Source organism: Bos mutus, chromosome 20 (genome assembly GCF_027580195.1).
Source record: "Bos mutus isolate GX-2022 chromosome 20, NWIPB_WYAK_1.1, whole genome shotgun sequence".
In the NCBI taxonomy this organism is placed as follows: domain Eukaryota; kingdom Metazoa; phylum Chordata; class Mammalia; order Artiodactyla; family Bovidae; genus Bos; species Bos mutus.
Window position 1 is genome coordinate 70,751,985 of NC_091636.1, and position 63,211 is coordinate 70,815,195.

At 59.1% G+C, this 63,211-nt stretch overlaps 1 long non-coding RNA gene across 9 annotated transcripts; it reads right to left on the reverse strand.

Annotated features, from left to right (window-relative positions):
• Positions 1 to 38,855: 38,855 nt before the first annotated feature.
• On the reverse strand, positions 38,856 to 52,286 carry LOC138984209 (uncharacterized). 9 transcript variants are annotated; one of them, XR_011461484.1, is made up of 4 exons: positions 52,083 to 52,286; positions 46,504 to 46,674; positions 45,108 to 45,884; positions 38,856 to 44,473 (listed from the first exon to the last, which is right to left on the reverse strand). It is a non-coding gene; the product is annotated as an uncharacterized lncRNA (long non-coding RNA). The 9 variants fall into 9 exon arrangements; XR_011461482.1 differs by lacking the exon at positions 52,083 to 52,286 and having other exon boundaries at positions 46,504 to 47,836; XR_011461480.1 differs by lacking the exons at positions 46,504 to 46,674; positions 52,083 to 52,286 and having other exon boundaries at positions 38,856 to 39,980; positions 40,464 to 44,473; positions 45,108 to 46,489.
• Positions 52,287 to 63,211: the final 10,925 nt, after the last annotated feature.

The following is a 63,211-nucleotide window of genomic DNA, read 5'->3' on the forward strand; positions in this document are numbered from 1 at the left end:
GGCTAGCGTGTCATGAATGTTTCAGCCATGTGGTTGAGACTCCAGCATCTCTAAGCGCATCAGCCATCATCACCAGGACCTCTTCTCACGGAGAGACCTGGAAGGTAGACCCGGCCAGTGGGTGGAAGGGTGAGCGCCCGGGAGAGGGAGCCACACGCACACGTGCCCAGCTGCATTTGGCTTTCTTCACTGTCCTCATTTCTTTTAAGTAAAGGGATTAAAAATGGATGGTAAAGTGTCATCACTCCAGCTCGCGCTTTCTTTGACAAGCTTCACTCTTGTTTCTTGCTCTGAGCCTGGAAAGGTTAAAGGACAGGGGACGGAGTCAGGAAGTCTCAGGCACCACAGCTTTTGTTTCCAACTGCAGGAAAATGAGAGGAGCCTGATGATGTTAGAAATGTTGTATTGTACAACAGGCTTCCTTCTGAGAGCTGAGAAAAAGCAGTTTTGCATAAGAAGTCAGCAACAGAAGGGGATCAGAATCAAACCCTCTGCCAAGTTACCATCAGAAGAGGAAAGTAGAATAAAGAGCAGAGCTGGGTCCCTGCAGATAATGAAAACATGCAGAAAGATGCACAAAACCAGGGCAAAATCTAAAGCTGCTGACTCAAAGCAAGCTGACTGCCACGGACCCATGACCTCAAACGTGGGGACAAGATCCTTCAAAGTCAGAGAAACTCAGGAAAGAGTACATAGGACCTAAGATACAGTTAGAAATAAGAGGAAAACATCGTTTCGGCGATGAAGACCAGAGCGGAAACAGGAACAGAGAAAGGTACAGCAACGAGAAAGCAAAATAAGCAGTGACTGAAGAGAATCACATCTTAGTCATTCAAACACGTGAAGAGAGAGGCTAAAGAACTCGCCAGAACATGACAGATGCTGAAGACGCGAGGAGACCCAGCGGACGCGTGACAAGAGACCCTGAGAGGTGGGGTGGGAGGCCGGCCGGTGTCAGAGGAAGGGGTCCAGGGAGGGTTGCCACCCTGGTGACCATAGTAAGAGCACCGCATCCTCACTGAGAGTTACTGAGAGAGAGGCGGTGGGAGGCGATGGTGTGTTAACTGACCACGGCACAGCACAAACGTCCCAGCTCCACCGTGCCCACCTCAGACTTCCACAGTGTTAGGGTCAGCTACGCGGCCCGCCGCGGGACTAACAGGGCAGGTACTAGCCAGGGGGACCCGGCCTCTCCCCAAGGCCGCCTGGCCCCTGCGGCCGGGGCAGTCTCCACGCCCCCCGCCCCGGGGCCACGAGACACCGCAGGACCCGGGTTCAAGGGTCAGCACCGGAGGTCTGAGTGTCCCGAGGGGACAGAGTGTCAGAGCAGCCAGAGCGTCCTGAGGGGACACAGCCGGGAGGGCGCCGCCCAGCCTGGGAGCGTGGGATGAGGGACCAGGACCGGCTGCCCACGGACCCCTGGACCGGCGCAGAGGTGAGGAGCGGGAGGAGGCCAGGAGCGCCCCCCTTGGCCGCACCCTGGCCGCCCCAGGGAGGTCCAGCCGCGGGGCGCTGGGGAGGGGTCTCAGGTTTGCTGGTCTCGATCTTGCTCGGCCACTCTGGTCCCCAAAGGTCTGGCTCCTGGAGAGGCTGGCGTCGCTGGTGCCCCCCGCCGCAGTCCTCTCTGGGAGTCCCAGGGTCCTGTCCCTGCGGGAACGAGACCCCCAAAGTCTGGCAGTGGAGGGTCGCTGGTTCCAAGGTCAACAGCGCCGCCGCTGGATGGGCGTGGGGAACGCAGGGGGGGGGGGCGCCCAGGGACGGGGGGGTGGGGACGCGGGGAGGGGGCGCCCAGGGACGGGGGTGGGGACGCGGGGCGGGGGCGCCCAGGGATGGAGGGTGGGGACAGGGGGGGGGTGCCCAGGGATGGGGGGGTGAGAACGCGGGGGGGGCCCAGGGGCGCCCAGGGATGGAGGTGGGGGCGGGGAGGGGGCTGGGAACGGGGAGGGGGCGCCCAGGGATGGAGGGTGGAGAAACGCAGGGATGGGGGTGGAGGCGGGAGGGGGCGCCCAGGGATGGGGGGTGGAGAACGCAGGGCGGGGGCGCCCAGGGATGGGGGGTGGAGAACGCGGGGGGGGGCCCAGGGATGGGGGTGGAGAACGCAGGGCGGGGGCGCCCAGGGATGGAGGGGATGGAGGGTGGGGCGCCCAGGGATGGGGTGGAGAACGCAGGGGGGGCCCAGGGATGGGGGTGGGGGACGCGGGGGGGGCGCCCAGGGATGGAGGGTGGAGAACGCAGGGCGGGGCGCCCAGGGATGGAGGGTGGAGAACCAGGGGAGGGATGGGGAGTGGGGACGCGGGGAGGGGGGCGCCCAGGGATGGGGGGTGGAGAACGCGGGGAGGGGGCGCCCAGGGATGGAGGGTGGGGACGCGGGGAGGGGGGCGCCCAGGGATGGGGGGTGGGGACGCGGGGCGGGGGCGCCCAGGGATGGGGGGAGTCAGCCGGAGGGGGAGGAGTCGGTGGGGGCCGGGGTCGCCTAACTCCCAACATTATCCCAAAGTTACAGCTGCGCGGGGAGGGGAGGGGTTGCCTCTCGCGTGCCTCCCGCCCCTGTCCCCCACTCCCCACCCTGGGTGCGCAGGGAGTGTTCGCGTTCCTCGGCAGGCCTGGCTTTGGGCAGGGGCAGCCCGGCTGGGGGCAGCCCCTATAAATGGTTCCCTCGGAAGGTGACCTCGGGCTCAGGGTGGACAAGGTGGTCAAGCTGGGTCCCTCTAGCAACCCTGCCCCAACGCCACCCACCCCCTCCCCCACACACCTGGCTGGGGTGCGGGGGGACGCTCCTTCCTGCCCTGCTGCCCCAGGCCGGCTGCTAGATCTGGAGGAGCCGGCGCCCCCTCCCTGAGTCTCCCAGTCACAGGGCCCCTGGGTTACTGAGGTGCCCCTCTGACTGAGCTCTGTCCCTCTAGGGTGACCAGCTCTTAGAAGTCTGCCCAGGGCTTTCTGAGCTTTAGGACTGAAGCCCCAGAACACCTCTCACACCAGGACCACTGGACACTCCTCCCCAGCCCTTCCCGCACCCCGCCCCACCAGGGCCGTTGCAGGACCTGCGTCCTGTCCCACCCAGAAGGCCTGTCCGTCTGGAGAATGAGGACACAGGGGCATCCTGCCCCGGCGGGCCTGAGGCAGACACTGTCCAGGGGCCTCAGACATGGCTGGGCCAGTGGGGCGGAGGAGCAGACGGGCAGGAAAGAGGGCTCCACGGGGTGGCAAGCGGTCCCTGTGAGTCCCAGAGCAGGGCCGGGGTGGGGGGCTTCCCAAATCTCCATAGACAGCTCTCCATGCCTCATTGTCCCCTGATTCTCTCAGGCTCAGACAGAAAAGAATCCGCCTGCAGTGTGAGACACCTGGGTTTGTTCCCTGGGTCGGGAGGATCCCTGGGAGGAGGGCATGGCAACCCACTCCAGTGTTCTTGCCTGGGAATCCCATGGACAGAGGGGTCTGGCAGGCTACAGTCCATGGGGTCGCAAAGAATCGGACATGACTGAGCAACAGCTGTGGTAGAGTCATGGCAGGGTAATAGTGGGAGAGGTTTTAGGGTCATCGTCTGCAGTCAGACGCCAGACTCAGGAATTCCTCTCTGCCACCTCCCGCGGCCAGATGGGAGGCCTTCTCAGCCTCCTGCTGGGCGACTGGGACAGCTGCTGCAGCCGCTCCCGAGGCAGGGGACTGAGCAACTGAGGCAGGATGGAAGGGCTCGGCAAGTATCCATCCTACTGCAGACTGAGATGGGGCTGAAAATACCACCCAGCATGACCTGACGGTATCTTAGAGAATAACTGTGCCGAGACCCTCCAGGCTGCTGTCCTCTGCCCTGGGACTGGGCAGCTGTGTGGAGGCCAGGAGCGCCTCGACAGCACCCGCATCTCATGCAGGTGTGGCCGGGAGCCAGGTGGAGACAGATGTTCACAGTGAGTGCTTGCACATCTACATTCCTCAGAGAAATAAAACACAGGTCCTGACGTTCAGAGTGATGTTTCAGGATCTTAGTCATGAAAGCAGGAAACCCATCTAAACTTGGGATCTAATTTGAAGGGATTTTACTGATGTCTCCATCTAATCTTGGGTTGGCTCCTATCAGAGTCAGATAAGGTAACAGTGCAGTAGAAATGTAATTGTGGGCTTCCCCGGTGGCTCAGAGGTTAAAGCGTCTGCCTGGAATGCGGGAGACCTGGGTTCAATCCCTGGGTCAGGAAGATCCCCTGGAGAAGGAAATGGCAACCCACTCCAGTACTCTTGCCTGGAGAATCCCATGGAGGGAGGAGCCTGGTGGGCTACAGTCCACGGGGTCACAAAGAGTCGGACATGGACACGACTGAGTGACTTCACTTCACTTCAAAGCAGTGTGAAACAATGTGATGCAATGTGATTATCTTAGCTCAACTGCCAGTACAAGATGCGGCCGGGTAGCAATGTCCTAAATCAGGAGAAGACAGGTGGCTGTCCGACGCCGGCCCAGGTTCCCAGCAGCCCCTCTGCTCACACCTGCCAGCAAGGACGCCGGCATCCCAGAGCTTCAGCCCAGGAGCAGCCCCGGTCATCCACCTCTGTGCCCCTGGACATGGAGGGTGCCGGGTCCCCGCCTGCTCTCCGGCCTCTGTAAAACCTGCGGGCTCGTGGCCTTCCAGGTTTGGCCTGGAACCTGAGGGCTTCTCCCTGCAGAGACCTGGAACCGAGTCTCAGCCAGCTATTCCCAGTCACCAAAGGTGCAATTCTTTTTATCGAAGGTGACCACGTCCACCCTCTGGAGACCTCCTGGGAGCCTGGAGTTCTTTGGAGGGGACCAGGGAAATGAGTTGAAATTTCAACCCTGGCTGGACTGCAATAGGATGGTGAGTCTCCACTGGAGTAGGGGTTCACACTCCCCCTCCAACCTGCCTCCATCAGTCTCTCCATTTCTTTTTACCCCCGGCCACAGGTGGGAGCACGGAGGCCTTGGTGAGCTGGACAGGGAGCCCCTGCAGTCTCTACCCTCCCTAAAACTTTTGAAAACGTGCCATGAAAAGCGTGACAAAGGAGAAGTATTTTTCTTGAACATTACCGGCATCATCGCTTTGAGGCACGACATAAGGAAACCCCCAAGTCCCGACATGAGCGTTTGTCAGCGTGGCTAGGCGTCCCTCTCATTCCAGTTGCTGTATTTTTGGTGAGCGCGTTCTGCAGACGTGATTAATGGCCAGGGCTGGCTCTCAGTGAAGGCGATTGTCCAGTGAGGGGTGCGCTTCCTCACCGGGTCCTCACGGGACAGAGGAGACTCTGATCGCCTCCTCCTCGTAGGTGGGCACCAGTCCCATCCCGGGACCCCCCTTCGCCATCTCCCACCCTAATCGCTGCCCAAAGACCCACCGCTGACACCATCCCATCGGGGCTCAGGGCTTCCGCATGTGGGTGGGGGACACAGACATTCAGTCCACAGCAAGGACCTTGAAGAGGTTCCCCCTGGGTTGCCTGGGTGGGCTCTAGATGCCGTCACAGGGGGCTTTGGGAGAGGGAGGCAGCGGGCGGGCTGACGCGTGGAGAAGGTGATGGGAAGGCAGTTGGGTGGGGGTGTGAAAGTGATGGACCCGAAGGCTGGACCAGGATGGCCACGAGCCGAGGAGCGCCAGCCGCTGCTGGAAACCGAGGAGCAAACTCCCTGTTAGGGCCTCCGTGAAGGACCTGGAGCAGCCCACACCTGGCCAGGAGGTCTCTGCCCCTCCAGGAAGGAGCGGGGTGGGCGGCGGGGATTAGTCCCAGGGCAGGGGAGGGGGAGAGGGACCCATGGAAGCTAGAGCTCTTCGTCCCTGCAGCCAGCAGTCACCGAGCTCCGGGAAAGTCCTGCACACGCCTCACCAGGGCCGCCCCGCCCAGCCTCCTAGCTGGTCTCCACCGATGCCGCCCCGGTTCGGCCCCTCCCCCAGCTGACGAAGCCCGCAGATCAGAAGTGACCCGCCGCTGAGCCCCAGTCCCTCACCCCGAGTGAGGAGTGAGTCTGGCCTCTAGAGCTGAGTTGTTGAGCAGAGGCTGATGCCGAGCTGGAGGCGGAGGGCCCGAGAGCAGCCCCCAACACCCATGTGCGGCCTTCTAGCCACTTCCTGAGCGTGGAGAGCGTCCCAGACCGCCGGCTGCAGGAGGAAACACGTGCCAGGGTCCAGCCTGCAACACTGTTTGTTGAGTTCAACTTCTGATTGGTGGCCACTATTAAGTCTCCGCGACCTTGGCTTTGGAGGCTGAGCTTGCATCCTGTGACCTTGCTGCTCTGACGGGTCAGTTCCAGCCCCTCTTTCTGTGGCTCCTTTGGGGTTTTCTGCGTCGACAATTATGTCATCAGGGAACAGAGAATTTCATTTCTTACTTTCTGATCTGCCTGTTGTTTTCCTCTCCTTCTTGTTCGGACTAGAACCTTCAGGACGGTGTTGAATAGCGGCGTTGAGAGGCTCACTGCTGCCTCCTTCCTGACCCTGTGGGACAGCGATTAGTCGTCACTGTTAAGTGTGACATCACTGATACTGTTTGTAAGTGTGAAGACTACCGTCCCTTCCTTGCCTAGTTTGCTGAAACCATTTACCGGGACCGTACGTTGGCTTTTAAATTTGTGTATCACAATGCACCGCTCTTTCGAATCATTGCTGGGCTCAGTTTTCTAAAACTTGCCAACACTCTTTTCACTTATGCTCATGAGGAACACTGCACGTGGTTTTTCACACGGCATGTCTTTGGTTCGGGGGTCGAGGCGGCGCTGGCTTCACGCGCTGAGCTGAGAAGTTTTCTTTCCTGTCCAGTTTCTGAGGAAGCTCCTGTGGACCCAGCGACTTCTCCTCCTTAGACGTGTGGCTGAATTCAGCAGGGAAGCCATCTGGGCCTGGGGCTCCCTGTCGGGAAGACATCTGCCGACGGCTGCTCGTTCATATGTGGGACACGAGGGTTCTCTCTCTCTGCCCAGCAGGCTTCGGGGGTCGCCTCTTTCAGGGCTCTGTCTGTGGCATCTTGGCTGTTGACTTACTGTCATAACGTCGCTCCAGTGGGCACCGCCTGCTCTCCGTGCCCTGGGCCTGTGGTTTCCATGAGTCTCTGCCCAGTCGACCCAGGTGGTGGGGTCACCCCGTCAGCGCTGGCCCCCAGCCGGCATTCCCTCTGGGAGAAATGCAAAGCCGCAGGGCCCACGGAGGGTGCAGGGGGACTGTTCCCCCAGGGAGGGCCCGTCCTGGCACACCCCATCCCAGGACACCCCGTCCTGGCACACCCATCCTGGCACACTCCTGGCACACCCCGGTCACTCTGGCCACCTCACTGGGCTCCAGGGGCTCCAGTGGGCAGCAGCCAACCTGTTCTCCTATGTCCCTCCAGCTTGTGAGGCTGACTCCCCTGAAGGTGGGGGTGACTCTGCATTCCAGAGCCACAGCCCAGGACCAGGAAGGGTTGTCGTGAGCCCCCGCCCCAGCGGGAGAAAGACATCACCTCAGGGAGGCAGCCCCCCTGCCCCGCAAGAGGCCTCCCGTCCCCTCCGCCGCTCCGGTGCTGGGGTGCAGGCCCTGGAGACCCCCTTGAGGCACCCCCCAAGGTGATGCCCTCAGTCTCCTGCTCCGTTTACGGCCGACCCACCCCTGTCTTCCGTAACCAGGCACCCTCTGGTCTGTTTTCCAAATGCCCCCCTGCACCCCCATCATCCCAGCAACAGGTTCCTGAAGTTCCGGATGCTTTCTGCACCTGTAACCACCCCTCCATCCCCTTCCAGAGCAGCTACCAGGCTTGGGGACACGGGGCTAGATTTACTGAGTAATTGGTATGACAGGGTCCCCACCGTCTAGGTGTTCACGACTATGTCTGTGAACCGTTGGGAGTTCCGTGTGCCCTCCTGTAAGCGCAGCTGCTCTGGGCTCAGACACCACGGTGTGAGGAGCCCTGCGTCCGCGGATCCCCGTCCTCTTCGTGGTCCTGATAGGGGTGCTCCCGCTGTTGTGAGCATGGAGACAGAACCTCAGGAATCGCGAGGTCTTGTCAAAGGCGCCTGGCTGAGGCGTCAGGATGTGAGCCGCGCCTGTTTCGTAAAAGTCTGCTTTCAACACCCTGCATCCATCTGCCGGTCTCCGTACATCCTGGAAAATTCTAGAAATTCGGAGACAGACTTGCTGTCTCTGCACCGGGAACTGCTGAAGGCGCTCTAGCGCTTATCAGGGCGGCGCCCCGCGGCGGGCGAGCAGGCCTGGGCCTCGGCTCTCTCCCTGCTGCAGTGCTTAGCATCGAGTAAGTATGAGAACGTGGCTCCTGGCTTTGGCTGAGACACCTGACTTCAGGTTCGCGCGGAAAACGCAGCGGCAGGTGCCAAGGAAGCGAGGAGAGAGTCCACCTGACGGTGAAGCGCAGCAACTGCTCTGGGGTAAGTTGCTGGCACCTTTAGGGTGGATCCCAGAGAACCCAGGCCTGGGGATCCTGTCTTTCTTGGGGGGAATCTCCGTTTTTCTTTCTTAAGCATAAATACAAAAAATCAGATCTTACAAAGACAGTAAAATGGCCAGTAGAGAGGAGAGCGGAATGCTCTGATCAGAGGAGAGTGGAATGTTCGGTGGACGAGGCTGGTTTATGTTTCCAGGGGCTTCCCCTGTGGCCCAGTGGGTAAAGAATCCACCTGCAGTGCAGGAGACCCAGGTTCGATCCCTGGGTGGGGAAGAGCCCCTGGAGAAGGAAATGTCAGCCCACTCCAGTATTCTTGCTTAGAGAATCCCATGGACAGAGGAGCCTGGTGGGCTGCGGTCCATGGGGTCGCAAGGAGTGGGACACGGCTGAGGGACTAACACTTACTCATGTTTCCCAGACAAGCTCTCAGTCAGCTGAAAGGCCTCGCCGTTGATGCTCTGACGTCACAGTGGCCGCCCTGAGCTTCCCGGACCAAAGCAATCGGGTTGTGACCACGCTCGTCAGCGCTCAGGTCGAGCGTCAACCGTGGCCCCTGCTGCCTGAGGGGCTGAACCTTCCCAGCCTTTCTCGTCACCACGGCCAGCGGGACCCTCCCGGGGCAGCGGGAGCCACACAGGGCCCTGGAGGGTCCCACCGCGCCTTCTGCCTGGCCCTGGCGTCAAGGAGAGGGCACGGCAGGCAGCAGACATCAGCCGTTAAGTTAAAAAGGCAGGAACCCCCTGCTGCCCAGTGGTTAAGAGCCCCCCTACTGATGCGGGGGACGTGTGTCCATCCCCTGGTCCGGGAAGACCCCGCCTGCTGCGGGGCAGCTAAGCCCGTGGGCCCCAGCTGCTGAGCCTGTGCACCCCGGAGCCCATGCTGAGCAGGAGGAGAAGCCCCCACGGTGAAAAGCCCGACCCCCCAACAAACACTAACCCCCTTCCTGCAACTGGAGAAAACCCACACACAGTGACAAAGACCCACCGCCAGCAGAAATAGATAAATAATTTTTGAAAAAATAGAGAGGACTCTTTTTAGAAAATGAAGAAAAAAAAGGGGGGGCAAAAGGGATGTGGGTTCAGCACATCCATGACCCTGAGCGGCAGATGCTGTCCAAGGTCCCCGCATGCTTTGCCCAGTGCGACCGTCAGGACCGATCCCGGGGTGGACGCGCCCCACTCGGCACATCACTGAGCCAAGCGCAGGGCCTGGCCCCGCCCTGGAGGGGCTGAGCCCCCGGAGGCCCTTCTCCTCCTTCAGAGGTGTCCTGCTGGGGCAGAGGTCGGGTCTCACAGGGCTAGGCAGAGGCGAACTGTGGCCGTCACAGCCACGGAGAGGACAGGGACCCTGCCGGGCACGGCCAGCTATGGGCGGACATGCAGCCAGGAATGGGGAGCAGGCCGCCGAGCTCACCCTCAGGGCCTGGCCTTGGTCGCAATCTGCCAATCACCTCTCCACACCAGAGGCCCTGGTCCAATGGGGCCCCTTCCGGTGGCCTGGACCGTGTTCTCACGGCACCCACGTGGCAGATGGAGGCCCCGTCGCCATGGGGACACATCGCCCTGTATCACTGCCGCAAACGAGGTCCTGAAGCCCCTCTGGGACCCACTTGCCAGGGAGCAGAAGCCGGCTCGTAGGGGACAACCCGCAGGCCCAGCGTGGGGAGGACCAGCACGTTACCGCTGCCTCCCAGCCCGCGGCTGCTCCTGTATGTGCAGAGCTGTGCTCACGGAGGCGGGGGCTGAGCTGCCCCCCCCCATGTTCACGGCGCAGCCCTAAGCCCCCGAGTGGCGGTAGCGGAGACGAGAGGCAGGTGAGGTGACGGGAGGGCGTCAGGGTAGCCTCGGACCTGAAGTGATCCCTGCCCGTGTAAGAAGAGACCCCAGAACTGGCTCTGCCAGGCGAAGCCACAGCGAGCAGGCGGCCGGCTGAAGGGGCCCGCTGCGCATGGAGCACACCAGCACCCTGCCCTGGACGTCCACCCTCAGGCCTCGGGGAGAAACGTCTCGTTTCAACTGCCTCATCCATGGTGCTTGTTTGGGGCTAAGATAGAGAGCAGCCCAGAGCCCTCCAAAGCCTCTGCCACCTTTAGCTGAATGGGAGGCCTTCACTTGCCAAACAGAGGCCAGAAAGAAATCCACGACCGGAGAGGCACAGGTGGGCTCAGTCGGAGCCATCCACATATGAGGGAGCCCCAGATGGCAGGGTCCCCTCTGCATGGATGGCGGGGTCGCCTCTGCCCCGGGTGGCGGGGTTCCCTCTGCCCCAGATGCCAGGATCTCCTCTTCCCCAGATGGCAGGATCTCCTCTGCCCCAGGTGGCCAGGTCCCCTCTTCCCCGGGTAGTGGGGTCGCCTCTTCCCCGGGTGGCGGGGTCCCCTCTTTCCCGGGTGGCGGGGTCCCCTCTTCCCTGGGTGGTGTTCTCCTCTGCCCCGGTGGCAGGGCCCCTCTGCATGGATGGTGGGGTTCCCTCTGCCCCACATGGCCGGGTCCCCTCTGCCCCGGGTGGCAGGGGGTCCTCTGCCCAAAGGGGAAGGTGTGCCCAGAGCCCACAGCTGTCAGGGTGGCTGCTGCAGCCCCACACCGCCTCACCCTGGTGTGCTTCTGTGACAGCAGCGCCTTCCCGGCAGCGGGCCCCTTTCACCGGCAGAGAGAAGGTCTCTGGCGCAGAGACGGTGTCTCGATGGACTGTCCCTCTGATGACAAACCAGCGCCTCCTGCTTGGAAGCCGTCGAGCCCTTCAGTGAAACGGCTTCAGAGGCGCCAGCCACTCTGGTGCCGGGAGACAAGAAAGCCGGGGTTCCCCGGGCGGGGAGAGAGAGAAGGCGCGGCTCCCCAGGCTTCGGGGAGCACTTGAAAGGTAAAAGCAGGGTTCTGTTTTGCCGCTGAAATGCGAGCATCTCAGAAAGCTCTCATCCACCTGTGCTGCCGCCCTGAGGCTCGACAGTGTCTCCTGCTGAAATCCACTCCCCGGAGGACACGAGACGGCCTCCTTCACCGAGGCCCGGAGGGCAGGTGGCTGCGTGTGTGGGTCAACTGCATTCTCTTTTCAGAAATTCCGGCCCTGAGGTAGCCTGAGGAGACCCCGGCGCCTCACCTGTCACCGGGGCCTTTGCCCCTCGGCCACGGCCCCGCCCCTTCCGCCCCACGGTGGGCAGCCGGCTCCCTCTGAATTAAAGCTGTAAGGCGTCCGTCCCATCTGCACAAAGCCTCGGCTTTGACACATGCAATTATTATGAACACAGAGGCAACACGATTGCTGAGGGCGCCAGGAGGAGAGTTTAATCAGCAGACGGGGGTTTCTCCGGCCGATTTATAATTTCACTCCTTGCTAGCCTTTATGTTCTTACGTGTTCAGATAATTAGATACACTAGTCCTTGCTTCCCGAGAGGCCAGAAAGGGCAAAATTCCTATTCTTTTTACATTGGAAAGATTAAATTATAATATAGAAAATCTGTAACTTTAGGTAGAAATGACAAATTCACACTACATTAATTTCAGTGCTTACAAAATGTTACAAATAATTCGTGCGTCCTCTCCTCTCTTGTCGGTACATGTGAATTAATTACCTATCCAATTTCAATGTCTTTCAAGTCAGCTTGCCACAGACAACTCGGAAATTACAAGGAAATAAGGTTTGATTTCCATTCGCCAAGTATATTTGTTTGAGATGTTTAACCATTTAAGCCCATGTACATGTCCCTGAGAACATGGACACGAACAAATGTGCCCACTTAGAACACAGACTCCGTGGGAAGCCTCAGAGTCTCAGGGCCAGCAACTAGGAAGCGGAGGGAGAAAGCTCTGTCCCACGCTGCCAACAGGAGGGGCTCCCCCAGCACCCAAAGGAGAGGCGTGGGCACCCTGCTCAGTGCTCAGTGGCTCCAGAAAGAGGCGCCCCCGGGCTCAAGACACACGTTGCTGGAGGGGGATGGAGTCTGCGAGTGGTTTCCGGATCCACTGATTTGTCCAGAAAACAGATTAAGCCTGGCCTCTGCACCCTGGGTATCTAGTGGGCAAGTCGGGGGCTGTGAGACGTGGCCACCCACCTGCAAGCTGACCCACAACTCTCTAAGAGAGGATAAAGGCGGGTCCACTGATTTGTCCAGAAAACAGATTAAGCCTGGCCCCTGCACCCTGGGTATCTAGTTGGCAAGTCGGGGGCTGTGAGACGTGGCCACCCACCTGCAAGCTGACCCACAACTTTCTGATTTTTCTTTTTTTTTCTCTTTGCGACCCCATGGACTATACAGTCCATGGAATTCTCCAAGCCAGAATACTGGAGTGGGTAGCTGTTTCCTTCTCCAGGGGATCTTCCCAACCCAGGGATCGAACCCAGGTCTCCCGCATTGCAGGCAGATTCTTTACCCGCTGAGCCACAAGGGAAGCCCTAACCCACAACTTTCTAAGAGAGGATAAAGGTGGGGCTTGGGGCTGATGCCGCTGCACCCCGCCCTCACTTTCTTATCTCTCCCCCCATCCCTGACTCCCCCATCCCTGTCTCCCCCATCCCTGACTCCCACATCCCTGTCTCCCCAACCCCTGTCTCCCCCATCCTGACTTTCCCATCCCTGACTCCCCCATTCCTGTCTCATCCCCATCCCTGTCTCCCCCCATCCCTGTCTCCCCACATCCCTGTCTCCCCATCCCTGACTCCCCCCATCCCTGTCCCTCCTCATCCCTGTCTCTCCCCATCCCTGTCTCTCTCATCCTTGTCTCCCCCCTCATCCCTGTCTCCCCTCATCCCTGTCTCTCCCATCCTTGTCTTCCCCCCATCTCTGTCTTCCCATCCCTGTCTCTCTTCCCATGCCTGTCTCCCCCCATCCTTGTCTCCCCCCATCCCTCTCTCCCTCCCCATCCCTGTCTCTCCCCCATCCCTGTCTCTCCTCCTCCCTGTCTCTCTCTCCCCCATCCCATCTCTACCCCGACTCTCTCTTCTGTCCACTTTCTCCCTTGATGTCTTTGGGGCCCTGGATGAAGAGCTGATACACAGGTGGTCACAGGCTCCTGTCCTGCTTAGGGGGACTGTCTTGTGATCTTCTCACTGTCCTGGGGGGAAAGCCCCCCACACCCCCACAGAGCCAGTAGGGCCCTGGGTCTGCTCTCCGGGGGCTGCAGCAGGTGGGGTGGCCCTGATCAGCGTGGTGGGGTGAGGACCTGAGCCCTTTCTCAGTGGCAGGGGCACAGCGACTGTGCCCAGCACCCAGCCTCAGCCCTCCGCACGCAGTCAGCTCCGGAGGGGAGACGGCCTTAAGTGACCGTGCGGGCGCCTCTGACATCCCGCCCCGAAGGAAGGTCCAGGAGGCCTCTGGCCTCCCAGGTGGGCGGGCGCTCCGCCCCGGATTACCAAGGAGGAAGAACCCCGCGGCCTCTCTTAGGCCCACAGGGGCCTGTGTGCTAGAATGCAGCCGCGGACCCGCCAGGGCTGTGCCAGTGGATCCATGCGCCCAGGCACCTGCCTGGGGCCGAACCGCTCGTCCCCCCCACCTCCAACCCCCCACAACCCAACCCGGAGCCCCTCGCTGCTGCTCTGCCCGCTGCTCTGCCCGGTGGCTTCGCGCGTGGAGGCCGAGGGGCAGCAGAGGGCGCTGTGGGCTCGGCCATGGCCAGGCCCGCGGGAGCCCAGAGCCAGGGTGACACCCAGGTCCGGGGCTCGGGCAGCAGCTCAGCGATGGCCGCGATGGCCGCACCCGCGCTGCCCACCCCCTCGAGGGACCTCTGCCCCCACTCATCACCCTTCTCTGCGCTCCTCCCCTCAGCAGACATACACACATGCACGCAGACAGGCTGCCCGAGACCCGAGATTGCACACATGCTTGCACACGTATGTGCAAGATGCAGAGTCGTAGATGACCCCCATGCACATCCACACTCGCACATCTGCCCACCAGGCTCATGCACACATGCACACACGGTGTGGGCACACTCAGATACACGCAGAGTCGTACATGACCCCGACGCACACCCACGCTCGAACGTGCACACCAGGCATGTGCACTCCCCTGCACACTCACCCGCCCTCTCCCAGAACTCAGGGGCAGACACCTCCACCCAGGAGGGTCGGGCTCTGGGCGCACGTGGAGGCCCTCAGGGAAGCCCAGGTCCCGTCCCCAGTCCCCCGACGCTGGCACCTGCCCTGGGGACATCTTTCCCTGGAGCCTGAGGGAGGAGGGCCAAAGTGACCTGGCCTCTCTCTGCAGGGATCAGTGCTTCCTGGGAGGCGGGCGGCAGCCTTGGTCCAGCCCCTGCAGATGCCGGCACTTGGGACTGGGGCTCCCCGAGCCCTGCCTCCTGAGACAGAGCCTGGACCCTGGGCGTCCCTAGAAGGCGGTGGGCTGCTCCGGCCCTGGGGCAGGCACGAGGGCAGGCTTCAGGCGGGTACAGGGTCACATGCCACCGTCCCAGAAACAGAAACAGGACCTGCCTTTGCGGCAGGACAACCTGCTTGGAAGGTCCAGAGGGCCAGGCCACACTTGCGTCCCTGGTGAACCGCGTCCAGACACCCACATCTGGACACTCAGCTTCCTGGGCTGCTGCCCTCACGTGGGGCTCCTAGGGATGGGCGTCGGAACGTGTGCTGACCTCAGGAGCCCAGGGGTGACGGCCAGTGCCCACTCCCCTCCGCATCCCACCCGCTGGACTCCTCACCCGAGGGATGGGGTCTGGCCTCCCTCCCACAGCCCCCAGGATGTAGAGACCCCCCCAGGTCAACATCCGGGGCACACAGGCCTCCACTCCTGCCCTGGCCCCATCTGGGCCTGCGTCTGTCCCAGCTGGACCACAGAGTTGGGGGGCTGCTCCGGGGGTCTCCCTCTCCTCTCGAGAAAAGCTGGGTCTTGACACCCTCCCCAAGTGCCTTACAAACCTGTGCAAACACCAGCTGAAGCAGCCCAGGGGTGCAGACAGTGGCCACCGCAGATCACAGCGCCTCGGGGACGTGGTTAGTGGGAGCCCAGACTGAGCCATCCACAGGGTGTCACCCCAGAGGGAACGCTTTGAGCTGAAGGCAATCGGGAAACGCAGACGGGAGGTCCCTCTGCCTGAAGGAGACCAGCTCCCTGTGAGGGTTCCACCGCTGCAACCTCCGCTAACGGACCTGAGACACTCGGGCGGGCCGGCCCCTCCGACACACCCCCTCCCTTTGCTTTGTCAGTTCCTGAAGTGCATCCTTCCTTATCAAATGGCACAAATCCCCCAAGCCTAGCCACTTCTCTGAGGGTTTACCTTCTGTGAAGCCGCCACCCCCAGGCACGTAAGTACAGTGCTTGTCTCATGCTCAGTCATATATGACTCTGTGCAATCCCATGGACTGTAGCCTGCCAGGCTCCTCTGTCCATGGGATTCTCCAGCGAGAACACTGGAGTGGGTTGCCGTTTCCTCCTCCAGGGGATCTTCCTGACCCAGGAATCAAGCCCACGCCTTCTGCTTGGCAGGCAGATTCTTCACCATCTGAGCCACCAGGGAAGCCCTGAGGGGCATAAAACCAACATCAAATAAGTGTGTATTCTTTCCTCCGGAGACTGTCTGCGCTCAGATTACATCACAGACCCAGCAGAGGTCCCAAGACAGCTGAGAAAATCCTCCCTGCGACACACGGCTTCAGGAGGGGCATCTCCCAGAGGGCTCTCAAGGGGGTGGCCGGCGCAGGGGGATGGGCTGTCCCCTGGGCCCTGGCAGCCATGAGTGACAGGTGGGACCCAGGAGAGAGAACAGGACCACCCTGACGGGGGCCGACCCCGGGGGCACACCCCCCAGGCACACAGGCAGCCAAGGCAGGCACCCCAGGCCCCATCCATCCCGGCCTGAGCACACCCCGCTGTTCAGGCTGGCCTGCATCGGAGGCCTAAGTCCCTGCGATCCATCTGCAGGGGGAAGCACCTTGATATCAGGTGCTAGTGGGTGCCCGGGAGGGGAGGGAGGAAAGCTATGAAATTAATGCCGACCAGAAAAATACATTTTATTGTATCTTTTGAGAATGAAACGAGCACTGTAGTTGCGTGGAAAGCCCTAGAACCGTTCAGAGGAGTGCGAGAGGGCGGGGCCTGGCTGCCCACCTCCCCCTTCTCTGGATGCACTTGTGCTGCGGTGCCCTCACGCCCGATGCCGTCCGCCCGCCCACCCCAGCTCCTTCGTGCGCGCCATGACACGGGGTGTGGTTGGGGCCCCTGTTCAGTGTGGGGAGGATGAGCAGGTCCCCTGTGATGCTTGTATATCTTGACCAAGGACCCACTGGGAGATGAAGCAGAGGTCGCTCAAGGTGACGCCTGGTCAGATTTGCATCATTTTGTTCAGGGCCATTGCATCGACCTTCATATCAGAACCAGTCAGAACATGCGCGCCCTTGTGGGGGCTCATCACCAGCTTTCTTAAAGGGCTTGGGCGTCTTCTAGGAACGGGGTCTCTCTGGGAGTTTTCTCCTGGGACAAGGCAGGGGAGTAGGGTACAGGCATTTCAGTGTCGATTTAGGGGAAAAGTGGAAAGTTTTGAACACAGTTCCAAAAATCTGGTTGACCCTGTTTTACAAGGATCCCAGTTGGTGATGGGGGTGACCCGGAGTCGGGTTAAGCGCATATTTCTCGCTTGATTCCTGGCTTCATTTGCACAGTGGCACCTGAACTTGAGAGAGAACAGGCGAAGAGAAATCGGGCCCTTAGCGGAGACTCTTAAGAGAAACCAGGAAGCCCAAGAATGCAGCCCTCCCTCCAGCTTGTAGGTGACAGCACCCCTGGTCAGTTTCATCTTCTCTCTAGTCTAAATCCCCAGAGCACGCCTGTTAACTTTATGAGTGGGACAGGAGACAAAGGCAGCAGGACGCTCCTTAAGCTCTTGGAGGAGAGTCGCCGCAGGTCCAAGGGGCAGCCCCAGACAGGGCAGCATCTGCAAGGAGAGCAGAGGTCCTGAGCAGGACCCCAGCCCACCCCTTCTCTCCCCATCCCTGTGCTGGAAGGACTCCCACTGATGGGCTCAAATGCTGGGTCTCCTGCGGCCCCTCCTCCCTGCTCCCTGCTGAGGGCCTGCCCGCCCTCTCACAGCTGGTCAGGGGTCTGCGGGCCTCAGGGAGCCCCAAACCATCACCCACCCTGTGCCCCTGCCTCCGGTGAGCGGCCTGCAGACCCTGGCTCCTCCCCCTCACCGGGCCTCCCCTGAGTCCCCTTCCCCCTTCCCCCATCCCCCTCCACCTGCACACCCCACTCTTCCCCTCCAACCTCCCCACACCCCCACACTGCCACCACCTCACATGGGCAGGGGCGCAGGGCAGGGGCAGGTGCCCACTGAGCCCCATTTCAGGATGGGTGAGTGAGCCGTCACCTCCTGTCTATACTCGCTCCGGCAGTCCCGGGAGCCCAAGCTTTGAGGGCGTCTGCACCCACATGGGGTGCTCCCTCAGCCGGAAGCCCGGCCGGAACGTGGGGGCACCTGGGACCCACCTGGAGGAGAGGCTTCTTGGAGCAGCTGGAATGTTGAAGGCCAGCCCCGGGTGCAGACGCCGGGCGGAGCCGTGGCCGCGCGGGGAGGAGGCCGGGCTCTGTGGGCCACACGGTGGCCCTGTGGGCCGGGTTTCCAGGGATTCCAGGGGGAACCTCAGGGAGGCCGGGGAGGTCTCCTCCTCAGAGCTGATTTCAAGCTGGGGTCAGGGAGCAAATGCGAAGCCCCAACACGGGAGGAAAACAAAAAGTCAAGGAGTGAGAGCCGGGGTGAAGGCGGAAGCTCTGTTTTAATTCTTACACACGAGGGCTTCCTGGGGACTCAGCTGGTAAAGAATCCGCCTGCAAAGCAGGAGACCTGGGTTCCGTCCCTGGGCTGGGAAGATCCCCCAGAGAAGGGAAAGGCCACCCACTCCAGGATTCTACTCTGGAGAACCCCATGGACTGTCCATGCGGTCTCGAAGAGTCGGACACGACTGAGCGACTTTCACGTCATTTCCAGCACCTCCTTGAAAAACAACCGTGCCGTGTGTTCAAGCACCAAAAAGGTGCCCTGACGCCTCCTTCAGAGAAGCCGCAAGTTAGAAAAGGTGCCCTGACGCCTCCTTCAGAGAAGCCGCAAGTTAGAAAAGGTGCCCTGACGCATCCTTCAGAGAAGCCGCAAGTTAGAAAAGGTGCCCTGACGCATCCTTCAGAGAAGCCGCAAGTTAGAAAAGGTGCCCTGACGCCTCCTTCAGAGAAGCCGCAAGTTAGAAAAGGTGCCCTGACGCATCCTTCAGAGAAGCCGCAAGTTAGAAAAGGTGCCCTGACGCCTCCTTCAGAGAAGCCGCAAGTTAGAAAAGGTGCCCTGACGCCTCCTTCAGAGAGAGCCGCAAGTTACTCACAGTAGGAACAGTGTGAGCCTTCCTGAAGACTTTATTTAAAACGTCCTTTAAAGAGTGAGCGTGGTTCCTGGTACCGTTCTGGGGGTGAGGGGTGAGCAACAGTCTCCTTTCCTATTTCAGCACATTCCTGCCCCCACCCCGAGGCACCGTGCAGGCCTTGTTTCAACAGAACCGGCGTCCTCTGAATCAGGCCGGGCCTGAACCCCTCGGGCCGGGCTACGGCCTCAGAGAAGCCCTGACCTCCGCGTCCTGGGATCGGCATCCCCAGGTGGTCCCTCTGAGGGTCTAGGAGGCCCAGGGCTCCTCGGGGTCTTACTGGTGACCACATTTGTTCCCTCCTCTCGATGACTCGCCTGGGCTGCCCCCACAGCTCCTGTGACACATTCTGAGGTTGACAAGCCGCGTTCCTGAACCACAAGTGAGTCAGCGTTGCCCCCGGGAGCCGGGCCCTCCCGCGGGTGCTGAGTCACAGTCTGCATTCCAGCGTGCCCCCTGCTGCCTCCGGGCCTGAGGACCCTGCAAGGACCAGGCTGGACCGCGCCCCGCAGGCTCAGGGCTCACGTCCCTCCCTGGGATCTGTGGCCATGTTGCCATCTTGGCCAGTAGGTGGGGGGCTCCCCTTGCACAGGGACCCACGCCCACCAACCCCTTGCCCCCCCTGGGTGTCTGGCAGAGGTGTGAGTTCACAGCTGCCACAGAGCAAGACCCGCCGGGGGCCCAGAGTCCTGGCGCCCCTTTCCCAACCTCAGCACCTCGGAGGGCCTGCCCACGTCCTCAGAGAGTCTGCTTCCAGGCCTCAGGGGCTTGGGGAGCTCATCCGGGCTGGTTGGCTTCTCAGAGGGCGTTCCCATGTCCTCAGAGGGAGTGACTCTCCAGGCAGTAATGAGGGTTCCCAGCAGGGCTTACAGACGGTCGTGGGGGTCTAGGAGGAGCCTGGGCGCTGAGAACCAGTGCGGACCCCAGGAACTCCCCTGCTGGACGCTCCTGGAGGCTTCCCCAAGGGCTGCCAGCCGCTGGCCCTCCACTCCGCACGTGAAAACCTCCTACTCAGTCTTCACAGGACCTGTCCGACAGGCTGAATGGTGTGTCCCTTCCAAGTTCGGCGCTGAAGTCGCGGGCTCCTGTGAACACGTGCGTCTAGGAGGTGGGGTCTTCGCAGAGTAAGTTGGGGCGTCAGAGCGAACGTGGACAGAGCAGGGCTGGTGTCCTCACGGGAAGGACAGCTCATGAAGAGAAAGAGCCACCTGGACTCTGAGGGTGCCCGGGAGGGAGGCTTTGATCGGGGCCTCCCGTGTTCCCAGAGGGGCTCGGGCCGCCCACCCCGTGACCTGGGGCTTCAGGCCCTCTGAGCCGGGAGTCCGCAGACGTGTGAGGGTCCAGGCCCATCTGCAGATCCCGTTCCAGCCGCATGATGACCTCTGACCAGCATGCGCTGCTGCTGCCCGGCCAGACCGGACTCCCTCCCTGAGGCTCGGCCGCTGCGCCTCTGGGTGAAGTCCCAGGTGGGGTTCTAAGGCTGCCGTCCCCGTGGTCCGGGTCCCAGGGCTCATCCTCTGGGTCTAACCACTGGCGAAACGGGGGAGCCCAGAAGAGGAGCACCCCCGGTGACTGCCAGCCTGAGGTGGTCCCAGCAGAGTGGGGGCAACCAGGGGCTGCAGCTCCCCCGAGCCTGGCAGTCATTCCAGCCTGGAGAGAAGCCGCCCCATTCTGGGCAGGGGTGGGTGCCCCCCACAGTCTGGGAAGAGGCCGCCCCATTCCGGGCAGGGATGGGTGCCCCCACGGCCTGGGGCCCCATTCCGGGCAGGGCTGGGTGCCCCTGCGGCCTGGGTCTGGCCCCCCACAGCCTGGGTCTGGCCCCCAGCGGCCGGCTCGCAGCGTCGCTCCCCGCCCGGGGCGGCGCAGGCCTCGCCGTGGACTTCCCGCTGGTATGGTGTCCCCTCCTATCTGGTTTCCCCAGATGGCTTCTCTGAGGTCAGGAATCTCCCCAAGCAGAAAGCAGAACTGTTTTCCAACAGACTTGAGAACTATGAAAAGAATATGCAAACACCCATAGAAGGGTGACTAAATTTAACTACATCTGAGAATCAAAAAACACTGGCAGGATGAAAGGGATGAGGATCAAGACGAAAGGCAAGTGAGACAGAGCAGCGTCGGGAGCACGCTGGAAGGACCCGTGTCAGTCACATCTGTTTTTTCAAAACCCCTACAGCTCAACAAGAAAAAGGCAAAAACTCAAGAGATGCAAAGGCGTAATTCAAAGACAGGAAATGCAAGTGGGCAAAAGCACGTGACTCACTGACGGCAGTGAGGAGGCGCCGTGTGGTGGGCGGGCGCCCGCCAGGGGCACGTCCGTGGCCAGCAGGTTCCCGGGAGCCTGCACTCGCCCCGCTGCTGCTTCCCTTCTGGAGGACCCAGCCCTGCCCAGCCTCTCCCAGCCCCTGGAAGCCCCTCGGAGCCCCCAGCACGGCCCTGGGCTCCTGCAGCCGTGCAGGACACACACGGCCCAGGAGTGCGTCCCCGAGGTGGGGGAGGCCTGGAACTTTCTCTGCAAAGGGCGCTGGGCAGCCCCGTCCGGGAGGCACTGCTGGTATTCCTGTGTCTCAGGGAGTGCGGGAGTGCGGGAGTGCGGGGCCCCCTGGGATGCACGGAAGCTGCTGAACGTCTACACAGGTGTAGGTATTCCGCCCCCAGGAAGGTCTCGGCCTGCAGAGGGGTCCCGGGCTCGAGGGCTGCTGACGGCTCCCACGTCTGGGGCACAGGGTGTCTGCCCTCGGGGACCCTCTTACCCGCACGGCCCCCACACGCAGTGCAGGGACAGGCTTCTGGTCTGGGGCAACGGCCTGAGAGAGCTCCCCTGGGCCCACCTGCTGGCCGCAAGGCAAGGAGAAAGGGCCCCAAAGATCCACTTCCAGGTTCTAGGGAGAGCGAGACCTTCACTCAATGGGTCTTCACCCGACAGGTGGGGTGTGCCCGCTGTCCTCGGGGCAACATGACCTTCGACCCTGATTGACCTCCCGCTCCAGAGGCAGCAGACCCGGCTGGGCCCCAGCAGCTCGGGACGACCACCCCCCGCCCCACCGGAGACCTCTGATCAGGCGAGGAGGCAGGGGTCCTTCAAGAGAGGCTTGCGTCCTGCATCCCGGGGCCGGGTGACCATCTGCGGTGACAACCCTCCAGGGGCCTGTGTCTCCACATCACTATTGGACATGGTGGCCTCCCCCAGGGCTCATGGCTGCTGGGGCAGCAGGAGGTGAGAGAGGCGCTGGCCTGAGTCATGGTCGAGCCCGGCCCGCGAGCCGCCTCTCAGAGGGGCCGGCAGGTGCATGAGCAGAGAGTGCAGCCCAGGGGCCCAGGCCAGTCCCACGGGGGGCCGTGGGAGTCAGGAACCACTTCCAGGGGGGCAGGGGCCTCAGGGAGTGGCGTGCTGGGGGCTCCAGGCGGAGGGCCATGGGGGCTGAACGTCCCCAGAGGGCTGAGAGCAGAATCCGCAGAGGCCCCTGCCGAGCACTTGCAGGGCTCCGGCCGGCATGCGCTCCATCGCAAACTCCCTCCCGCTCTCAGGGCCTCGAGCAGCCCCGCCACCTCCATTGTCTCAGGGCCCCCGGAGAAGCAGCCTGAGTAGAACGTGTCCACCTGCTGAGGCCGATCGTCAAGGACCACCTCGTGCCGTCGCGGGGGCTGGCCCATCCCCGGGTCTGCAGGGGCATCCTGGACCCAGGAGAGGAGTGCTGTGGTTCTGCCTGTGAACCAGCAGGCTCAAGACCTGGGAAGACCTCAGGCTGCAGTGCCACCCCACGGCCAGAAAAGAGCAGAGGCCCAGCTCAGACGGTCAGCTGAGGGCGGTGGTCCACCCAGCACTGCAGCTGATTGGCCAAGGCCCACAGCTCGGGGCAGGCGGTCGGCTTTCCTGTCCACTCACTCAAATCCTCCTGTCATCCCGACTGAAGCATGTTCGGCCAAGCGTCTGGGCTTTCCAGGTGGCGCTAGTGGTAAAGAACCCACCTGCCGATGCAGAGACATAAGAACCTCAGTTTCGATTCCTAGGTTGGGAAGATGCCCTGGAGGAAGGCATAGCAACAGCCCACTCCAGTATCCTTGCCTGGAGAACCCCATGGACAGAGGAGCCTGGCAGGCTACAGTCCATGGGGCTGCAGCGTCGGACAGGACTATAAGCACACACACTCAGGCCCTGCGCACGCCAGGACCCAGCCAAGCTGACACATAAAATCCAACGTCTTAGGGGCTTCTGTTTTCCTTTTTTAGTACAGATTTCTAAACGGCCTTACTAAGAAAGGACCTTTTTCTCCACTAACATAGAAATTGCTTCCTTTGTGGCTCAGCTGGTAAAGAATCCGCCTGCAATGCAGGAGACCTGGGTTTGATCCCTGGGTTGGGAACATCCCCTGGGGAAGGGAAAGGCTACCCACTCCAGTATTCTGGCCTGGAGAATTCCATGGACTGTATAGTCCACGAGGTCACAAAGAGTTGGACATGACTGAGCGACTTTCGATGTAGAAGTTGCCCCCCGAGTGGAGTCACTTATGAGTCTGGGGATGTCCCCACTCTCAGCTGACCCCTCACGAAGCGTGAATACCAAGCAGGAAGCACGTGGCCACCCTCCCGATGTGAAGTGGCGGGGAGCGCGGGGAGCCTCCTGAGGCTGACTCGGGTCAGGGGGCGGCTCCAGCGGAGGCATCGGAGGCCGGAGCCCGAGGGGAAGGACTTTGACCCACTGAGGTGCAGGCCGCTTGGCTGATTCAGCTGTTTGTTGTTAAACCCTAAGAAGTTCCTTCTTCACGCTGTGATTTCCTGGGTCACTTCCTTCCGCTCTCACGGTTGTCGTGTTACAAGAGGCTGGGTTTGTTTGCCTGGTACCATCATTTTATAAGTGAGGAAAGTAAAATGAAGTAAGAACAATTAACCCAAGTGATACTGTTCGTAACTGACGTGAGCGGTCCTGATATGGGGTGCCATTCCACTGAAGTGCCACAGTAAACGTGGCAGGGAAATCGGGCCGCCCCGGAGAGACCCGGCGGCCGGGGCAGTCTCGCAGCCCGGCCCTCCTCTGTCCCGGCCACGCCCATCCTGGAGCCACCTTCAGAGCCGGCCTGAGCAGAGGCGCTGAGTCTGACCTCCAGGGGTCAACGACCAGAATTCAGAGCTCAGTGATCACGGGGCCGCGGGAACAGGGGACACGCAGGCTTACCCTTCCAACTTTCTGCCAGCATGTGCTTTGTCCACACAGAGTCCACAGGAGAGGAGGAGGGCAGTCAGAGCGATCGGCCAGCGTGGCCAGGACGCAGAGGGGCCAAAACCAGGAAACCAACAGACCACAGGCAGAGCAGAGCCACTGGGGGAGTGAGAAGCAGCGGGGCGGGGGTCACCAGGGGGCCTCAAGGATCAGGAAACACCGACTCGGGGACACTCCACCTGAGACTCTAGGGACAGGGGCCCGTGGGGTGGAGGCGTGGACCCCGAACGGCAGAGCCTGGCCGTGGGTGACACGGGGCTGAGCCGGTGGCAGTTAAGATGCTCTGCGCTCAGGACTGCGGTGGGCCCTCGGGAAGGAACATCTCAGGCTGGGGGAGTGTGACCCCTGTGCCCCTCCCTGGGGGCCTGGTGGGGCAGACACGCAGGAGGGAGCAGCCAGCACTCCAGGGCTGAGCCTCGGGGCCCCTCCTGCCGGGGGTCCTGGGAGCCATCCCAGGAGCCAACTTTGGGGCCCCAGGAATCTCACGAAGGCCCCCCACATGCGTCACGAAGAGCAGACGGAGTTAGAAAAGCTCCCCTTCCTGGGGGGCTGCTGCTAGGCTCCCCAGGCCCCCCTCCCCGCAGAAGGGCCCGGAGCTGAGAGTCTGCACAACAGCTTGTGCAAAAGTCATGCCTTCTCTCAGGGCTGCGGCCAAAACACAGGGGGAAACCTGCCCGCCTCTAGTCAGCCCAGAGGGGCGTGCCGGGTCTTCTCTTGACCATAGATTCTGCCACGAGAGCCCCCAAGGGGCCCAATGACCTTTCCCCCCAGGAAGGTCACCACGCAGCCCCTCGGTGTCCCAGGGCAGGCCGCAGGGCTCCAGGCACGCTCCCCACGGCCGCGAGGAGAGGAGAACTTCAGAGCTGCAGGCACAGTCTCCCTCTGTTTTGCAGGAAAGGAATTGGGAGAGGCCCTGGGGTCGCAGCAGCCCAGCCCTGACTCTGCAGCAAGGTCAGGTGTGCTGTGGGCCCAGCGCCCACCTCTGACAAGTCACAGATCTTCACAGAACATGCGTGTATGAGTATGTGTGTGCGTGTGTATATGTGTGCGCGCACGTGCACTCCTGGGGTGCCCTCTGGACAATGACCAGTGTTCCATCTCTACAAACTTATTTCAACATTCCTGATTGAATCCTTCCTTGAACCAATTTTTGATACTTAGTTCTTTGATGCTTTGGTGGCTCAGAAGATAAAGAATCTGCCTGACGATGTGGGAGACCCAAGTTCGATCCTGGGTTGGGAAGGTCCCCTGGAGGAGGAATGGCAACCCACTCCAGTGTTCTTGCCTGGAGAATCCCATGGACAGAGGAACCTGGCGGGCTGCAGTCCACAGGGTCACAAGCAGGTGGACACGACTGAATGAGTGGCACTTGGTTTCCTTGATGCTTTCTGCTTTCAATGTGCCTTTTACTGCACACATTTGTGGGCAGATTAGAAATAAAACAGGGCAGTGGCCTGTCCCCCTTAGTCAGGGAGGCGGCGGGGGCTTCTGCACACAAGGACAGAAACGTGCCTTCTGTACCAAGACTCACCACCTCCACGCCACCACCAACCCCCACCGACCCAGCCGCCCTCCAGGGAGCAGGAGTGGGGGGTCCCTCCCCAGAGCAGACCACGCAGAGCTGAGGTGAGGTCCTTTCCAAGCCCACCTGCCATCCAGGCCTCTCCCTGCTCCAGAGTGACCCCGAGCCTACCGCCCCATCCAGAGGGGGCTCGATGGGAAGAAAGCTCCCCCAGACTCGAGACTCTCACGCCGAGCAGGAGGTAGAGCGGGGGAGGGGTGAGACAGCCCCTTGGGACGGTGGGGGCTTTAGTGGCTGTCAAACGGAGAAGGGGCGCACAGGTGCTCAGTGGGTGGGGCCAGGCTCTGCCAAACGCACCCAAAATGCAGAAGGGCTGAGAGGTCTCCCCTCCGGGAGCCCCGGGTCTGAGTCTTCTCCTGCCTCATCCTCAGGAAATCCTCTCACTCCGGGCTGCCCCCTCGGGGAGCTGAGACTCCGAGAAGGGACAGAAAGATGGTGAGGTGCACGTGGACTCAGCGTCAGGAGTCCCAAGTGTGTGCGCTCAGCTCACTACCCCCGTGAGGACCTTGAGCTGCTTCCTGCTGAGAGGCCAGACACAGCGGGCATGCCCCAGCGCGGAGGAGTCCCCACGAACCTCGCAGATGCAGGTGCCGCCTGGACACTACCGCCGGCCCCGCCTTCCACTGATGCGAGCTTAACCTGCCTCCCGACGCCAGAGGGGTGCCGGGCCGCTCCCTTCCATCACTTGTACCTGAAGGGCCACAAGCAGCCATCTGCCCCAGGAGACATGACCTCTCTGGGTCGGCCCCCGCCTCCCTGGACTCCTGCCGGATGGAGGGAGGTGTCCGTACGCCCTGGCGTCCCTGGGCCTGGAGCAGCAGACGGTGCCCATTGGAGACGTGTGCGCCCACACAGTGCCCCCTCAGTCCTGCCCCCCGCCCCCAGGTGAGCCCTTGAAGCCCCCCACCTTGTCACGTGCAAAGGACCAGCCCCCATTTGGAGGCAGACACAGGCACTGCCTGTCACCACGGTTACTCAGACACCACGTGGGGCAGCCTACTCACGGGGCTATGGGCCAAAAAGGGTAAAAAAGGAAAAAAAAATAAAGAGGCTGCCAGCTAGGAGTCGGACGTGATTTTTATTGACTTTCTCTCCGCTCACTGTTGTCTCCAGGAGACAGCGTGACAGGCCCGAGTTCTCAGGAGCTGTGGGCTTCTCCTTTGACAGCTGGTAACTCAGTGGCTGCTCTGAGTCTGCGAACGTCAGAGCAGCAGCCACGTCTCATGACACAAGGTGCCCACCCGGGAACCGTCACCCGACACCCGGAGTGCTGGAGCCGCCCTCCGTGGGTGAAGTAGCTGGGGGCAGAGCTGGGGAAGCCGCGTTTCTGCTCTTCCTGGCGTCCTGGTCGGGGGATGGACTTGTCCTAAGGGAGGACCCACCTCGTAGCCAGCTGCCCCTCCAGGAAGGGAGAGAGATCATTCCTGGAGGAAATGAGGACCAGCACAGAGGGGGTGTCAGCCCCCACCATTCAGCACAGCGTGCGATCACCAGGGGTTTCAGCCTGATGAGGAGCCGCTCAGCCCTGACCTGGGCGCCCTTCTCTCCAGGCTCTGTGCTGACTCAGAGCACCCACCCCTCACGCTCAAGGCTGGTGAGCTCTGGGGCGGAGGATCCACCAACAGAGGAAGCAAAGCTAGTCTCCCCCTCGAAGTCGGGAGCTGCCTATGAGCTAGGGGGACCTGCCACCCACCATGCGGGAAGGTGCTTCCCGGGATGCCAGACGTTCGTGCAGAACCCAAGACGGCTGGGCAAGAGGGGCCACCCCGTGTCTCTGAGAACATCCGGAGCCCTGGGGGTCAGCACTGGGCTCTGGGCTCGGCCCCTGCCTTCCAGGGCTCCCACATCCCTCCAGTCTGCTCGTTTCCATCACGACCTCTGTGCTGTTGGCCCCAGGGATCCGCAGAGCAGAACTCTCTACCTCTCTCCTTCAGACAGCAGCCTATCCTGCCAGGAAATATTGCATCACGCTGGGTTAGGTCTTCTGACAAAGTCTCAAAAAGCCACTACGGGGCTCCGGATCTCTCTAAACACTTGAGTTACTTAGAAAAATCAAAAGTGTGTGAAGAGCAAGCTGCAGGCAGGGTTGGAGCACCAGGGCACAGAGGCCATCTCGTGTCCTACAGAGAGAATGATGAAGCTTTTTAACATAACACGAAAAACCTGATGCTTTCCTGATGGCCTGGATATTTCTAGCCGGAAATGCACGCTTGGTCTCAGACCAGCCACCTGGTACAGTTGTGTGTGTATTAAGTTGAGCTTTCTCGACGCTTCGAATGGAGTGGGAGGAAGTCAGGGTGCTGTGAGCGGGCCCATACGCCATCCTGTCCCAGACACAGCTGTCCTCTGGGCACTCCAGAACGTGACCCCGGCCAAATCCACGCAGCGTCCCCAGCAAAGACAAGGCTTCGGAACCGTCCAGCCTGTGTCCGCCCTTGCGGAAAACTGTCCATGAGTCAGTACCTCCGGGGCCCCACCCAGGGCTCTTGGCTGGGACGTGCCCGCGAAGATCTTCTAAGATGCGGTATCCCCCCTTTGTTAGATGCGTGGACTGGAGGGACATCCCCGGGAAGTCCGGCGGGGTCACACGGGTTTGATCCCTGGTGGATCCTGGCGCCCCCTGTGTCTCCCTGAGCCCTCGTGGGGGGTCCCCGGCTCCAGGCCCCGCCCCACTCTGCCTTCCCAGCTCTTTTCCACAGGCCCCCCCCACAGCCACTGACCCCACGACCGCTGCACTGTCCAGCCTCCTCCGGGCACCGGCCTGGGAGGCCTGGGAGGGCAGCGTACCTTCCAGGGCTGCGGAGTCAGAGGACCCACTGTGGGACGCACCGGCGTGGCTGTGGGACAGGGTCTGGGATGTGGGGGTCAGCCCCCCAGTGGGCGGGGCTGCAAGGCCTGAATACGGGGGTGGGGGTCAATGGAGCCCACCATGGAGGTCTTGCCATGTGGGTCTATTTCAGGGAGCTCAAGATCAGACAGAACTCCGCTCCAGGGACAGTGTTTACAGAAGCTCTGCTCCTGAGGGATCGGGGGCATCCCTGGGGGCTGGGGGGGATTGTCCGTGCCCTGAACTGGCCGACCCTGCGGGTCCACAGACACAGGTGAAAGCCCAGCTGAATACTCACCGTCCCTGCACGTTACTGGCCGTGAGTGAGTTACATGTCGGTAAGACATGGTAATCAGAGCCATGGCCTGAACGCCCAGGACAGGGGCACTGAGGCTGGCAGCCTCACAAGGACCCTGGGCTTCCTGGCCTTGGGGAGTGAGGAGGGTCTGTCCACACCAGTGGAGAGACTGGATGCCAGGCCGTGAGCTCAGGGCCCTCCTGCAGGCGGCACCTGGGGGCCACGTAGGGAGGCCCTGAGACCCAAAGATGCCGGCCAGACGCCCGACCCCCACCCCAGACCTGATCCAGAACCACCCAGAACCTTCCGGAACTCCAGACCCCAAATCCGTCATTGGTTTGTAAAGCCTGGGGTTTGGGGGTCTCCAGGGGCTCAGCCCCACCTTCCTGGCCCCTTCTTCCTCCAACTGACACAGTCGGTGGGAATCCAGCGTGAACACAGCAAGGCCATCCCTGGGCCTTCAGACAGGTGGCCAGGGACAGGACCTCATCCTGAGAGAGGGGAGGCCTCGGGGGTCACAGAGGGTGCCCAGCTGCCTCATGACTTCCCATCGCTTCTCCCACCTCACCCCAGATCCATGAGCTCACCCCAGGAGACTGAGCGTGGGGCTGCAGGGCAGGGCGAGAAAGCATGGGTCACGGGGACGGGGAGGCCTCCGAGCCCAGAGCAGAGGGGTCAGAGGGTGGGCAGTGGGGCTGCAGCCGCCTACATGAGCCTGCGGTTCTGAGGGTCCCGGCAGTCGGCGAGTCCCATGTGGGATGTGGTCCCATGTCCACATGTTGAAGGGCTCCGGGTCAGCTTGGGGGGTGGGGTGGTGGAGAGCGTGGGGCTCCCTCTGCCCAGAGGAGGCAGCCATCCTGAGCTGTCACCTCTCTGATGCTGGGCAGGCTCCCCGAAGGGTGGGGGTCTGGGTGTCCTGCGGCCGCGCGGTGGCTCAGAGACCGGCTCTCCCCTGGTGCTGGAGGCAGGGGTCTGCGTGGAGGCCCCACTGCCTCCGCGGCCCGGCTTCACCCCCGCCACCGGCCGCCGTGGCTCTGGTCCTTGCCTGTGGCTTCACGTGGTCCCCACTTGTGTCGCTAATCCCTCCTGTCTCCCTCCTGAGGACACCAGCCCCGCGCTCAGGGCTGACCAGTTAATCCGGGATAATCTCCTCATCCAGGGTCTTTACCTTGGTCGCATCTGCTGAGTCACAGTCCTGCTATTTGAGGAAAGGTCACATTCATGGCTTCCGGGGACTGGGGCGTGGACTCGGTGGGCTGGCGGCTCCCGGCCATGAACCATGGGGAGACAGCTCTGCCCAGCGTCAGGAGCCCTCAGGGCTGCCGGGGGGACTCCAGGTGGCCTCCAACTCCCCAGGGAGGCTGGAGGGCGAGGTCCAGATCATGGGCTCCAAGGGGAGGTGGAGGACGGAGCCCAGCCAAGGGGCAGGCCTGGAACCAGCAGGGACAGGGGTTCCGCCTCAGCCCCTGGACCCTGGGGGCCCCCAGTGACCCAACCGCCCTCCCTGGAATGAGTTCTACTCCACATCTAGTCCTTGGCTGTGTGTCGAGGGCTGGGGGCCTGATTCCTGGAAGCCCTTAGCTGTGTGGACCCTTCATGACAAGAGGCCCGGTGGGGCTCCCTGACCGCACCATGTGGAGCCCAGGTTAGGGCCAGGCTGTGGGTGACAGCACCCACTCAGGGTAAGGAATAAAAGTCCGAGGCCATGGAGACACAGGGGTCCTCTCCGGGGTCCCCAGCCCTGCAGCGGGAAGAAGGCAGCCAGAGAGGGGAAGGCCCGAGGAGCTGACCTGCCCCCAGCAGGCCCGTCCCTGGGCGGCAGAGCTTCACCCTCTGCCAGAGCTCCTGTCTGCTGACCGCTGACCACAGGAATCTGAGTGGTGGCGTCCAGGAACCTCGGGGCCACCAGGATGAGCTACACTGGTTTCTGAGGGGGTCGCCTGCACCATGAGCCCCCAGGGTCGTGTTCTCCAAAAAGCAAGAAGGGTTTCAGATGCAGGAAAGCCACGTGACAACCTGGTCCTAGCTCCAGCTTCAGGCACCCTTGGAGACAAGGAGAAATTCACCGGTGGGGTCGGTTAATCTTTGAAACATGTTCTCACCCGTGGGTCCTGGGTCCCGCATTTCAGGCAACACGTTTACTTTATTATGAGAGCCTTAGAGCACACCTTCCCTCTCATTGCCCCTGGGCACTGCCACCTGCGGCCTCGGAAGCAGGAGGAACCTTGTGACGAGGGTGTGTCAGGAGCCTGGAAGGTGACAAGGGACATGTGGGCGCCAGCCACTGGAGGAGCCCTCAGGACGCTCCTTCCCAGAAGGAACTCTCACTTCCGTCAAACGCACTTGGCCCTTTATTTATAAAACAGGAGTGGCTCTTCAACTTCGAGTCTGAATTTTTTCCCCATATATTAGCAAAACACAACAGAAAGATTAAGTCCCAAAACACAGAGATGCTTAACTAACCAGAGGGCGAGCCCACGTTCGCATGTGGACACGTTGGGTGACGTGCCAATTCTATACTGTGATCCTAATCAAAGTTTCAACACAGTCAGGCCCCACTCACATAGAAGAGCCAACGACAGAAGTGGCGCAGAAGCACTCGAAGTGCTTCCGCTTGGAAGGAAGGAACATTACGAAAGCGTGTGGTAGCAGCTCAGGCCAAACCAAACATCCAGGAAGCAGGTCGCCTGCGGGCCAGGCTGTCCTGTGCGGTGGCTTCCAGACCCGCGGAGAAAAGGCCACTCACGTGGTCAAGAATATTTGGAAAAATGACTCTTCCTTTCGGGGAAAAAAGCATAAAAATTGTGTCCCAAAGACAAATGTCGAAAACCTTAAGATGTGAAGGTTGGAAAACTTAAGTGTATCAGAAGCAAAGATAAAGCAGTGGGTTTACGACCTTTGAGAGTTAGGACCGTCTTCTATCAGACACTAAAAACAGACGCATAGCAAATAGGACGCCTGATAAAGTGGACCGCCCCAAAGTCCGGGGCTTCTCAGTTACACGGCAGACTAAGTACACAGACCAGGGAGTCTGGGGACATAAAGAACAATGAGACTCATGACCCAGAAACTGTAAAAGCTCGGACAATACAAAAGGAACAGACAGCAGGAAGACAGGCCAGAAGCAGACTCTCAGACGAGGAAACCATGGTGTAAGAGCTGAGAAAACGCTCAGACTCCCCAGTGAACACCGCACAAATGAAGGCCACACCTGCCCCGGCCCAGGCTGCAGTCATGGGGTCTTTTCTAGGTGGCGGGGGCGCGGGGGGTGTCTGCGGCTGACCCCAGGCATCCAGCGTCGCGCCCCTTGCTGCTCCCGTGGAGTCCCCGACACCGAGCTGGGGCCTGGCCTCCTGGGACGGGCCATCTCCCACCTCCTCTGCGCCGGTGTGGCCACGAGGCCGGTCGTGGCTTGTGAGCCAAGGGGAGGCTGTGCACCCCCAGGCTGGTGGCATGGGGGGAGTCTGTACCCACATCTTCCTTGTAATTGGTTGGTTTCTTGGGGGGATAGGCAGGCTGGAGCCTGACCTAAAAATGGACCCACTGGTTGATGACGGTGGAGCCATGGAAACAGGGGCACAGGTCCCCACCTGACCACGAGCCTGCACAGCAGCCGCGCCAGCCCCGTCCACCCGGACTTTGATTTTACAGCCCCTCTCTTTGTGGCTTTCCGCCCACAGCCACTGAGGCAAAGCCTCACTGTGGGAAGTGTACATTTGTCCCCCAGTGGAAGCCCACACACACTTTCCTCTATGGTCCTTGGAAGGTCCCATGTGGAACCATCCCTGAAAATAGCCCCTCGGGGAGACAGCCAGGCTAACCACAGTCCAAAGACCACACTCAGTTAGGAGACGGCGCTGGCTGACGGGTGCGGGAGCTGATGATTGGCAGCACAGCCGTAAGGCTGAGGCCGCAGTCAGGGTGAGTGTGGGACACTGGGTCGGTGTGATCCTAAAGGGTCACGGGGGTGTTGATGCTGCCTATGGAGCAGGGCCCCGCGTGGGGTCCCTGGACGGACCAGCTCGTGTCAGCCCAGGCAAGGAGCCAGGAGGAGGGCCCGCTCCCACCCAGGAGGCCTCCGCAGAGATGCGGGGAGCCAGCCACTTCAGGAATCCCGCCTCCCGGCTGCGACGGGCGAGTTTCGAATCTGGGTGCCTTGGGGCGTCGCCCCGGCCGCCTTCCACGTGGAGGGTGAGTGCGCAGGTGGGTTTCAGCTGCCCCTTTTGCTTCCGTCTCTCGCTCCCGGCAGCAGTGATGGTCAGGACGCAGTGTCCATCTCCTCATTGGAGCAGAGAAGGCCGGTTCCCTGCTGCACTCCTACAGGGATTTCAAGGCCGGAAAACCTGATCATTTCATTAAACTGACACAAGAGAGTTCACGAATTCAAACAGGCTCATCTGCTCCACAGAGCGACTCACTGATGGTCCTTAAATTATAAGGAGCTCAGTGGCCAGAGCCACCCCGCCAATGGGTCAGGGCCCGAGGCTGGCCAGCGCTGGGCCGGCTGGTCACCACCATCGCCAGGGGGCCACAACCCCTGGGACTCGGCGGGGGCGGGTCAGACCCTGCCTCGCTGGCCGAAGCCTGGACCGTCGGTGTCATGGAGCCAGACCGCGTCTGGTGGGAGACCCAGGCCAGCGTGGAGGCAGGAGCAGGTTTTGAGGGAGAAGGTTGCTCACAGTGACCGAAGGTGCCCGAGTACCCAGGGACAGCTGGAGCAAAGCTGCCCGGAGGGTGCCCGTGGCCACAGGTCACAGGACAGGCTTCTGGAAGACACATGTTTGCTCTTGCTGAGCGGTGGACACAAGCAGGCACACCAACCGTTTCACTGAACTGTCGTCACTAAAACAGCAACCATTCTCTTCATTTAGCACTTGGTTCCTCCTTTCCCCCCAGCCGGGGTGTCGGCAGGACGCTCTCCTCCCACCGGTGCAGGACAGCAGCCGGGGTGGGGGGGGGGGTCTGTGTGGCCCCCCGGGACCGCTCCCACACCGCTTGGTCCTGCCTGCCCGCCCAGTGTGTCTAGTTATGACCAGAAGCTGAAGCCAAGGATGGCAGTCTCCCTCACGTCGTGCCCACCCCGCCTGGACTTCTGCCCCACACCACCCGGGGACGCCGTTCGGTCCTCACGTCTCAGCGGAGGCTGTAGGAGAAAGGGGCCCGGAAGGAGAGGAGTGTTTAAAAGTAAGAAGCTTTTTAAGGAGTTTTAGGCCTAGTCGGACACGACTGAGCGACTTCACTTTCACTTTTCACTTTCATGCATTGGAGAAGGAAATGGCAACCCACTCCAGTGTTCTTGCCTGGAGAATCCAAGGGACAAGGGAGCCTGGTGGGCTGCCGTCTATGGAGTCGCACAGAGTCGGACACGACTGAAGCGACTTAGCAGCAGCAGCAGCAGCAGCAGGCCATTTACATTTTGAAGGAAATGAGGGTGAAGCTGCCAAAATTCCCAGAGGCTGGCCTGGGCCGGGCACCGCAGGCCAGCCTCACACCCTTGCCCAGTCCCCGGGAATGGGGTGCCCTGGGCCTCACACCTCACCCACTCCCCGGGGATGGGGGGTCCTGGGCCGGGCACCGCAGGCCAGCTTCACACCCTTGCCCGCTCCCTGGGGATGGGGGGTCCTGGGCTGGGCACCGCAGGCCAGCCTCACACCCTCGCCCACTCCCCAGAGACGGGGTGCCCTGGGCCTCACACCTCACCCGCTCCCCGGGGATGGGGGGTCCTGGGCCAGGCACCACAGGCCAGCTTCACACCCTCACTCGCTCCCTGGGGATGGGGGGTCCTGGGCCAGGCACCTCAGGCCAGCTTCACACCCTCGCCCACTCCCCAGAGACGGGGTGCCCTGGGCCTCACACCTCACCCGCTCCCCGGGGATGGGGAGTCCTGGGCCTCACACCTCACCCGCTCCCCGGGGATAGGGGGTCCTGGGCCAGGCACCGCAGGCCAGCTTCACACCTTTGCCCGCTCCCTGGGGATGGGGGGTCCTGGGCTGGGCACCGCAGGCCAGCCTCACACCCTCGCCCGCTCCCCGGAGACGGGGTGCCCTGGGCATCACACCTCACCCGCTCCCCGGGGATAGGGGGTCCTGGGCCAGGCACCACAGGCCAGCCTCACAGCCTCGCCTGCTCCCCGGAGACAGGGTGCCCTGGGCCTCACACCTCACCCGCTCCCCAGGGATGGGGAGTCCTGGGCCTCACACCTCACCTGCTCCCCGGGGATAGGGGGTCCTGGGCCAGGCAGCCTCACACCCTCCCCTCCCCAGGCGGGTGCCCTGGGCCTCACACCTCACCCGCTCCCCGGGGATGGGGAGTTCTGGGCCTCACACCTCACCTGCTCCCCGGGGATAGGGGGTCCTGGGCCAGGCACCGCAGGCCAGCCTCACACCCTCGCCCACTCCCCAGAGACGGGGTGCCCTGGGCCTCACACCTCACCCGCTCCCCGGGGATGGGGGGTCCTGGGCCAGGCACCACAGGCCAGCTTCACACCCTCACTCGCTCCCTGGGGATGGGGGGTCCTGGGCCAGGCACCTCAGGCCAGCTTCACACCCTCGCCCCCTCCCCGGGGATGGGGAGATGCCGTCCCGGCTGTCGCATAGCAGAAGTTGTCTGCCAGCCATGACCTCATCAACCATCTGCCCTTGACACGTGAGGAAAACTCCGAGCCAAGAGAAAACATTGATTCGTCACTTAGCAAATAAGGCCATCGATTGAAACAGGTCTGCCCTCATTGGGAGCCCTTTGAAAGGACAGCAGTTTAAAGTCCTGGTTGGTTGTGAAATGCTTGTTGAGGCCGTATGCATGTATCTAAGTGTTACTGTTTATACAGCATCATTATCTCTTAAAGACAACATATGACACGTGACAGCCAAATAGTATTTAATCCGGTACATCCTGCGGCCGTGCCAGCATAACCAGAGCCCGAACCAGCAGGCTCGCAGGTCCCACCGTCCGGCCGCCCCCAGCCCCTCCAGCCCCTGTCCCCGCCAACGCCGCACAGCTCTGCCCAGCTTGTCCAGCTGGCTCAGCCGAGCCAGGACGCAGGCTGGCGTGGGCTCCCAACACCGCGCTCCTGAGACCCGTCCCGCTCGAGCGCGTCCCGGGTCCTCTATCCGTCTTGCTGTGCTCACCCACCACTGATTTCCGTCCGCTGTGCTGTTAACGGGCAGTGGCGCTGTGTCCAGTCTGGGGCTGTGGATGCTAACGCCAGTGTGGTCTGTTGGGTACACGCCTTGGAGGGCATCACGGGCCACTGTGTGCTCCTGAGCAAAGCCGCAGCAGGGATTCACAGTCTTCCAGCTGCAGCTGCTCCACCCTGGGACCATCGCTTACAGTTCTGCTTTTCCATTTCAGCCATCCTTGTGTGGAGCAGAAATCTTGAATCCTGGTGTAAGTGAAAGGGCCCCGCATGTTTGTTCTGGAGGCCCAGTTTGTCCTGTTGGCCTGGTTTTCTTTCTAGAGTCCCACACTGTGTCACCTACTGCAACTTTAAGCCGCCTGGGACTTCCCTGGTGGCCCAGTGGCTAAGACTCCAACCTTCCAAAGCAAAGAGCCCGGGATTGACTCCTGCTCGGGGAACCATAGTCTACATGCTGTGACTAAGACCTGGCCGAAATAAATAAACCATTGTTGTTGTTCAGTTGCTAAGTCACGTCCTACTCTTTGTGACCCCGTGGACTACAGCGTACCGGACTCCCCTGTCCTTCACCGGCTCCCAGAGCTTGCTCAGATTCATGTCCATCAAGTCGGTGATGCCATCCAACCATCTCACCCTCTGTCGCCCCCTTCTCCTCCTGTCCTTAATCTTTCCCAGCATCAAGGTCTTTTCCAATGAGTCGGCTCTTCGCATCAGGTGGCCAAAGTACTGGAACTTCAGCTTCAGCATCAGTTCTTCCGATGAATATTCAGGGTTGATTTCCTTTAGGATTGACGGTTTGATCTCTTTGCTGTCCAAGGGGCTCTCTAGAGTCTTCTCCAGCACCGAAGTTCAAGGGCATCCATTCTTTGGTGCTCAGCCTTCCTTTGGTCCAACTCTCACATCCACACATGACTGCTGGAAAACCCATAACTTTGACTAATGGACCGTTGTTGGCAAAGTGAAGTCTTTGCTTTTCACTCTGTCTAGGTTGGTCATAGCTTTCTTTCCAAGGAGCAAGCGTCTTTTAATTTCATGGCTGTCGTCACCAACCACAGTGATTTTGGAGCCCGAGAAAATAGAATATGCTACTATTTCCACTTTACCCTGTCTAATTGCCATGAACTGAGTAAGTCCTCTGTCCAGGAGCAGTAGCTCTCCAACTTTGTTCTTCCTCAAGATTATGCCTATTGCTGGCCTTCACTGATGGCTCAGTGGTGGGTAACACTGAGTGATAACTCAGTGGATAACTCGGTGGATAACTCAGTGATGGATAACAATTGGCCTGCCAATTCAGGGGACATGGGTTCGACCCCTGGTCCAGGAAGACCCTATGTGCCTCAGTGTAACTAAGCCCTGTTGCCACAGCTCTCACTACACAGCTGCTCACTAGAGCCCACTCACAGCAGCCACTGAAGCCTGCCCGCCGACCGCCCATGCTCTACACAGCTGCTCACTAGGACCCACTCACAGCAGCCACTGAAGCCTGCCCGCCGACCGCCCGTCATCACAACGGGAAAAGCGACCGCAGTGAGAAGCCCTGGCACCACGAGACAGGCAGCCCCGCTCAGCACAACCGGAGAAAGCCTGTGAAGGTGAAGGCCGCTTGGTCGTGTCAGACTCTTTGCCATCGCACGGACTGTACAGTCCATGGAAGTCTCCAGGCCAGAATACAGGAGTGGGTAGCCTTTCCCTTCTCCAGGGGATCTTCCCAACCCAGGGATCAAACCTAGGTCTCCCACATTGCAGGCGGATTCTTTACCAGCTGAGCCACCAGGGAAGTCAAAAAGAGAAAGCCTGCATAGCAACAAAGACCCTGTGTGACCAAAATAAAGAAGATTATGTCTATTACTGACTCTCTTGATATTTCAATACATTTTGCAGAAATATTCAGTCGATGTCACAGACGCACAATCTGCTACGATTGCCATCAGAATTATAGTTAGCCTATAAATCTCCTTGGAGAAAATCTATATCTTTAAATATGAAGAATCCAGTTCATGAACATGGTATTTCTCTCTATTCTTTAGGATTTAAAACTTTTTCTGAATAACGTGTAAATTTTTGTATAAGATTTTGAGTATATTTGACTAGATTTTTCTTGGTTGCTTTTAGTGCAGCTTTAAATATTTAAAAGCTTTTTTCTAATTGTTTTTGCTAGCATATAGAAAGACAACAGAGTTTTAAATAATTCCTAAACTTTATTTTTTATAACACTTCTAAGTTTACAGAAAAATTGAACAGAAAGTACAGAGTCCTCACGCACCTCTCCTCCCCTTGACCTGCAGTTTCCTTATTACTAATATCCTGCTCTGATGAGGTGCCCCTGTTACACTTGATGGGCCGGTACTAATACACTATTAGTTTATACTAATACATTACTAATACTAATACAATACTAATACACTATGATTAGCTGAAGCCCGTGGCTCACATTGGGGGCCGCTTGGCGCCATGAATTCTGTGGGTTTGGACAAATGCACAGTGAGCTGCATGAGTGGTCTCCTCACCTGGACTCCGCCGTGCTTCCTGCTGCTCACCCCAGCCCCACACACCCTGGCGGCCACAGACGCGTCTGCTGTTCCTAGGCTTCGCCTTTTCCAGCACGACCTAGACTTGGTATCGTTTCAGATTGGCTTCTCTCAGTAACGTGCATTTAAGATTCCTCCGTGTCTTTTTATGGCTTGATAGCTCATGTTTTAAAGCAGCGAATAATATTCCACTGTCTGGACGGACCGCAGTTTATCCATCACCTACTGGCAGAAATTGTCCTTGGAAATGCTTAGTTACTCATCTTTTGCCATCTGTCATCTAACATAAAGAAAGTAGCCTGTGTTTCTCTAAAGGGAGCCTCTAATTCAGACTCTGATCAAAAAAAAACAGGTCCCCAGTCACCCCGATGCTCAAGTTTTAGTGACACGGCAGTTGGTCACACAGAGCTGGGCGCTCTGAACTGCCCTTCATCTCCAGTAAAACTCCTTCCAGGTATGAAAAGTTGTTGCTGAGCCATGAAAGATGCCAGGATTCTTGGCCTCCAGAGAAGAGGAATTCAATCCGGAGCCAGTGACGAGGCTTGATCGCTCAGAGCGTCTGTGTAATAAAGTTTTATTAAAGTATAAAAGAGATAGAGAAAGCTTCTGACATAGACATCAGAAGGGGGCAGCAAGAGTGCCCCGGGCCAGTCTTTAGCTGAATGTTATATAGCTACTAGCGGTCTGCTAATTAGAAAAAGGAAAAGTCTCAAAACTCAGAGAATGGCACCAGACCCCTCACCCACACATGCATTTTGAGATAACATTGGCACCAGGTGGGTCATCCTGAGCCATAAGACGATTAACGTGAATCTTGAAGAAAGGCAAGTTTCCAAGCAAACGCAGTCTCACTAACATAGCTTACGAGAGCAGTGCATGAGTACAAACGACGGTTTGTCAGTTGGTCCTGAGTCTCAGGCAGAACCGATTTGAAGACAGAGTCTAGGGTAAATACACAGTTCATTAACATAGCTTAAGACAAACGTTTCCACAAGAAAAACGCATTGTTTAGCTCCAGGTTTGAGAAAAGTTCAGGTGGAACCAGGTGTCATCATGGCAACACAGAATTTTAAAAGAAGCCTCTTTAGATTTGGATAGAGAAGGGAGAAAAGCTAACACTTGTTTCCTCCTGCCGCTTAAGAGAGAGAGAAAAAGTGTCTGACACTTGCAGCCTGTCTCCTGGGTTTGGAGACCCCTGGCCTTCCTGCCTGTTGCCCTCTCAGGTGTGGCTTCCCTTGCTCTGAGCCGGGCAGTATTCTTGGTACAGACCACATCCCTGCCAGCCCGGAAGACACGTGTTGGTCAGCAAGAAGAACGGGAAGAAAGTGGGCAGGAGCCAGGTGGGTGCCCGGATGCAGCCCTCCGCTGATCAGACAAGGCCCGCCTGGAGAGGTGCACAGAATCACCTGTTCTCACCCAGAAACACCCAGAATAAAGTCGGACCAAATATCTGACCACTCGGTGACCCAGTTATGTCACACTGCGTGATGTTTCATGGGTAGTTCTGGCTTCTGTCTGGACGCTATGCTGGTGGCAGAGGAGGAGCTGGAGGTTCCTCCAGAGGCCACTGCTGCCGCCCCAGTGGGACACAGCCGCTCGCGTGTCTGAGGCTCCAGTTGGCTTCCTCCAGTTCCTCCAGGGCTTCTCCTCCTGATACCCGCTGGCATGGATCTGGGGTGGGGCCTGTTCAATTTTTGTTCCATCACTCAGTCGTGTCTGACTCTTCATAATCCCATGGACCACAGCACACCAGGCTTCCCTGTCCATCGCCAACTCCCAGAGCATGCTCAAACTCATGTCCGTTGAATCGGTGATGCCACCCAACTACCTCATCCTCTGTCTTCCCCTTCTCCTCCTGCCTTCAATCTTTCCTAGCATCAGGGTCTTTTCCAATGAGTCACCTCTTTGCATCAGGTGGCCAAAGGATTGGAGCTTCAGCATCAGTGGGGGGCTTACAAGGGGAGAACTTGGAGGCCTCCAGCGCCAGCCTCCTAACAGTCCCCCCTACCTTCTGGGGGAAGTTGGCCTAAGGAATATTTCTGAAATAAACAGATAGCCCAGGAAAGGGCCCAGGCTGCAGCCACCTCTGAGCATGACACGGTGTCCCTGAAACCCCAAGTCTGAGCACTTGAGGGGATTTCTCTCCCGTGAGTCCTGCTCCCTCACCTGTGAAACAGCTGACAGCCCCCAACCCTGCTGCCAGGCCTCCAGGGTAATGTGCACAGCACTTCGCAGACTCCAGTAGTTTGCGGTTGCCGACATTATCGTTATGATGAAAAGCTTCATCAGTTGATCTAAGAAAGAAATGAAAATCTTTATTCAAGCCAAAGTGAAAATTATAACCTGAGAACAGTCTCTCTGGGACTTCCCTGGTGGTGCAGTGGTTAAGAATCTGCCTTTCGATGCAGGGGACACGGGTTTGATCCCTGGTCAGGGAACTAAGACCCCCATGCATCCAGGCGACTAAGCCCATGTGCCTCAACCACTGAGCCCGCAAGTTCTGGAGCACGCGCCGCACAACTGGAGTCCGTGCGGCTCAACAAAAGATCCTGCTTGTGCAACGAAGACCCAAGGCAGCCAAACAAATAAATACATAAAAGGATCCAGCTTGATCTGCGCCAGGACAGGGACAGAGCTGCCAGCCCGAGCTCCAGGAAGATGGTCCCGGGCACTGCCCTTTCGTGCCAGGGATGCGCAGGCAGCCATTGAACCAGCAGACAGAACTGCTGCCCAGATTCTAAGTTTGTGGGTGGATGTGACCTTTACAGAGAACACTCCTGAATAGAGGAGGTAAATTTTCCAGCACGTTTCCCCGGGGTGGGGGGTGCGGCTGTCCATCACGGGCAGGTCTGGGAAGTAGCCCCTAGCCACCTCCTCCACCCCCACCAGCAGCGCCCCCAGATCTGAGGTTCAGGGCCTGCCCAATTCATCCAAAACCCCACTCCGTGTGGCCCAGCCTGAAGCCCAGGGCCTCTCCCACCAGGGAGGACAGCCCAGGCCTGGTCAGGGGTCACCGGGGCCCCTCAGGCGTGGAACCCTGGGTGCTGCCTTCCCAGCAGAGCAGGTCAAGCCACTGAAGGGGCACTGATTCCGGCCCAAGGGCAGGACTGGAGCCGGGGGGTGGCCTTCTCCCCAAGCCCCACATGCTGGACACGCCCACTTCCTGGCATGGTCAGCACATAGCCGGGCACTGCTTGTTCCCAGGGGTCAACTGACCTCTGACAGCCAAGTTCCTGTTTGCAGCACAGACACTGGGGTTGGGGGTGGGAAAGCCTCTCACTAGAGACCCGCAGCCCGTCCCCACAGCCCACACCCACACCCACAGCCACAGCCCCTCCCCCACACCCACAGCCCCTCCCCCACAGCCCCTCTGGAGCTGAAAGGCCTCATCGACGCTTGGAAGGCCCCTGGCACCGTCCACAGACAGGCTTCAGCCCTCCTAGAGGAAGCCCGTGGTGACAACGAGCGCCGGCTTGGAAAAGAACTACGAAGGCACTGATTCCGGGGCCTCTGTCCAGAAATGACCCCCACACCCCACCGGGAGCGCCGCATTGCCTCCCAACTCCGAGGGGTGCAGGCGCCTTGGAGGCCCCGGGGGACGGAGCCCACTCTCTGAGGGCACGGATGCGGGTGCAGAGCCCCAGCTCGGACAGCAGTACGCGGCCTCACCAACACTGGCGGTCTGGGTATCTCACACCTGCTGCACGCGAGGGTCTTGCCTCGAGCCCACCTACACCCACTCCCAGCTGGACACGGACCCTACAGTTCAAGGCCCCCTTTGCCCATCTTTGGTGGGGGTCAGCCAGGACCCTGCCTGTCCCCAGGGGTCCCTGGAGGCCCACCCATGGCCGTGCGGGGCTGGCCCCCAGGGCTGTTGGCTTTGTGGCCGTTCAACCTCAGCTGTGATCGCTCACCCCATGACAACAGGGGGAACAACGGCTACAGCTAATGCGAGAACAGTGGCAAGGCCGAATTCCAGCAGAACCTCAGCTCTCAGTGCCTGTCCGTCCCCGGACCCCTCACACTCGTGAGGTGTGACCTGTGAGGGTCCTGACTGCACGGACGACCAGCCGCCACGCCCTCCACCCTCGCCAGCTCCACCCGATTTCTGGGGGCACCTGCTCACCGCCAGCCTCACACAGCGACTTCTTCCTGGGGCAGCCTTCCCTGTGCAGGCCACACTGTATCTGACCCCCCAGGTCAGAGCCGGAGGTCGTCAGGAATGTGCTTTTGTGTCCCGGGACGGGGGCTGAGGTGCAGGGAGGGGGTGTGGAGGGGTGGGTGAAAGCCAGAGCTGTCTGTGGCAGACGTGTTGGGTCAGTGGCAGGACGTGACAGCCACCCCTGCCTACAGTTTGGAAGTAAAATGACCCTCTTCCCAGACACTAAAGAACCCTCCTGCAATGCAAGAGACCCAGGTTCAATCCCTGGGTCAAAGTAAAATGATCCCTTCCTCAGACAGTAAAGAATCCACCTGCAATGCAGGAGACCCAGGTTCTATCCCTCGGTCAGGAAGATCCCCTGGAGAAGGGAATGACCACCCACTCCAGTATTCTTGCCTGGAGAATCCATGGACAGAGGAGCCTGGTGGGCTATAATCCCTAGCATTGCAAAGGGTCAAATACAAAAACTGAGCAAGTAACACGTTCACTTTTCGCCCAGCTCGGGGGTATCCGGCTGGACGGCCTGCGTGTGAATTCCTCACGGTCCTCAGTCACCGGCCCTGACCTCGTCCTCACATGTACATGACCCCCAGGTGACTCATTCCATCGAGAACACGCGGGAAGGTGGCGACCTCACAGCCATAGACACGGGTGCGGTGGCTGCGCGCCCTTTGCCCCTCTGGCGGTCCTGGTTCAACACAGACCCTGCAGGGGCCTCCCTGCTCCCCTCCTACACCCAGAAGCCCACCACGTCCTGGGTGCCCCTGGAGCAGAATCACAGACAGGCAACTCCGGGAGGAATGACAAGAAAGATCACTCTGGGAGCAGGTGAAACCTTGTGGGAAACCAGAGCTGCCACTGTGGACAGAGTCGGGGGGCGTTGTATCTCGACATGTCCTCCCGCAGGGAACATCTGAGAGCCGTTTTCAGGAGGGAATCTCGGATTGCACAGCTCAGAGCACGGAGGAACACTCTGAGCGCCCGATTCAGAGCTGGAGCTGGTTCTGCCAAGATCAGCCCGGGCGGGGTTGGGGCGAGGTGGGTACTGTGAGCTTACAGTGATTCTCCGAACTCCGCGCCCACCCAGTGCTCCCATCACATGGACACACCCGGCCCTCCCACCCTGCCCTGCTGCACACGCCCCGTCCACTCCAGCCAGTGCCCTGGTGAGCGGAGAAAGGATGCTCTCGGCCCCAGAACACTGCCCCTCCGTCCCATCCCGAGGTGTGAAACCGAAACCACAGAAGGTGTTCAGGAGGAAACAGGAGACCACAGCGCGCTTCCCGCGAGCCGTGGGGAGGGCCTGGCCGTCAGCAGCACTGGTCTGTTTTATGAAAACTAGGAAACTCTACGGAGTCGTTACTGCGCGGTTGTATCATCCTTGTTTTGACAGAAAGGACAGCTTCCAAACTAACGTCCTATTTAACTGAAAGCCTCCCACACTGGACCGTCCCGGAGAAAGTCACAGCCACGTGGATGCCACATGGCCCCGCTGGGCCGCCCGGGAGAGAGTCACAGCCACAAGGATGCCACACGGGGCGGTCAGAAAGGAGTGGCCGGTGGGAAAATCAGCCGCCGTGGGGCCCCGAGCCCACGGGTGTTCTCACCAGCCCCTGGGGCGTTGTCTTCCGGGGAGCCTTGAAAACACGGTGAAAATCCGCACAGGTGTCAGAGTGGGGGGGCCCAGCCCAGTCACCCCACGGAGGAGGACTCCGAGGGGTGGGTCCCCAGCCTGGGGCAGGGGCATGCGGGGATCCCGCCTGGCCTGCGCCACGTCCCGAGGCTGGGTCCGCAGAGCTGCTGCTTGGCACGTGGACCGCACATCCATCACCCGCCTCCACAGGCTCCTGTCCTCCCCAGGAGCCCAGGTGGCCACGTTCAGGACACACCCACCTGCCTGCGGAACGCCCACCGATGTGCATCCAGATGAAAACACCTGAAAACCACGCAGAGCCGTCCTGCACCCGCCCACCCCTCAGAGAGGTGGGAACGGGTGAAAGTAACTCCCTGAAACCTGGGATGGAAAGAGAAGAGGGAAGGGGAGGGCAGAGGCTGGCAGACAGCCTCAGCACCACCCCAGCCCTGGCTGACCGCCCGCAGCTAGCTCTGCAGACGTGCCCGCCGGGCGTCGCTCTGAGGACAGGGAGCCAGCGGAGCAAAGGAAGCCCGCCCTCTCTTCTTGCTGCCCCGCCGAGCGGACAAGGGGGCCCCGCAGCCTCCGCTGAGAGGAGCGCTGGTCCCTCCTGGGAGCCAAGCTGCGTTGACTGGACACCCGGACAGCCCAGAAAGGCCGGACGGTGGCAGACAAGACCCTCATGTTCCAAGGCCAGACATAGCAGGACCCCCTCCGGGAGCCAGCCGCACCCCACCCCCTCAGCCCATGTGTCCTCCGGGCTCTGGGCCCCTCCAGACACGCCCACCTAGTCCCTTGGGGAACGACAGAGCTTCCTCCGCAGCCTTTGTGGTGGGCCGTGCCTGGGACCCATCACCATCAAGGGCGGCCAGTCTCACCTGCTCGGGGTTCCGGTGGGGGGGGCGGGGCGGGTCCCTCCCCTCCCCTCCCTCCCCCCCCCCCTCCCTCGCCCTCCCCTCCTTCCCCTCCTTCCCCTCCCTCCTGGCGCAGTGAAGAACAGGAGGCCCGAGCTCACTCAGCAGGTGGCTGAGGTCCACGCGCCCCTGGACACGCTCTCCTCTCGGGGTCAGCGGATCCCCACTTCCCTCCAGGCACCATCCAAACGGCTCAGGTTTTGAAGACAAAGAGGACTGAGAACTGAATGCAGCAGTCACACAAAACCCGCAGGGCTGGAGGTCTGCCCAGGCCACGCCCTGGTCCCGGGTCTGGGGGCCTCTCACAGCCGGCACACGAGTACTGGTCTGACTCAGTGCCGCCTCCCCAAAAACTCCGCACTGACGGAGCGCCTCAGGAAGGAAAGGAAAGGTGGTCATGAATTCCTAGGTGCTGGAGACAGTCATGGGGCAGGGTCTCCTCCTCGGGTTCACCCACTGAACCAGAAGAGGGTGCCCCCCCACCCCACCCCCGGGCTGACCTAATTACAGAGCTTTCTCTCAGGTCCATCTGCGAATCCGTCCTGCAGCCCAGGCCAGCCGGGACCCTCTCTGTGCAAAGACCGTTGCGAGGACAACAGAGGCTTTTTGTTGAGGCGCGGTTTCCAGGGCTGAGCCAGGCTCCCGCACTGAGGGTCTTGCTCCGCAGACCGCGGCAGCCTGGCGGGCATCCAGCGGGGGACAGAGGGATCTGTGTGCCGCGCTGGGTCAGCGTCACAGCCCAGCCTTGGCGGGAAGGCGGGGCGACCGTTCCCAGAGCCCTGGCTTGTGTGAATGAGGTTCCTTTTCCCAAAGTCGCCAAAATGTCAGTCCACACTGAAAGCTCACTGCTGGCCAGCCAGGGTCACCGCAAATTCCATCTAAAATTAAAATACCGCAGAACCAGGAGCTGGTTTTCTTCCTTTCCTTCAACAAAGCCGCATGGAATAACCGAGACCAAACCCTCCCCATTGGAATCACATTTGGCTGAGAACCGTCTGTGCCAAGTGTCAGCCTGAAATAATCCGTCTGCTGACACTACAAAGCCCGTGGAAGGCCGGGCACCACAGAGGGGCTGACGCCACCAGAAGCACGGCTCGGGGAAATGAGATGCGCGTTCTCTTCAGCTTTACTCTGGAAGGGGAAGCGCCTGGCCACGGAGCTGCATGCAGATGCCGCGGGCCGTCAGACAGCCTGCCGTCAGCATCTTACCTTCCAACAGAAATGAAATCTAAGGGCGGAGATTAAAACTACGAGACACCATAGTTTCAGTATCAAAAGAGCAAAGCTCAGGGCCTGAAGTTCACATTCCCAGTTCCATACCGACCACGGGTGTTCTCAGCACCCGTCCTGGATCAGCCCGCCTGCTCCCCTGTGCCCGGGGCCCAGCCTCATGCTGCCCACCCCCACCTCCCATCCGCCTCTGTCCCCACTCTCGGCGCACCCGTCCTCCGCCCCGGGGTCATTTACGTCCCTTCAACTTTCCAAACGGTGTCTCACCACCTCCTGTGTCTACTGGTCAGGATCCACTCCGTGTCTTAGAAGGATCCACTCCGTGTCTTAGAAGGATCCACTCCGTGTCTTAGAAGGACCCGAGTCCCGTCGGAAGAGCTGTTAGAACTTGGCACCCGGCCACTCCTCAGCACTAACGCTGTGACTGTTTCGGTGCTTCTAGAAAAGAGGAGCAGCCCCGCTCTGCTGCGGCTCCCCCACTCGGGCCCAGCACCAGGGCTCCGGGTTCCCTACCTGACGGCTCAGGGCTTCTTGCCAGCATCTTCCCTCGCCACCGCCCTCCTCCACGGACTCTCACATCTCACAGTTCCCAAACCAGACGCTTCTCTACCGAGGGCACCTCTGTGTGTTCCTGGATCGCAGGGCAGTGCGTCTCCACCGACTAGGTGTCTGCATGCTGGCTCCGGAGGGCCCTTCCTCCCACCGAGCCCCACGGCCCGGCCAGCCGGTCAGACCCCAGCACCGCCCCATCAACCCCTCTCACACATGTCCTGGGGTGCGTCTCCCGCGCGTCCCTGAGCTCCAGCATCTCCTCATCCCTCCTGCCCTGTGGGTTCCCCCTCCAGGCAGGGCCTGTGCTCACTTTTCTTTCCCAGAGCCACGCAGACAGTCTGTAGGCTATCACAGAGTGCGGGCATTTCCCACGATGCTCACTGTGACTTTTTTTTTTTTTTTTTTTTTGCCGAGTTGTGGCTTTTATTTTCAGCCGGTTTACAGTGAAACTTTTAACATGCTGTCTTTTTTAATAGTTTGCTTCTATTCATCCATTTGGTTGTGCCAGGTCTCAGCTGTGGCGTGTGGCGTCTCGTTCCCCAGCGGGGCCTGAACTCAGGCCACCTGTGCTGGGAGCGAGAGCCTTGACCGCTGGGCCTGCAGGGAGGTCCCCACCGCGTACGACGCTGTCTCAGTGTGCTGGTGGCACTTTGGCTGGTGCTCCTGGTGGACTTACTCAGAAATCCTTCCCTACTCAAAAGTCATGAAGGTAATCCCCAGCTTTCAACTTCAAGGTCAGTAGTGGAGTAGTGTTAGACACTCAGTCTTGCCTGACTCTTTGCAGCACCCTGTGGACTGCAGCCCACCAGGCTCCTCTGTCCATGGGATTTTCCAGGCAAGGATATCAGAGTGGGTTGCCATTCTCTTCTCCAGTGGATCTTCGCAACCCAGGGATTGAACCTGGGTTTCCTGCGCTGCAGGCAGATTCTTTACCGACTGAGCCACCAGGGTCACACTTGCCACAATTGGTCACTAATTCCCTTGTGGGTTTTTTTAAATTTCGGTAAAATAACCATAAAATAAAGTTCACCATTTTAACCATTGTGAAGTGGACCGTTCCGGGGCGTTTGTGTGTTCTCAGCACGGGACTACCATCACAGGCTCTCTCTTCACCCCCGCTCACGTGTCCTCTAATCCATTTCTTCAGCGCACCTGGCCGAGCGTCTCCAGCAGGAGGTGGGCTGCGGGGCCATCCCCCCGGCCACGTGGGGAGTCCTGACAGCCGCTGTCATCTCAAGGAGCCTCCCCCAGAGAAAAGCCGCGCAGAGCCGCTGGTGACAAAATCCGCTCCGGATCAGCAGACGGCTGATCGGTTGGAGAGTGGCTTCCAGGGTGTGGACGGCACCCTGGCAGGAGGGCCAGCTGCCAGGACAGCCCGGCCCTGGGGTCCCGGGGTGGGGACCATGGGGCTGGGGGCAGAAACCCCGGGCAGCCTCTCCACCTACAGCAGGCACGTGCCCACGGCACAGCCTCGGGGACTCGTCCAGTGGGCAGAGGCTGACTCAGCCTCTGGTGAGGCCGCCCGGCTCAGGACATGCCCTGGGCAGAAGTGCGGGGTCAGGGGATGACTCAGGATCAGCTCAGGGAGCCAAGGAAGAGCCCATGCTGGCCAGCCCCCTCGCCCACACCCAGCCCGATTTCCAAGTCACTCTGGCTGCCCCCAGGCACCGCTGTTTTTAACGCGTCTTCTATGCAGCAACGAGACCCGTTTGATGTTGGAGACAAAGCTATGGAGAAGATGTCCCCGCAGCAGTGGAGGCCTCGCACAGCCCGTCCCACCAGGAGAGGCTGTCCAGGGTCCCAGGGGCCCCTTTACATGCCTGCTTTCAGGCCTGGGAAGAGGTGGCCGCTCCGTGTCTCATGGGGCCTGGCATTCATACAACTGTAGGCACTTTCTTAGAGATTCCCAGGTGGTGGTAGTGGTGAAAAGACATGCCTGCCAACGCAGGAGACATAAGAGACGCAGGTTCCATACCTGAGTGGGGGACATCCCCTGGAGAAGGGAATGGCAACCCACTCCAGTATTCTTGCCTGGAGAATCCCTTGGACGGAGGGGCCTGAGTCCTTTGGACTGCAAGGAGATCCAACCAGTCCGTCCTAAAGGAAATCAGTCCTGAGTGTTCATTGGAAGGACTGATGCTGAAGCTGAAGCTCCAGTCCTGTGGCCACCTGATGGGAAGAGCGGACTCACTGGAAAAGACCCTGATGCTGGGAAAGATTGAAGGCGGGAGAAGAAGGGAACGACAGAGGATGAGATGGTTAGATGGCATCACCGACTCGATGGACATGAGTTTGAATAAACCATGGGAGACTGTGAAGGACAGGGAGGCCTGGCGTGCTGCAGTCCGTGGGGTCGCAAAGAGTCAGACACAACTGAGTGACTCAACAACAACGGGCTTTCTTTAAGGGAAAAGTATAAAGTTACGACAGTAGACCAGGGATGACACTGAACGTTTGCTGAAAATGAGCAAAGGAGGAGCAGCACGTCACGAACGTTTTAAACCCGCAGGACAAGGTCCGGATGAAGGAGGAGCCGCCGCAGGACAGGGTCTGAATGAAGGAGGAAACACCCAGCCCAGGCCACAGGGGCCCCAAGCCCGGCCAGGGAAGCTCCCTTCTGCTTCGCATGTCCTGGGGAAGGGCTTCCCTCTGACCTCAGCTGTGCGACCTTCTCACCTGGCCTCAGATTCCAGCTCGGCCAGGTCCTGGGTGCCCGCGGGCAGCAGAGAGTGCTTGCTTGGATCTTCCTCTTTCGGGGGGCATCACAGAGGCCTACATAGGTCTGGGGTCTGGGAGTGAGGAGGTCCTGCAGCAACCAGAACCTCACCCGGGGAGGGGCGCCCCCCAGTGCCCCCATACTGCAGAGGACGCTCTGGAAGAGGAGGGGAGAGGGGCCCTGAGGCTTGAGGGTGACTGTGCCGGGCATCCGGGGCGAGGACGCTGTCCCTGGCCGATGGACACGAGCGCCTCCCAGGGAGGCTGTGCCAGTGGGGTGGGCACCGGCCAGAGGCCGCACCCTCGGGGCCAGTCTCACGGCTTCCAGGCTGAAGGAGGAGGAAGAGGGCTTGCTTCTCCGACTGGGGCGCACTCTCAGCGCGTGGACGGTTAACGCGAAGCTGTCGGTGCAGGACGGCATCGTCGTCACGGCGGGGAAGACCTCTGACCCCCTGCAGCCCCCTCACATGCTCCGAGGCCCACTCCCCTCTGCTCACCGGGGACCCCAGCCCCTATGGGGCCATCAGGTCCTTCCTCTCGATCTCCTCAAGCTCAGTCCCAAGGGACGGATCGACCCCTGGGTCCAGCGCCAGCAGCCTGCTTGGGGGTAACCCCGTGTCCCCAACATCTGCCTGCTCCATCTTCCTCTCCGGGGCTGTGTCTCCTCTGTGAACGCCGTCATCCGCCCTGTATCATTCCATCTGTGTCCTGCAGCCAGACCAGACCTGCGAGCATCCCTTTCAGGCCTGGCGGAGAGGAAGCTCGCTGGCTCTGAGGATCTGAAAGGGACCAGAGGCAGCCTGAGCGTCCCTAACGGTAAGGAAGTGGTCATGTGCTGATGCAGAGGGTGAGATTCTGGCGGAAGCGTGCAGATCCGAGACTCCGCGGGCTGTTACTCAGCCGATCGAATCAGAACCTGCAACGCTGATGAAATGGTAACATGTCCACAGACTTCATATCCGATGGAATCTCTTGTCGCTAGAAACTTTCTTTACTGCTGAGCTAACAGAGTTTTTTTAAGGATTAAGAAACAGATTTAGGTTAGAGCCTAAGAAACGTGTCATATACAGCACGGCGGGGCTGACAAGCAAAGAAGAGGGACTGGCTAGGGTGTCACAGGGTGGACACACAGGGCGGCCCCTCTCACAGGGCCTCTACATTTGGACTTTGGAGACACCACAGGGCTCTGTCTAATGTCCCCTGCAGCCCCGAGGATCCCGTCACAGGCCCGTCAGCTGACGACAGGCTCCCTTCAGGAAGCCCTCAGGCCCGGGACTGGTGGCCACTCTCCAAGCCCTGACTCTGAAGACGTAATTGCTTAGACAACAGGCCCAGCAAGCCCCTGCTCTACATCCTTGGAGTTCAAACTCACTGGGCCCCCTCTGCGGGCGTGGGGAGACCCATTGCATTTCCCAGCATGGGAACCCCGTTTTCGCGCTTCATGCCCGTGAGGCTCGGTGGTGACTGCAGAAACGCCTGGGGGAGCAGACGGGCACTGCACGGGGCTCCCGCGCTTCAGAGGCTGGGCTCGTCGCCACGGCCCTGCTGGGATCCTGCAGGGATTCTTCATGGACACTGCTGTCTCTTCACAGCAGAGAACGTTAACTCCTGTGACTGAAAAAGACGGGACTGGTGTCAACTTGTTCCCACGGTGGAGTCACCACCGGTTACAAGAGTATTTCCGGGATAATCCTTTAATTCTGAACCTGGCAGGGGGTGGGGAGGGGTGACTTGCTGAGACCGATGCCAGAAGACAGCCCTGCCCGCGCCGGGAGGTCCACCCTGGCCGAGCAGACAGACGCAGCCGGCTGGTGAGGAAGCTTTCTGTGCAGCCCGAGGACGGCGACAGCAGAAGGACCGGGTGTTCAGCACGTACTCCAGATGGAGGCCACTCTCAAGTCACAAGATGACACGGAGTACGTGTGGCTTCAACGCTGACTCAACGCACTTCTCGGCACGCCGGCTGCTCGCCCGGGCACGTGCTCCAAGTCCTGGCTCAGAAGTCCTTCCGCAAACACGGGAGTCACTTTCCACCTCTTGTCTCAGGAGCCACACCCCCTTAATGAGTCTTGACGATCAAGAGGCTCGTAGAAGCCCTCTGCTCCAGGTCAAGTTCCCAGCTTAGCAATCTAAGTGCTGATAATGGGAACCCAGATCCTGTTGTGACCGAAAGCCCGACGTCAAGGAGCCAGCTCGGGAGATGCTCTGAGACCAAGCGCTTCCACTCAGCAGGACACCCTGTTTGCTGAAGCAAGAGCCTCTTACACAAAGTGAACCCCAGGGCCACCATGGGCGTCAGGCCCTGGAGAAGGGAGTGAGGAGGGCGGAGTGTGCAGGTACAGGTGTGCACAGGCTCAAGTTGTGAGCAGCACGTGCCGGGTGCACAGCTGCTGCGCCCACTCCTCCAGGCTGAGCAGGGAATATGGCTCCACCCCTCCCCCACCTCCCCGTGCAAGAGGCCTTGCTGAGGACCCGACGCCCCGCACTCACGCGCCTGTGAGAGGAGTACAGGGAGGGCGGGGGCCGGCTTGCATGGACCCCACCTCCACCCGCCGGGCCTGAGTGGACGGCGTCCTCACCTCCCCATTCACTGCCCTCCTCCTGGGCCTCTTTCCAGACTTCCGCAAGGGTCCACTCCTCCTCGGAGAACTCCCTGACCCGCCAGCAGGAGTTGCTTCTCCCTTCCTCAAGTTTCTGGACCTTTCCGGCTCCTCTTTCCCACACGCACCTGCTGGCCACCTGTGACGATGCAGGTGTTACCCCTGGCTGGGGGCAGACCCACATTCACACCCCAGGCTCCCCCTCCCAGCCAGAGCTTGGGACCTACTATATGCTAGTTAGATCAAGATATGGAGATACATGTCACTGCACCTTCCAGAAGAAACTTTTCGGGTCTTCGAGTGAAACTGTTCCTCCCTTTTTCAGACAATAATATTATATAACCAAAATATCTCAGGAGCTGAGAGCGAAGGTGGCATCTTTGAGATATGTCTCCTGAAGACTGACAGCGTTCTAGATCTTTGAAGTGATAAAAAGGTTCAGGAGATGTCAGACCAGCCAGGGCAGGAGGCCCTCCTGAAGGAGAGAAGGGTGGTCTTTGGGGAATGAAGTGGTTTGGGAAGGGGTGACGGGAACCAGGCCAAAAGGTCTTATAGGAGCTGGGAAGAGAAACAACAAGGGGATTGGAGAGGAAGCAGGAGAAGGCATATTCAGAGGGGCTTAAGGGGCTTCTACATCAATGCACAAAGATCAGTACCTAGATCTATGTCCATACAAAAAGATCAAAAGCACATCTTGTAGGTTTTGCTTAGGCTTTGTCTGTGTGTGTGTGTGTGTGTGTGTATGGCCTGGGGTTTTTTAGTCCAAGCACCCCTAGTGGCCTCTATATTCATTAGGATTAAGTTTATGTGCAAGTAACAGAAAAATCCCAAACAATAACTTAAAGATAGAGAAGCTTATTTCTTCTCACAACCATAACTGCCAGCAGTAGCCACAGAAGGTTGGGAGTATCCTTCATGTGGTCCAGGACTCAGGTTTCTTCTTTTGGATTGGTCTGCTAGCATGCCTTCCACTCCCAAAATTGTCTCATGTCCCAGTATGGAGGCTGTGGCTCCAGCCATTGCATTCACCTTCCAGCCAGCAAGAAGACACCCTCTCATTACATTCACCCTTCAAGTTCCACACATCTTGTGCCTGCATCCCATCTGCTGCCAGAGCTTATACTGATCACAGCTAACTGGCAGGTGGGCTGGGGAATGCAGTCTATCCGGCTGGCCAAGCTTCCCTCTGAAATGTGTGTGTTCTATTGCTAAGGAGCTGAGGATAGATGTGGCCTGGCCTCTGCCCCCTCCTCACAGTGAATCGCCTCCTTCTGGAGCATACCCTTCTTCTGAAACGTGAGGTCTCTCTTCGCAACTTCGACTGTAAAAATATTTCGACACAGTATTTCTCAGTGCCAACTGGAAAGAATTACTGTAAGCAATTTTTCATAAAGATCACTCCTTTGAGAATATGTTTTCATATTTTGCTTTTTTTGACATTTTGGGAAGCAAAATTACATGCAAACATTTGTTCTGCAATTGCAATGTGTGAAGAAGCTGTGCCTCTGAGTTTCAAAATCTAGTTTGCGCCGAGGCCCACAGAAGAGCGTGTCATCTCGGCTCACGTTCCAAACCAGGGAACACTTGCTCCGTGCCAAAAACTGGAACAGGTGATGCTGCTAAGGAAGAGGGTGTGGTGATGACCAAATTCCCAGGGCCCTGCGTCTTCGTGAAAGGGGTTTCAGATCCCCAGCTGCAGCCTCAGGGTTACCCCACGTGGGCTGAACATTAAATGACAGCTGGAAACTACACATGAGGTGTAGCATCCCGTCAAGTATCTAGATACTGACTTGAGGTCCAGGGTCTTTATCTTTGAGGAAAACAATCTTGTCTGGAATCCACGTGTTGTAGAGATGGGACCTCTCTCTGGAAGGCCACCTGCAGAGACAGGTGACCCAGGACACGGACCACCCTGACTCGTCCACAGGAGGAAACAGCTTCAGTCTTCACTGGTCCCGGATCGGATCTCAGCCGCCGTCTCCTGTGCCGCGATTTTCCTGTCTATGAAATGGCTCTAACCTGGTCCAGGTGAGAGGGACGTGGAGGAGGGGCAGGCGGGAAAGAGAGGCCAGGAGAGACGAGGGAGACTGGGGAAGGTGCTGTCGGGGGTGGATGAGGCGGGGGGCCACCAGCCCGGGGAAGGTGGGCAGAGACTCCAGGGGCGTCTGGGGACCCGAGCAGGAAGGCTGAGAAGGAGGGGGTCAGCAGAGAGATGCCCTTGAGTGTCCAGGTGCTGAGGGACCGGGGCGGGCCGGGTGGACGGCAGGAGCATCTCTGGGAGGGCGGGCAGCCTGTGGCGGGCAGGGGGTTCAGGTGCTCCCGGGTACAGCGGCTCCAGCCTGTGGGGCCCACAGTCCAGAGAAGGCGCCTCCACCATCCTGCCGCCTCCAGAGCTCCCAGGACCGCCCAGGTATCACGGAGCAGCCGTGCTGCGGGCAGCAGACCAATACAGTGGGACCGAGATGCTGGTCAGGCCAGCCCCTCCCGGGCAGCCCGGCTCCGCCCGAGACAGAGGCTTCCCGGGCCCATCCTCATCTCTGCCAGGTCTGCGGGGTAGGAAGGGCCCAAAGGCCATCCACCCAGAACCTAGGAAGCACCGAGGGAGCCGTGTCGTTTTAAGGAGACATCAGTTAACACCGGTTCCTTAGAGCACAGAAGCAGCGCTTTCCTTGTGTTTCCATAACGGACTGTGCTCTTGAGACTGAGTTGAGTACAGAGAAAACGCCTCTCTTCACCGAGCACTAGATGCTTGCAGACACGTGCAAGAATTCTCGGCTGGCTGACGTTTATGAGCATCATGTGTGGACAGGTGGCAATCCCCAAGTAGGTAATATTTTCTTTTCTTTTCTTCCTTCAGGTTGCATCAGTGTCGAGTTGAATAAGGAAGCACAAAAGGGGCTCCTTCAGAGCCTCAGAAGCACACCCGCCCACACCGTCCCCTTCGCCCCCTGCCCTGGGGAGGGGCCCTGAGGAGGCGTCCCCATGGCTCTCAGGGGTTTTGCCGCCCAGACACCTCCTCACTCAGAACACAGCCAGGACAGGATGGCCGGTGGGTACCCGGGGCAGCTCGGCTAGCGAGATGTGTGGGTTGGAGAAAGTAGAAACACCGCAGTGAGAAGGGCGCCCGGGCATTTCACGGTCGGATGCGTATGGAAAACTCTTCCAAAGGGATCACTGAGGGAAGCAAAGAAGGAGAGGGTGTTTGGGGGTGGGGTGAAGCCGCGGTGACCCCAGGCCCCAGAGCAGGAGGGGCCCCCAGGCCCACGGCAGAGCTCGTCCAGGGCTGGCGCGTCCTGTGACTCCCTGAGCCGCCCACAAGGGTGCTGGTGCCGAAAGCTCGCTTTGGGACGTGGGCATCTTTGCTGAGCTGCTTCCACTGAGGTGACAATGCCCAACTCACACGGCACGGAGTCCCGAGCCCTGACCTCGACTGGTGATGGGGGGGATGGCCCGAGGGGTCACGTGGAGCCAACACAGGCTGTAGTCCATCCTTAACATCTATTCATGCATTTTGCCAAAAATCACCCGAGATTAGCTGGCTGCAGTGGGGTAGACTGTCCCTCCTCCCACCCCCTACCCCCACAGAAAGACGTATCCAGGTCCTACACCCGGTACCATGGGACAAGTGTGACCTTGTTTAGAAACAGTGTCTTTCCCAATGTAATTAAGACATCAAGATGAGACCCCCCCTGGGTTTAGAGAGAGCCATACATCAATGACTGGTGTCCTTCTAAGAGAAAGAGGGAGATTGGAGACCCACAGACAGTACCCTGCCTCTGTAAAATAAACTGAATCCAAGTTAAAAAAAACACTCACAGAAAGAAAACTGGACACTCGGAGGGCTTCATGGGAAATTCCATCAAACTTTTAAAGAAGAGATGATGCCAGCTGCATATAAACGCTTCCAGAATTTCCAGAGAACAGAAAACCCTGTCAAAAGGCTGGCATCGCTCTGATCCCAAACCCAGACATGGATGTTACAGGAAAGGCAGCAACACCATTTGTGAATATGGATACAAACCTTTAAAATGTCTGCAAACAGAAGCAAACAACGTGACAAGGACTGTGTGTCGGCCCATGCGAGGAACCACAGCGCCTCCACCGCCACCATATCTACCCAGAGCCACACGCGTGGGCCCAGCGGTAGGAGAGGAAGACGAGAGGAAGGCGTGAGACTGTCTTCATTCGCAGAGAACACGGTCTTCTGTTAGGAAAGCACAGAACCTGTGAAAAAGACAGTGGCCTTTCAGGTGGATCCAGTCAGCTCAGGACACGGAACCTGCCTGAGAAACGGATCACGCTCCCACATACCAGCGATGAACGATCAAAGCGGACGTCTTTCAACGAGCGTCTCCTGTGCAGCACAGGGACCCACGCTCATCATCTTGCTTTGTTGCTGTTTACTCGCTAAGTTGTGTCCTGCTCTTTGCGTCTCCATGGACGGTAGCACGCCAGGCTTCCGTGGAGCTTGCTCAGATTCATGTCCATTGAGTCAGTGACGCTGTCCAACCATCTCATCCTCTGCTGCCCTCTTCTCCTTTTGCCTTCAGTCTTTCCCAGCATCAGGGTCTTTTCCAGTGAGTCAGCTCTTCCCATCAGGTGGCCAAAGTATTAGAGCTTCAGCTTCAGCATCAGTCCTTCCAATGAATATTCAGTGTTGAATTCCTTTAGTACTGACTGGTTTGATCTCCTTGCAGTGCAAGGGACTCCCAAGAGTCTTCTCCAGCACCACAGTTCAAAGGCGACAATTCTTCAATAATTGGGAAAAAAACAGAAACTAACACAATATTGTGCATCAGCTGCCGTTGCTGTTCAGTCGCTCAGTCACGATGGGCAGGACAGTCCCGGAATAGACGCGCACGTGTGCAGTGGATACTGACAAAGATACAGAGGCAGGTCTGCGGAGAAAGGACGGCCTTTACAATAAATCGTATGGAATCATGGATGCTATGTGCAAAAAATGAAACATCTGTCATCACATAACAAACGAGCTCACAGGGACGTCCCCGGGGGCCCAGTGGTTAAGAACGTGTCTTGCAATGCAGGAGACTTGGGTTTGATCCCTGGGCGGGGAAGTAAGATCCGTCAAGCACAGATGCTTTTAGGTGTGACATTAAAATGCATGACTCACTTAAAAATGATGGATTAAAAAAAATAACCACGAAGGACAGAACTCAAAATAAGAATAAATATGATCAAGCAGAGGCTTGTCCAGAAAAACGAGGTTGGTTTAAGGTTGGAATATCATCTCCTTTAGTTCAGCATATTCGGAGAAGGCAATGGCACCCCACTCCAGTACTCCTGCCTGGAAAATCCCATGGACGGAGGAGCCTGGTAGGCTGCAGTCCATGGGGTCACTGAGGGTCAGACACGACTGAGTGACTTCACTTTCACTTTTCACTTTCATGCATTGGAGAAGGAAATGGCAACCCACTCCAGTGTTCTTGCCTGGAGAATCCCAGGGACGGGGGAGCCTGGTGGGCTGCCGTCTATGGGGTCGCACAGAGTCGGACACGACTGAAGTGACTTAGCAGCAGCAGCAGAAGCAATTCAGCATATTAAGAGGACTGAGAAGAAAAGCTAGATAATAGATCTTTGACAAAATGACAAAAATCCCCAGCCAGCTCCAGCTGGGACTAGAAAGGAACGTCCTGAACTTCACTGAAGGTGGCCGTGAAGACCCGAGGCTGAAGTCGAGATGGGATGCGTTTCCCAGGACTGTCAACAAGGCCCCACCTCTGCTCAGCATCGAGACCTGACGCCACAGTCAGTGAGGTGACAGAAAATAAGAACAGAAGGCACCGTGTTCGGAGGGGAAAGTAAAACTACCGCGACCCCCAGGGAGCGTGACGGGGAACAGGGGAAGCCCTGCGAACACGCCGTCAGAAGCGGTCAGTGAGGCCACCAGGGCTGCAGCACACAGTAAACACGCAAGGTCCAGCTGTGTTTCTCTGTACGAGCAGAAAACTGGCAGAGACTGGAATTAAAAAGCAGCGCCAGTCAGGACTTCCCTGGTGGCCCAGTGGTTAAGACTCGGCACCATCACTGCTGGGGCCAGGTTCATCCTTGGTCTGAGAACTAAGATTTCACAAGCTGCAAAGGGCAGTCAAGAAAAGAAAAGAAAATCCCATTTACAAGGGCACCAAAACATAAAATACTTAGGGGCAGAATTAGAAAAACAGGCAAGACCTGTAAGTGATAAGCAAAAGTTATAAAGCACTGCTGAGAAAAATTAAAGAAAACCTAAATCAATGACATATATACCACATTCAAGGACAGACAACAGTATTACTCAGATGTTGATTTTCCAGATTAATCGGTACATTCAACAAAAATCTCCTCAAAACCCCCAGCAGATGTTTTGAGACATTAACAAATGGATTCTAACATTTATAACAGAAGTGAAAGGCTCTGGAAGAATGAAAACAACGCTGGCAAGGAGGAACGAGGTTGCAGGACCCACGTGATCTAATTTCAAGACTTACCACAAAGCTCCAGCAATCAAGGCAATGTGATAATAGCAAAGGCTGTTGGCGTACAGGTGAATGGGACATGGGGTCCAAAAATGAACCCCAGATTCACGCCACAAAGCTCCCAAGGTGAGTCAAAGGGACAGACATGGTCTCATCAAGAAATGGTGCTGGGCCCCCTGAGAGAAATGAACGTAAGCGTCTGCCTCCATCCTCTCCACGGGGCCTCACAGGATAGCAAAGCATGATCCACCAAAGACACAGGTAAACCAGGCTTCATCAAAATGCAAACCATCCTTTCTGAGGAACGTTGTTGATACTTGGCAACCACACCAGCACTCAGGGACTCACTGCTTCTCGGAAGGCTGCGGTTTTCCTGGGAGGTTTGTGTCCTGCACAGGCTGGGGTCCCTCACTCAGCTGCAACGGCGGGGGAGTGGGGGGCTGCAGCAACCCCCACAGGGCCCCTCCTCCCCTGACTAACCTCACTCAGTCTTCAAGATCAACAGTCAGTGCTGTTCCTTCATGTGAGTCAGGAACAATTAGAAAAAGGAATAAGAAACAAGATTCCTTTATTTTACAACTGCAAAATTACAACATATCCAGGAATCAGTCTAAGAAAATGTGGAATCTTTATGTAGAAAAAATTTAAATGCTACCAAAGAATTAAAAGAAGACCAATGTAAATGGAAGCATAATCATATTGGTGAAAGATAATGCTTAAAATTGCAAAGTGTCTTATCTTCTGCATTAATCATGTTTTAACACAAATACTTTGACGTCTTGTGGAGAAGGAAATGGCAACCTACTCCAGTATTCTTGCCTGGAAAATCCCCTGGGCAGAGAAGCCTGGCAGGCTACAGTCCATAGGGTTTCAAAAGAGTTGGACACGACTGAGCGACTAAGCACACTTTGATGTCTCGGGGCCTGGCTGACCCCAAGGGACCACCCTTAGGCCTGCTTTCGTGGGGCTCATCCTTCCCATGCAGACAGGCCAAGCCAGAGTCCACACCCAGCCCTCCACCACGGGGCTCAGACTCGCAGCCGCTGTCACAGCCAGCAACAGTCCCCTGAGACGAGTGCCAGGAGCCAGGGAGGTGACCCACACCAGCCAACTCTGGGCCTGTTCACCCCACCTGGCCCGTGCCCGCCTGCGGGGACCACAGGGGAGGGGCTGGCCCTCACTTTCTCCTTGCCCTCGGCCTCCTGAGCAGCTGGCACTTCCCAGAGGCCCCGAGGCTTGTCACCACTCCTGTCTCCGGGGACCCATGGGACCCGCTTCTTCTTCCAAGCCCGTCTTCCTGTATCTGTGTATCTTACCAAATACAAAACAAAGTCCGGGTCCCCTTACAACACATTCTTACTGAAGTAACATAAACACTTCACGAACTTCAAAACAAAACCATCAGTGGGAGTCTTGGGTGACTGCATAAACGGATTCTATGCTGTTCAGTAGCTAAGTCCTGTCCCACTCTTGGCGACCCCATGGACTGCAGCACGCCAGGCGTCCCTGCCCTTCACCATCTCCTGGAGCTTGCTCAAACTCAAGTCCATTGAGTCAGTGATGCCATCTAACCGTCTGTCACCCTCTTCTCCTCCTGCCCTCCATCTTTCCCAGGATAAGGGTTTTCCAATGAGTCAGCTCTTCCCATCAGGTGGCCAAAGTATTAGAGTCTCAGCTTCAGCATCAGTCCTTCCAATGAATATTCAGACTGACTTCCTTTAGGATTAACTGGTTGGATCTCCTTGCAGTCCAAGGGACTCTCAAGAGTCTTCTCCAACACCACAGTTCGGAAACATCAATTCTTCAGCGCTCAGCCTTCTTTATAGTCCAACTCTCACATCCATACATGACCACTGGAAAAACCATAGCTTTGACTATAGGGACCTTATCAGCAAAGTGATGTCTCTGCTTTTTAACATGCTGTCCAGGTTTGTTCTAGCTTTTCTTCCAAGGAGTAAGCGCCTTTTAATTTTGTGGCTGCAGTCATGAAAACGATTCTATATTTAGATGGAAAAACTAAGGTCTATGAATCATTAAGACAGCTCTTCTTCTTTGGTTTGGCTTCACTGGGTCTCAGCCGTAGCACGTGGGATCTTCTCCGCGTCACGGGGGTCTTTCGTCATGACCTTCACTGGGTCTCAGCCGTAGCACGTGGGATCTTTCGTCGTGACCTTCACTGGGTCTCAGCCGTAGCACGTGGGATCTTAGTTTCCCCAGCAGCGATCAAACCTGTGTACCCTGCGTTGGAAGGCAGATTTGTAACCACTGGATAGTCAGGAAAGTCCCAAGACAGTTCTTGAAACACCAACTGGAATTCTTCCTCCTGGTGACCATGGCACAATATCCCACAGGTATAGAGATTAGAACAGTGTGGAACCAGCACAGGAGCAAACAGACCAATGCGGTAAAAGAGAGCATCCAGAAATAGCTTTATATAAACACTTCTGCTTGTACCCAAAGCAGGACAACAGTAGGAGAGACTGATCAACGGTGTTGAGAGCCTCAGTGTATCACGCGGAGAAGGAAAATCTGTAGCTGGGTTAGAAACAACCCCGAAGGGCAGAACTAATAGCAAACACTGGAGCAAAATGAAGGGCCTCTCTCCCTCTTCCTTAAATAACTCCAGACTCCAAACCATACACAAACCCCACCACCCCCACCAGCCAGGAGCAGGCGAGGCCCGCGCGCGCTCGCTGACCGGGAGCTGGAGGTGCAGCGCCTCCGTCTCCAGCCTGAGCAGGCGCGGGCAGACAGCGGCAGGTCTGAGCTGCGTCCCTGGAGCACAGCCAGCGCCCCTGGGTCCGAGGGTCCTGGAGGTCCCAGGCGACGGGCTTCAATGGTTCAAGGACACACCAGGAGGTTTCACCAAAATCAAGAAGTGAGGGCCCAAAGATAGCTGAAGCCTTTCTTCCTCGTCCACTGAAAGGAGCTGCTGTAACTGCCCACCAAGAGCAGCTTCTCCTGACCAAGCTTCTGCAACCTTCCATCTCATCATGAAAATCAGAGCCAGCCTGGGAACAATGACCAGTGTGAACCAGTGAGCTTCCAGGCCCCCGCCCCTGCCCCACCCAGTTCCCAGCTCCCTCACGGGGGACCCTCGCCCCTAGAGGCTCCCCCCAGACCTCGTCCCCTGATCTGGGACCCTTCAGGGTTTCCACCTCCCTTGTAGGGGGCTGGCTTTCTGCCTCCTGCGCCCAGACCCTCCCCAGGGAGCCTAAGCCCCTGGATCCTAGCCCCCTCCCCAGGCCTCCACCTCCCTCCTGCTCCTCCAGCCAAGCTTCCCCACTGCCCACGGCAAGCGGGTCTCCACCGTGTTGACAACCACGGAGTGGCCATCCCAGCTCTATCCTGGCCGGTCCTCCCAAGGGAATGACCCCAGACTCACACCTCACTCCCCAGCCCAGCTCTTCCGGAGGGCGGCCCACCACCCTCCCCAGTCACTGGGGGCCAAGCAGGCTTCGGCCTGTAGTCAACAGGGATGCGCCTCCGCTCCCTTCCCCTCCGCCTGCCCAGACCATTGCACAGTCCCACCAGCCCTCCACGCCGTCAGAACAACAGGCAACTTAATGTCCAGGAGGTCAGCAGAGGGCCGGTAGCCTCAGAGAGTTTCCCGCAGCACACAAGGTCTGGCATGGCGCTGGGGGCGTTGGTGTGGTCGGTCACTGCTCTGCCGGCCTCTTACAGACGTGACTTCTGAGATTCTGCGGAGTGGTCACTCCCCCAGGCGAAGCGTGAGGCTTCGGAGAAGCCTGCACCCAGCCTGCACTTTGCCTTCTGTACTAACAACTCCTGTAGGACGCCAGAGACTTCAGGGGGGACCCTCTCCCCCCAACGTCTCTCCATGGAAACACAGAAGGGCCTTCAATACGGCGAGTCTTCACCAGGTCACCTGGTGACGGCATCCGCTGGGTCATCAGACGGCCGACCACTCCCTGACTCACCGCCCAGGCCCAGAGTGGCCCGGAGCCCAGGCCTTTGCAGAAGGCCAGCCAGGCAGGGCTGTGGTTTCAGGCGTACACATGCCAGCTGATCCTTGCTCAGCGGACACCCACGGCCTGGCCCTCTCCATCTCCTGCCGTCTGGGCCGCAAGGACAGACCCACAGAAATGTAGCTGTTCGTGACACTAAGGGTTCGAGGCGGCTTTGAAATGGATAGATTTTGAACAGGGTGCACTTCCATTTGCCCTAGTTAGCACTGCGCCCACCACGAACCAGAGACCCCAGTGTCCCCCGCTTCGCCCACAAGGCCACGCCAAGAGCCAGAGTCATTATCCCCTTCTCGAACCACTGGGTCCCAGTCAGCAAACGCCTGGACCCTGTGATCGGGGTGGACCCCAGGCGTCTGGGATGAGGCCTGCCCTTGCGGCCGCTGGTCCCCCGCCCAGAGCCTGGAGGGCAGGACCAAGCAGCGCGGCGGGGCGCATCTGAGGAGGACCGGGGTCTTCGGCGGGCATGCAGTGGACCCTTACACACGCGGCGTGGCCAGGCGCGGCCCAGCGGTGTTCCTCGGGGTCTGAGCGGACAGCCCGGAGGCTCGGCGCCCCCAGCCCCGGGAGCGAGTGCCAGACGCCCCGGCTGCCCCCACGTGGCTGCACGGCGCCTCCTCTCCCGGCCGCGCCCCTGGTGGGCGCCCTG